Here is a 72,089-nt window from a genome sequence, read left to right as displayed (position 1 = left end):
GATATGATTTGAAAACAATTTGAAAAGATAAAAAATTAATGACTTGCCTAACAAGAAAAGATATGATTCAAACATAAAACCTTTCTCAACAGAAAAGGCAACAAATTTGAGATGTTCAATCAAATCATTAATTGTTAGTAAGTATCTTTGAAAAAGGAAAGAAATTGATTTTGAAAACATTTGATTGAAAAAATTTGATTTGAAAAAGATTTGATTTTGAAAAACTTTGAAAACTTGAAAAAAAATTGATTTTGAAAACAAAATCTTCCCCCTAGCACCATCCTGGCGTTAAACGCCCAGAATGGTATACATTCTGGCGTTTAACGCCCAAAATGCACCCTTTTTGGGCGTTAAACGCCCAACCAGGTACCCTGGCTGGCGTTTAAACGCCAGTCTGCCTTCTTCACTGGGCATTTTTGAATGCTCAGCTTTTTCTGTATAATTCCTCTGCAGTATGTTCTGAATCTTCAATTCTTTGTATCATTGACTTGAAAAGACACGAATTAAAAATATTTTTGGATTTTTAATAATCAAAATGCAAAATGAATCAATTAACAATGCATGCAAGACACCAAACTTAGCAGTTTGTATACTACTGACACTAACAATATGAAAATGCATATGAGACACACAAAATACTTCAAGTCAATAGAATTCAAAGATCAAAACAAAGAAATATATGCATGGATTCGAAAATTATAACAAAAACATGCATTTGACACCAAACTTAGGATGAGACACTGAACTTAAGCAAGAAACATCAAATATTTTTGGTCTTTTTGATTTTGTAATTTTTTTTTTTTGTGTTTTTCGAAAATTAAGTAGGAAAAGGTATCAAAATTCTTAATGAGAATTCCAGGAATCAGTGCAATGCTAGTCTAAGACTCCGGTCCAGGAATTAGACATGGCTTCACAGCCAGCCAAGCTTTCAAAGAAAGCTTCGATCCAAAACACTAGACATGGCCAGAGGCCAGCCAAGCCTTAGCAAATCACTGCTCCAAAAGCAAGATTGATAAGAAATCAACAAGTTCTTGTGGTGATAAGTTGAAACCTCGGTCCAATGAGATTAGACATGGCTTCTCAGCCAGCCAGATTTCAACAAATCATCATGAAACTCTAGAATTCATCTTCAAGAATTTCGAAAAAAATAATACCTAATCTAAGCAACAAGATGAACCGTCAGTTGTCCAGCCTAAACAATCCCGGGCAATAACACCAAAAACTTGATGTTGTTGCCGGATCTTGGCACTGATGTTACCAAAAGCTTGCTCAAAACTTGAACAATCCCCGGCAACGGCGCCAAAAACTTGGTGCGCGAAATTGTGAACAATACTTTTTCACAACTCAAATAATCCCCGGTAATGGCTCCAAGAACTTGGTGGCTCAATACCATGGCATTACACAACTTCGCACAACTAACCAGCAAGTGCACTGGGTCGTCCAAGTAATAAACCTTACGTGAGTAAGGGTCGATCCCACGGAGATTGTTAGTATTGAAGCAAGCTATGGTCATCTTGTAAATCTTAGTCAGGCAAACTCAGATGTATATGGTGATGAACGAAAATAACATAAAAGATAAGGATAGAGATACTTATGTATATCATTGGTGTAAGAGCTTCAGACAAGTGTATGAAGATGCCTTCCCTTCCGTCTCTCTGCTTTCCTAATGCCTTCATCCAATCCTTTCTTACTCCTTTCCATGGCAAGCTCGTGTAAGGTTTCACTGTTGTCAGCAGCTACCTCCCATCCGCGCAGTGAAAGCTAATGCACACACTTTGTCACAGTGCTGCCAATCACCGGTTTGGTTCCCTCCCCTACCGGAATAGAATAACTCTTTTGCGTCTGTCACTAACGCCCAGTAGGTTACAGGTTTGAAGTACGTCACAGTCATTCAATCATTGAATCCTACTCAGAATACCACAGACAAGGTTTAGACCTTCCGGATTCTCTTGAATGCCGCCATCAGGTCCTGCCTATACCACGAAGATTCCGAAGAATCCAAGAGATATTCACTAAGCCTCAGATGCTTGTAGAACAAGAATGGTTGTCAGTCACCTTGTTCATGGGTGAGAATGGTGATGGGCGTCAATCATCACCTTCATCATGTTGAAGAACAAGTGATATCTTGGATAAAGAACAAGCGGAATTGAATGGAAGAACAATAGTAATTGCATTAACACTCGAGGTACAGCAGAGCTCCACACCTTAATCTATGGTGTGTAGAAACTCCACCGTTGAAAATACATAAGCATAAGGTCTAGGCATGGCCGAATGGCCAGCCTCCCAATGATCTAAGATAGCATAAAACTCAAAGATAGCTACCAAGATGTCTTAATACAATAGTAAAAGGTCCTACTTATAGAAAACTAGTACATAGATGAGTAAATGACATAAAAATCCACTTCCGGGCCCACTTGGTGTGTGCTTGGGCTGAGCAATGAAGAAATTTCGTGTAGAGACTCTCCTTGGAGTTAAACGCCAGCTTTAGTGCCAGTTTGGGCGTTTAACTCCCAATTAGGTGCCAGTTCCAGCGTTTAACGCTGGGATTTCTTGAGGTGACTTTGAACGCCGGTTTGGGCCATCAAATCTTGGGCAAAGTATGGACTATCATATATTGCTGGAAAGCCCAGGATGTCTACTTTCCAACGCCGTTGAGAGCGCGCCAATTGGGCTTCTGTAGCTCCAGAAAATCCGCTTCGAGTGCAGGGAGGTCAGAATCCAACAGCATCTGCAGTCCTTTTTGGTCTCTGGATCAGATTTTTGCTCAGGTCCCTCAATTTCAGCCAGAAAATACCTGAAATCACAGAAAAACACACAAACTCATAGTAAAGTCCAGAAAAGTGAATTTTAACTAAAAACTAATAAAAATATACTAAAAACTAACTAGATCATATCAAAAACATACTAAAAACAATGCCAAAAAGTATACAAATCATCCGCTCATCAGACACTCATCACCATTCTCACTTATGAACGCATGCCTGACAAACCCTTCCGTTCTACCTACAAAAGCTAGAGTGTGTATCTCTTGGATGCCTGGTCCATGCGTTTGATTGCTTCTCCTGACAACTGAGCCTTCAACTCCTTGCAATTGGAGTCTTCGTAGTATAAGCTAGAATCCATTGGCAGCATTCTTGAGATTCGGAAAGTCTAAACCTTGTCTGTGGTATTCCGAGTAGGATCTGGGATGGGATGACTGTGACGAGCTTCAAACTCGCGACTGTAGGGCATGGTGACAGACGCAAAAGGATAGTAAATCCTATTCCTACATGATCGAGAACCGACAGCTGATTAGCCATGCCGGAAACCGTAGAGGACCTTTTTCACTGAGAGGATGGGAAGTAGCCATTAACAACGGTGACGCCCTACATACAGCTTGCCATAGAAAGGAGTATGAAGGATTGGATGAAGGCAATAGGAAAGCAGAGATTCAAAAGGAATGAGGCATCTCCATACACTTATCTTAAATTCCCACCAATGAATTACATAAGTATCTCTATCTTTATTTTATGTTTATTTATATTTTAATTATTAAAACTCTATAACCATTTGAATCCACCTGACTGAGATTTACAAGATGACCATAGCTTGCTTCAAGCCAACAATCTCCGTGGGATTGACCCTTACTCACGTAAGGTTTATTACTTGAACGACCCAGTGCACTTGCTGGTTAGTTGTGCGAAGTTGTGAAAAAGAGTTGAGATTACAATTGTGCGTACCAAGTTGTTGGCACCATTGTGTATCACAATTTCGTGCACCAGTGGTTTCCGCATATGCTGTTGTGGACTTCCTCTAAGACTTCATTAGTCTTGGAGGTCAGGACGTACTTTAGTAAAGGCATAGATACTCCTCTTCTGTATAGAACACTGTGAACCAAGGTAGTTTTGTGCTTCCCTTATGTCCCTCCTTGCTTCCCTTTCTTCTTTAGGGATGATATTGAATTTGAGATATTCGATAATAGGGGTCAACCAACCTAAGTTTAGATTGAAGATAGCCAATGAGTTCGACTTATCGACTTCCTTAGCCACTGATGGTGTGTAGAGAGTTTCTGGATCAAGCTCCTGTTGTTGCCCCCTGGCTTGGTGTTAGCCAATTTGGAGAGAGCATTTATTGGACTTCCGAGCTATGTGACAGACCTCTACATCTAGAAATTGAGATAATTGTTCTAGTATTTCTTCTAAGTATATTTTCATGTTGGGATCTTTAGTTTGGAAAGTCCTATTCACTTGAGAAGTTATTACTTGAGAGTTACTGAACACTATCAATTTTACCGCCCTAGCTTCTTTGGCCAACCTTAATCTAGCAAGCATGACTTCGTACTCTGCTTGATTATTGGAGGTTGGAAACTCAAATTTCAATAAAAGTTCTACTCGAGTTCCTTCATTCTTCAAAATGATTTCTGCTCCACTTCTAGCTTTGTTGGATGATCCATCTACGTATAAATTCTAGGCCATAGTATTTCCTTGAGTTCAAATTTATTCGGCCACAAAGTCGGCTAGGTATTGGGATTTGATTACTATTCGAGTTTCATACTTTAAGTCAAACTCGGACAGCTCTATTGCCTATTATAGCGTCCAACCTACAATATTCGTCTTCTAGAGGATGTGTTTAATGGGTTGATTAGTTTGGACATTTATGGTATAAGTTTAGAAGTAAGGTTGGAGCCTTCAAGAGGTGAGCACTAGGCATATACGAACTTCTCTATCTTTTAGTCGTTTAGTTCTACCCCCCTATAGAGCCTTGCTAACAAAACAAATCAACTGTTGTCTGTTTTCATCTTCTTAGACTAGAGCCGAGGCTATGGCTTTATTTGTAACTGCCAGGTACAGTACGAGCTCTTTCCCTTGAATAGGTCGGGTAGGGATTGGTGGCAAACTCAGAAAATTTTTGAAATCTTAAAAAATTTACTCACATTCCTGAGTCCATTCGAATTGACATCCTTTCTTGAGTATTGAGAATAGGGATATAGATTTCAGAGCTGATTGATGAGCGGATATTTTATACGCTTTTTGGGGGTAATTTCATGTAGATTTTAGTATGTTTTAATTGGTTTTTAGTAGAATATTATTAGTTTTTAGGCAAAAATCATATTTCTGGACTTTACTATGAGTTTGTGTGTTTTTCTGTGATTTCAGGTATTTTCTGGCTGAAATTGAGGGAGCTGAGCAAAAATCTGAGTTAGGCTGAAAAAGGACTGCTGATGCTGTTGGATCCTGACCTCCCTGCACTCGAAATGGATTTTCTGGAGCTACAGGAGTCCAATTGGCGCGCTCTCAACGGCGTTGGAAAGTAGACATCTAGGGATTTCCAGCAATATATAATAGTCCATACTTTGCGCAAATATAGACGACGTAACTTGGCGTTGAATACCAAGTACATGCTGCTGTCTGGAGTTAAACGTCAGAAACACGTCATGATCCGGAGTTGAACGCCCAAAACACGTTATAACTTGGAGTTCAACTCCAAGAAAAGCCTCAGCTCGTGGATAGCTTTAGTCTCAGCCCCAGCACACACCAAGTGGGCCCTAGAAGTGGATTTCTGTACCAATTATCTTAGTTTATTCATATTCTGTAAACCTAGGTTACTAGTTTACTATTTAAACAACTTTTAGAGACTTATCTTGTACCTCATGACATTTTTAGATCTAAACTTTATACACTTTGACGGCATGAGTCTCTAAACTCCATTGTTGGGGGTGAGGAGCTCTGCAGCGTCTCGATGAATTAATGCAATTGTTTCTATTTCTCCACTCAAACGTTTGTATGCTCGTATCTAAGATGTTCATTCGCGCTTAATTATAGAGAAGGTGATGATCCGTGACACTCATCACCTTCCTTAACTCATGAACGCGTGTCTGACAAACACCTCCGTTCTACATCAGATTGAATGAGCTTCTCTTAGATTCTTTAATCAGAATCTTCGCGGTATAAGCTAGAATTGATGGCGGCCATTCTTGAGGATCCGGAAAGTCTAAACCTTGTCTGTGGTATTCCGAGTAGGATTCCGGAATTGAATGGCTGTGACGAGCTTCAAACTCGCGATTGCTGGCGTGATGACAAACGCAAAAGGATCAATGGATCCTATTCCAACATGATCGAGAACCAACAGCTGATTAGCCGTGCTGTGACAGAGCATCTGGACCGTTTTCACTGAGAGGATGGGAGGTAGCCACTGACAATGGTGACACCCTACATACAGCTTGCCGTAGACGTGCTTTACAAACAATTGAGTTGAATATTACATTACAGAAATTCAGAGGACAAAGCATCTCCAAAACTCCAACATATTTCCCATTACTGCACAACAAGTAACGATTTTTTTCTCTTTTATTTTTTTCCAATCTAATAATTCCAACTGATAATTTTAATTAATATCCTGACTAAGAATAATAAAATAAACATAGCTTGCTTCAAACCAATAATCTCCGTGGGATCGACCCTTACTCACGTAAGGTATTACTTGGACGACCCAGTGCACTTGCTGGTTAGTTGTACGGATTGCAAATTCGTGCACCAAGTTTTTGGCGCCGTTGCCGGGGATTATTCGAGTTTGAACAACTAAAGGTTTATTTTATTTCTTAGATTAGGAATAATTTATTTTTATTGTTATAGAGTCATTAAAATCTGATAGGATAGTTTCTTTTCAAAAATTTCTTTTCAAAAATATTATTTTCTTAATTAATTGTTAATTTTTCTTGAGTTTAGTGTCTTGTTCTAAGTTTGGTGTTAATTGCATATTTTATATCTTTCTTTAACTTTTCGAATTTGTGTTCTTTGTTCTTCATTGATCTTCAAGTTGTTCTTGTTTATCTTTCTTGTTTTGAGTCTTTTCTTGTTTCACTTGTGTTCTTTTTAAAGCATTAATCTTCCAAAAGGAATATACCTATTCAAAACAAGTGTTACATTTACTCCCAATTGGCTAGAGTATTGGTTTATATTCTTGATGATTGGGCACCAGTTCTTTTGAAAATCTTTTTCAAAAATAATTTTTCTTGATTTAATCTTGTGCCAAACTTTAAGTTTGGTGTTTTCTTGTTAATTTTGATATAATTTTCGAAAATTTATTTGGGTTTTCTAAAAAAATTTAAATTTGGTGTTCTTTCTTTTGTTCTTGGTGTTCTTGTGAATCTTCAAGGTGTTCTTGAGTCTTTCTTGTGTTTTGATCTTAAAATTTTTAAGTTTGGTGTTCCTTGGTGTTTTCCCTCCAAAATTTTTGAAAATAAGGAGCATTAGATCTAAAAATTTTTAAGTCTTGTGTCTTTTTTGTTTTTCTCTTTCATCATAAAATTCAAAATTCAAAAAAAAATTTATATCTTTTCTAACTAATTTTAAACTACATTTTCAAAATTTTTATATAAAAATTCAGATTTCAATTTCAAAATTTTTCGAAAAAAATCTCACAAAATATTTTCAAATTTTTTTTATATATATACCGTTTTTATTTATTCCACTTCTATAAAATAAATAATATCAACATACATATCATCTCCCTTGTTCCATCATGGAATTAAGTGGAAATGAACAGTCCAGGAGGACTCTGGGGTCATATGCTAACCCCACTACTGCTTCATATGGGAGTAGTATCTGTATACCCTCCATTGGAGTTAGTAGCTTTGAGTTGAATCCTCAGCTCATTATCATGGTGTAGCAAAACTGCCAGTATTCCGGTCTTCCACATGAAGAACCTACAGAGTTTCTGGCACAATTTTTACAAATCGCTGACACAGTACATGATAAAGAAGTGGATCAGGATGTCTACAGATTATTACTGTTTTCATTTGCTGTAAAAGATCAAGCTAAGAGGTGGTTAAATAACCAGCCTAAGAACAGCATAAAAACATGGAAACAGCTGTCAGAAAAATTTCTGAATTACTATTTCCCTCCAAAACGGATGACACAGCTAAGGCTAAGCATCCAAGGCTTCAAATAAGGAGATAATGAATCCCTTTATGATGCCTGGGAGAGATACAGAGAGATGCTAAGAAAATGCCCCTCTGAAATATTTTCAGAATGGGTGCAATTAGACATCTTCTACTATGGGCTTACAGAAAAAGCTCAGATTTCTCTAGACCACTCAGCTGGTGGATCTATACATATGAGAAAAACAATTGAAGAAGCTCAAGAGCTTATTGATACAGTTGCCAGAAATCAGCATCTGTACCTAAGCAGTGAATCTTCCATGAAAGAAGAAGCTAAAACAGTAACTGCTGAACTCAGTCCTGTGGATCAGGCTAATGAATTCAATCAGCAATTAGACTTTCTAACCCAGCAACTAGCCGAATTCAAGGAAATACTACAGGAAACAAGAATGGCTAACAGGAATATGGAAGTACAGTTAAAGCAAACAGAAAAACAACTGTCAAAACAAATAGCAGAAGAATGCCAAGCAGTTCAATTAAGAAGTGGAAAAACATTAAATACCTCACTTCAAAGCAGCAGGAAGCCAAGAAATGAACAAATGGCTACTCAAAATCCCTCTGAGGATAGTCAGAGCCCAGAGAGGAATAATGCTGGCGCTGAACGCCCAGACCATGCTCATTCCTGGCGTTCAATGCCAGAAACAAGCATGAATCCGGCGTTGAACGCCCAAAGGGAGCACAGTTCTGGCGTTCAGACGCCAGTAACAGATAAGGAGTTGGCGTCTAACGCCACTCCAACTTCCACCCCTGGCATTCAAATGCCAGTGGGGGATCAGTCACATACAAGTGCTGATAACAACCCTTCTAAAAAGGCTTCCCAACCCACTTCTACAGGCAATAAACCTGCAGCAACTAAGGTTGAGGAATACAAAGCCAAAATGCCTTATCCTCAAAAACTCCGCCAAGCGAAACAGGATAAGCAATTTGCCCGCTTTGCAGATTATCTCAGGACTCTTGAAATAAAGATTCCGTTTGCAGAAGCACTTGAGCAAATACCCTCTTATGCTAAGTTCATGAAAGAGATCTTAAGTCATAAGAAGGATTGGAGGGAAACTGAAAAAGTTTACCTCACTGAAGAATGCAGTACAGTCATTCTGAAAAGCTTACCTGAGAAGCTTAAGGATCCCGAAAGCTTTATGATACCATGCACATTAGAGGGTAATTGCACCAAGCAAGCTTTGTGTGACCTTGGGGCAAGTATCAACCTAATACCTGCATCTACTATCAGAAAGCTTGGTTTGACTGAAGAAATCAAACCAACCCGGATATGTCTTCAACTTGCTGATGGCTCCATTAAATACCCATCAGGCGTGATTGAAGACATGATTGTCAAGGTTGGGCCATTTGCCTTTCCTACTGACTTTGTGGTGCTGGAAATGGAGGAGCACAAGAGTGCAACTCTCATTCTAGGAAGACCTTTCCTAGCAACTGGCCGAACCCTCATTGACGTCCAAAAAGGGAAAGTAACCCTGAGAGTCAATGAGGAGGAGTTCAAGTTGAATGTTGTTAAAGCCATGCAACATCTAGATACCCCAAATGACTGCATGAGTGCTGATATTATTGACTCCCTAGCAAGAGAGGTCAATATGGCTGAGAGTCTCGAATCAGAGTTAGAGGACATCTTTAAAGATGTTCAGCCTGATCTGGAAGAATCAGAGAGAATAGTAGAACCTCTGAAAATCCCTCAGGAAAAGGAGAAACCTCCTAAACCCGAGCTCAAACCATTACCACCATCCCTGAAATATGCATTTCTGGGAGAAGGTGATACCTTTCCTGTAATCATAAGCTCTACCTTAGAGCCACAGGAAGAGGAAGCACTAATTCAAGTGCTAAGGACACACAAGACAGCTCTTGGGTGGTCCATCAGTGATCTCAAGGGCATTAGTCCAGCCAGATGCATGCACAAGATCCTACTAGAGGGTGACGCCAAGCCAGTGGTTCAACCACAAAGGCGGTTGAACCCAGCCATGAAGGAGGTGGTGCAGAAAGAGGTCACTAAGTTACTAGAGGCTGGGATTATTTATCCTATTTCTGATAGCCTCTGGGTAAGCCCTGTCCAGGTTGTCCCTAAGAAAGGTGGCATGACAGTGGTTCACAATGAAAAAAATGAACTGGTTCCTACAAGAACAGTTACAGGGTGGCGTATGTGTATTGATTACAGAAGGCTCAATACAGCCACCAGAAAGGATCACTTTTCTTTACCATTCATAGACCAGATGCTAGAAAGACTAGCAGGTCATGAATACTACTGCTTCCTGGATGGATATTCAGGTTATAATCAAATTGCAGTAGATCCCTAGGATCAGGAGAAAACGGTATTCACATGCCCATCTGGAGTATTTGCATACAGAAGGATGCCATTTGGCCTGTGCAATACACCTGCAACCTTTCAGAGGTGCATGCTCTCAATTTTCTCTGATATGGTGGAAAAATTTCTGGAAGTCTTCATGGATGACTTTTCAGTATTTGGAGACTCATTCAGCTCCTGTCTTGACCATCTAGCACTTGTTCTAAAGAGATGCCAAGAGACTAACCTGGTTTTAAACTGGGAGAAGTGTCACTTTATGGTGACAGAAGGAATTGTCCTTGGGCACAAAATTTCGAACAAGGGTATAGAGGTGGATCAAGATAAGGTAGAAGTAATTGAAAAATTACCACCACCTGCCAATGTTAAGGCAATCAGAAGCTTTCTGGGGCATGCAGGATTCTATAGGAGGTTTATAAAGGATTTTTCAAAAATCGTCAAACCTCTAAGCAACCTGCTAGCTGCTGACACGCCATTTATCTTTGATAAAGAGTGTCTGCAGGCATTTGAGACTCTGAAAGCTAAATTGGTCTCAGCACCAATCAACTCTACACCAAACTGGGCATTGCCATTTGAACTAATGTGTGATGCCAGTGACCATGCCATTGGTGTAGTGTTGGGACAAAGGCATGACAAGCTTCTGCACGTCATTTACTATGCCAATCGTGTTCTAAATGACGCCCAGAAGAACTACACAACCACGGAAAAAGAGCTACTTGCAGTGGTTTACGCCATTGACAAGTTTAGATCCTACTTAGTAGGATCAAAAGTGATTGTGTACACTGATCATGCTGCCCTTAAATATCTACTCACAAAGCAGGATTCAAAACCCAGACTTATCAGATGGGTGTTGCTTCTGCAAGAGTTTGATATAGAAATAAGAGACAGAAAAGGGACAGAAAACCAAGTAGCAGATCACCTGTCCCGAATAGAACCAGTAGCAGGGGCGTCCCTCCCTCTCACTGAGATCTCTGAAACCTTTCCTGATGAGCAACTCTTTGCCATCCAGAAAGTACCATGGTTTGCAGACATTGCAAACTACAAGGCAGTGAGATTCATACCCAAAGAGTACAGTAGGCAACAATCAAAGAAATTGATCACAGATGCAAAGTACTATCTTTGGGATGAACCATATCTCTTCAAGAGATGTGCAAACGGAGCAATCCGTAGATGTGTGCCTAAAGAAGAAGCACAGGAGATCCTATGGCACTGCCATGGATCACAATATGGAGGACATTTTGGAAGTGAGCGAACAGGCACAAGAGTCCTCCAATGCGGCTTCTACTGGCTTACTCTTTATAAAGATTCCCGAGTGTTTGTACTTAATTGTGATAGTTGCCAAAGATCTGGTAATCTGCCTCACAGTTATGCCATGCCTCAACAAGGGATCTTGGAGATTGAGTTGTTTGATGTATGGGGAATTGACTTCATGGGACCTTTCCCACCATCATACTCAAACACTTATATTCTGGTGGCAGTGGATTATGTATCCAAATGGGTGGAGGCTATTGCAACCCCCACTAATGACACTAAAACAGTGTTAAAATTCCTCCAGAAACACATCTTCAGCAGATTTGGTACCCCTAGAGTATTAATCAGTGATGGGGACACTCATTTCTGCAATAAACAGCTTTACTCTGCTTTGGTTCGTTACGGAGTTAGCCACAGGGTAGCTACTCCATATCACCCGCAAACTAATGGGCAAGTTGAAGTCTCAAATAGAGAACTCAAAAGAATCCTGGAACAGACTGTAATTAACCGTAGAAGGGATTGGGCAAGAAGCTTGGATGATGCTCTGTGGGCATACAGAGCAGCATTCAAGACCCCTATAGGGACCTCTCCATACCAGCTTGTGTATGGAAAGGCATGTCACTTGCCAGTGGAACTGGAACATAAGGCCTACTGGGCAACCAGATTCCTGAACCTTGATGCCAAGTTAGATGGAGAAAAACGATTGCTTCAGTTAAATAAGCTAGAGGAATTTAGACTCAATGCTTTCGAAAATGCAAAAATTTACAAAGAGAAAGCAAAAAGATGGCATGATAAGAAATTGTCATCCAGAGTCTTTGAGCCGGGGCAGAAAGTTCTGCTATTTAATTCTAGGCTCAAATTATTTCCCGGAAAATTAAAATCCCGGTGGAGAGGTCCATATGTGATTACAAGTGTATCACCATATGGATACGTAGAGCTTCAGGATAATGAATCTAACAAAAAGTTCATTGTTAATGGACAGAGAGTTAAACATTATCTTGAAATCAATTTTGAGAAAGAATGCTCAAAACTGAGACTTGATTAAAAACTCAGTAATAGTCCAGCTAATGACATTAAAGAAGCGCTTGCTGGGAGGCAACCCAGCTGATGAGCGGATAATTTGTATGCTTTTTGGCATTATTTTTAGTATGTTTTTAGTATCTTTTAGTTAGTTTTTAGTACATTTTTATTAGTTTTTAATTAAAATTCACTTTTCTGGACTTTACTATGAGTTTGTGTGTTTTTCTGTGATTTCAGGTATTTTCTGACTGAAATTGAGGGTCCTGAGCAAAAATCTGATCCAGAGACTGAAAAGGACTGCAGATGCTGTTGGATTCTGACCTCCCTGCACTCGAAGCGGATTTTCTGGAGCTACAGAAGCCCAATTGGCGCGCTCTCAACGGCATTGGAAAGTAGACATCCAGGGCTTTCCAGCAATATATAATAGTCCATACTTTGTCCAAGATTTGATGGCCCAAACCCGCGTAGCAATCCGGCCTCAGAAATTCCAGCGTTAAACGCCGGAACTGGATTAAAAGTTGGAGTTAAACGCCCAAACTGGCATGAGAACTGGCGTTTAACTCCAGAAAACGTCTCTACACATAAAAGCTTCAATGCTCAGCCCAAGCACACACCAAGTGGGCCCGGAAGTGGATTTTTCTGTCATTTACTCATTTCTGTAAAACTGAGGATACTAGTTTACTACTTATAGGCCCTTTTGACATTGTAATCAGAACCTTATGACCTCATAACATTTTTGTACACGTTCTTTCCACAGTATGAGCCTCTAAACCCCATGGTTGGGGGTGAGGAGCTGCTGTGTCTTGATGGATTAATGCAATTACTACTGTTTCTTATTCAATCATGCTTGCTTCCAGTCTAAGATAACACTTGTTCTAATCCGGATGAATGTGATGATCCGTGACAATCATCATCATTCTCAACCATGAACATGTGCCTGACAACCACCTCTGTTCTATCTTAGATTGAGTAGTTATCTCTTGGATTCTTCTGAGTCTTCGTGGTATAGGCAGGACCTGATGGCAGCATTCAAGAGAATCCGGAAGGTCTAAACCTTGTCTGTGGTATTCTGAGTAGGATTCAATGATTGAATGACTGTGACGTGCTTCAAACCTGTAACCTACTGGGCGTTAGTGACAGACGCAAAAGAGTTATTCCGGTAGGGGAGGGAACCAAACCGGTGATTGGCGGCACTGTGACAGAGTGCTTTGCATTAGCTTTCACTGCGCGGATGGGAGGTAGCTGCTGACAACAGTGAGACCCTACACGAGCTTGCCATGGAAGGAGACATGCGTGTTTGATGAAGAGGACAGTAGGAAAGCAGAGATTCGGAAGATGGAGCATCTCCAAACCTCACCCATTCTCCATTACTGCAGTACAAGTAACTATTACATGTTCTTTTGCTTCTTACAATCAATCCTGATAATTTCTGATATCCTGACTAAGATTACAAGATAACCATAGCTTGCTTCAAGCCGACAATCTCCGTGGGATCGACCCTTGCTCACGCAAGGTATTACTTGGACGACCCAGTGCACTTGCTGGTTAGTTGTGCGGGATTGCAAAAGTGTTATTGCAATTTCGTGCACCAGTTTTTGGCGCCGTTGCCGGGGATTGTTCGAGTTTGGACAACTGACGGTTTATTTTGTTGCTTAGATTAGGATTTTTTTTTATTTTTGTTGGTTTAGAGTCTTTTTAGTTGAGTCTAGTTTCATATTCTAAGTTTGGTGTCAATTGCATGCGTTTGTTTTTCTTTTAAAATTTTCGTTCTTGCATGTTCTTAGCCCTTTTGATTCATAAAAGTTCTAAGTTTGGTGTCCTCTTTGTGTTTTCCTTAAAATTTTCGAAAAAAATTAGTGTTTGATTTTCTAAAATTTTAAGTTTGGTGTCTTTTTGTGTTTTCTCTTTCCTCTTTTAAGAATCAAATCTTTTTCAAAAAAATTTTTCAATCATATCTTCTTAATTGCTGTTTTCAAAATCTTTTTCTTTACTAATTGATTCAGTTCCCAATTTGCTTTGATCTTATTCTATTCTTAATTTTCGAATTTTATTTTATTTTCCTTTTGTTTTATTTTATTTTATTTAATTTTTCGGTTATTTCAAAAAAAAATAAAATAATAATAATAAAAATAAACAAAATTCATCTCTTTGCAATTATTCTCATTTCCCTTTTGTCTATTATGGACTTAAGTGGAATTAATCAGTCCAGAAGGACTCTGGGGTCCTATGCCAACCCCAGTACAGCTGCATATGGGAGTAGCATCTGTGTACCTCCCATCAAAGCAAGCAGCTTTGAGCTAAACCCTCAACTCATTATCATAGTGCAGCAAAATTGCCAGTATTCCGGTCTTCCAGAGGAAGAACCTACTGAGTTTCTGGCACAGTTCTTACAAATTGCTGACACAATACATGATAAAGAGGTAGATCAGGATGTCTACAGACTGTTACTGTTTCCATTTGCTGTAAAAGATCAAGCAAAAAGGTGGTTAAATAACCAACCTACAGCAAGCATAAAGACATGGAAACAGTTATCAGAAAAATTCCTGAATCATTTTTACCCTCCAAAAAGGATGACCCAGCTAAGGCTAGACATCCAAGGCTTTAAACAAGAGGATAATGAATCCCTTTATGATGCCTGGGAGAGGTATAGAGGTATGCTAAGAAAATGTCCCTCTGAAATGTTCTCAGAGTGGGTACAGTTAGACATTTTCTACTATGGGCTTACAGAAAAAGCTCAGATGTCTTTAGACCACTCAGCTGGTGGATCTATACACATGAGAAAGATAATTGAAGAAGCTCAAGAGCTTATAGACACTGTTGCTAGAAACCAATACTTGTATTCTAGCAATGAGTACGTTCCAAAGGAGGAGATCATGGCATTAGTCACTGATCCTAATCCTCAGGAACAGATGAATGAGCTCAGTCAACAATTGCTCTGATGACAGAACAGTTAGCAGAATTTAAAGAAATGCTCCATGATACTAAGGTTGCTAACAAGAGCATAGAACTGCAGTTGAATCAAGCAAAACAGCAAATATCTAAACAAATAACAGAAGAATGTCAAGCAGTTCAACTGAGGAGTGGGAAAACACTGAAAGCCACTGCTCAAAAGAGCAAGAAGTCAATTAAGGAACAGTTGACAGAGGATGACCAAGCCACTGTTCAAAATCCCTCTGAGGACAGTAAGAGCCCAGAGAGGAATATTATTGGCGTTCAAATGCCAGAACAGGGAGGAAAGCTGGCGTTAAACGCCCATTCCCTGCCCAGTTCTGGCGTTCAAACGCCAGAAAAGGGGGAGAAGTTGGCGTTTAACGCCCAAACTTCATCCACTCCTGGCGTTCAAACGCCCAAGGGGAATCAGGCACCTGAGGATCCTGATGATTACCCCCCTAACAAGGCTTCTTCAACCACTTCTGTAAGGAATAAACCTGCAGCATCTAAGGTTGAAGAATATCAAGCCAAGATGCCTTATCCTCAGAAACTCCGCAAAGCGGAACAGGATAAGCAATTTGCCCGCTTTGCAGACTATTTAAGGACTCTTGAAATAAAGATTCCTTTTGCAGAGGCACTTGAGCAAATACCTTCTTATGCTAAGTTCATGAAAGAGATCTTAAGTCATAAGAAGGATTGGAGAGAAACTGAAAAAGTATTTCTCACTGAAGAATGCAGTGCAGTCATTCTAAAAAGCTTACCAGAAAAGCTTCAAGATCCTGGAAGCTTTCTGATACCATGCACATTGGAAGGCACTTACACCAGGGTGGCCTTATGTGATCTTGGAGCAAGTATTAACTTAATACCTGCATCCACTATCAGAAAGCTTGGGTTGATTGGAGAAGTCAAACCAACCAGGATATGCCTCCAACTTGCTGATGGCTCCATTAAACACCCATCAGGCATAATAGAGGACATGATTGTCAAAGTTGGGCCATTTGCCTTCCCAACTGACTTTGTGGTGCTGGAAATGGAGGAGCATAAAAATGCAACTCTCATTCTAGGAAGACCTTTCCTAGCAACTGGACGAACTCTCATTGATGTACAAAAGGGGGAAGTAACCTTGAGAGTCAATGAGGATGAGTTCAAGTTGAATGCTGTAAAAGCTATGCAGCATCCAGACACACCAGAGGACTGCATGGGCGCTGACATTATTGACTCTCTGGTAGAAGAGATCAATATGGCTGAAAGCCTAGAATCAGAGCTTGAGGACATCTTCAAAGATGCTCCAACTGATCAGGAAGAGCCAGAAGAGGCAAAGGAATTTTCGAAAATTCCTCAGGAGGAAGATAAGCCTCCTAAGCCTGAACTCAAGCCATTACCACCATCCCTGAAATATGCATTTCTGGGAGAGGGTGATACTTTTCCAGTGATTATAAGCTCTGCTTTAAATTCACAGGAAGAGGAAGCACTGATTAAAGTGCTAAGGACACACAAAACAGCTCTTGGGTGGTCCATAAGTGATCTCAAGGGCATTAGCCCAGCCAGATGCATGCACAAGATCCTGTTGGAGGATAATGCCAAACCAGTGGTTCAACCACAGAGGAGGCTAAATCCTGCCATGAAGGAGGTGGTGCAGAAAGAGGTCACTAAATTACTGGAGGCTGGGATTATTTATCCTATTTCTGATAGCCCCTGGGTGAGCCCTGTCCAAGTTGTTCCCAAAAAGGGAGGCATGACAGTGGTTCATAATGAAAAAAATGAACTGGTTCCTACAAGGACAGTCACAGGGTGGCGCATGTGTATTGACTACAGAAGGCTCAATACAGCCACCAGAAAGGATCATTTTCCTTTACCATTCATAGACCAAATGCTAGAAAGACTAGCTGGCCATGATTATTACTGCTTTTTGGATGGCTATTCAGGCTACAACCAAATTGCAGTAGACCCTCAGGACCAAGAGAAGACAGCATTCACCTGCCCTTCAGGCGTGTTTGCCTATAGGAGAATGCCTTTTGGTCTGTGCAATGCACCTGCAACCTTTCAGAGGTGCATGCTCTCTATCTTCTCAGATATGGTAGAGAAATTTCTGGAAGTCTTCATGGATGACTTTTCAGTATATGGAGACTCATTTAGCTCCTGTCTTAACCACCTATCACTTGTCCTGAAAAGATGCCAAGAGACTAACCTGGTTTAAACTGGGAGAAATGTCACTTTATGGTGACTGAAGGAATTGTCCTTGGGCACAAAATTTCAAGCAGGGGAATAGAGGTGGATAAGGCAAAGGTAGAGGTAATTGAAAAATTACCACCACCTGCCAATGTTAAGGCAATCAGAAGCTTTCTGGGGCATGCAGGATTCTACAGAAGGTTTATCAAGGATTTTTCGAAAATTGCTAAACCTCTGAGTAACCTGCTAGCTGCTGACACACCATTTGTGTTTGACACACAGTGTTTGCAGGCATTTGAGACCCTGAAAGCTAAGCTGGTCACAGCACCAGTCATCTCTGCACCAGATTGGGCATTACCATTTGAATTAATGTGTGATGCCAGTGATCACGCCATTGGTGCAGTGTTGGGACAGAGGCATAACAAACTTCTGCATGTCATTTATTATGCCAGCCGTGTTCTAAATGATGCACAGAAGAATTACACAACCACAGAAAAAGAATTACTTGCAGTGGTCTATGCCATTGACAAGTTTAGATCCTACTTAGTGGGATCAAAGGTGATTGTGTACACTGACCATGCTGCTCTTAAATACTTACTCACAAAGCAGGATTCAAAACCCAGGCTTATCAGATGGGTGTTACTTCTGCAAGAGTTTGATATAGAAATAAGAGACAGAAAAGGGACAGAGAACCAAGTAGCTGATCATCTGTCCAGAGTAGAGCCAGTAGCTGGGGCGTCCCTCCCTTCTACTGAGATCTCTGAGACTTTCCCAGATGAGCAACTCTTTGCCATTCAGGAAGCTCCATGGTTTGCAGATATTGCAAACTATAAAGCTGTGAGGTTCATACCCAAAGAGTACAGTCATGTGCAGAGAAAGAAACTAATTTCAGATGCCAAGTACTACCTTTGGGATGAACCATATCTCTTTAAGAGATGTGCTGACGGAGTGATCCGCAGGTGTATACCCAGAGAAGAAGCACGAAGGATCCTATGGCACTGCCATGGATCACAGTATGGAGGACACTTTGGAAGTGAGCGAACAGCCACTAAAGTTCTCCAGTGCGGCTTCTACTGGCCTACTCTCTATAAAGATTCCCGAGAGTTTGTGCGTAACTGTGACAGTTGCCAAAGAGCTGGTAACCTGCCTCACGGATACGCCATGCCTCAACAAGGGATATTAGAGATAGAATTGTTTGATGTATGGGGAATTGACTTCATGGGCCATTCCCACCATCATACTCAAACACTTACATTCTGGTGGCAGTGGACTATGTATCCAAGTGGGTAGAAGCAATTGCTACACCCAACAATGACACCAAGACTGTGCTGAAATTCCTCCAGAAAATATTTTCAGCAGGTTTGGCGTCCCCAGAGTGCTAATCAGTGATGGGGGCACTCATTTCTGCAATAAGCAGCTATACTCTGCTATGGTTAGATATGGAATCAGCCATAAAGTGGCAACTCCGTATCATCCACAGACAAATGGGCAAGCTGAAGTCTCTAACAGAGAGCTAAAAAGAATCCTGGAACGGACTGTAATGTCCCGAAGAAAGGATTGGGCAAAGAGCTTGGATGATGCTCTGTGGGCATACAGAACAGCATTCAAGACTCCTATAGGGACCTCCCCATACCAATTGGTGTATGGGAAGGCCTGTCATTTGCCTGTGGAACTGGAACATAAAGCCTACTGGGCAACCAGATTCCTAAACATGGATGCACAGTTAGCTGGTGAGAAAAGATTGCTCCAGCTAAATGAGCTAGAGGAGTTCAGACTCAATGCCTTTGAAAATGCTAAAATCTATAAGGAAAAAGCAAAAAAGTGGCATGACAAGAGATTGTCAACCAGAGTCTTTGAGCCAGGACAAAAAGTTCTGCTCTTCAACTCTAGGCTCAGACTGTTTCCAGGAAAACTCAAATCCCGTTGGAGGGGTCCATATGTGATTACAGGAGTATCACCATATGGATATGTTGAGCTTCAGGATATTGATTCTGACAGGAAGTTCATTGTTAATGGACAGAGAATCAAGCATTATCTTGAAGGAAATTTTGAGCAGGAATGCTCAGAACTGAGACTTGAGTGATTCTCAGCAGAAGTCCAGCTAAAGACAGTAAAGAAGCGCTTGCTGGGAGGCAACCCAGTCATTAGGAAGGTGTAAGACTAGTTCTTACAGAGGCAAGTATCAAAAATGAAGGAATTCACAGAGTTACAGAAGGATTCAGCTCAAAAAGCAGAGAAAATGAGCTTACTGGCGAAAAAACGCCAGTAAGGGGCATTTTGGGCGTTAAACGCCAGAATGGGCACCATTCTGGGCGTTTAACGCCAGTAATGGTACCATTCTGGGCGTTAAACGCCAGAATGGGCACCATTCTGGGCGTTTAACGCCAGGTGTGCAGCATCACTGGGCGTTCAGAAAAATGCCCAGTGAGGAAGGTTTTCTGGCGTTTAACGCCAGCCAGGGTACCTGGATGGGCGTTAAACGCCCAAAAGGGGTGCCAAGTGGGCGTTAAACGCCAGAATGGGTGCCATTCTGGGCGTTTAACGCCAGAAAGGTGGGGGGACCACAATTTTGTTTTCAAATCAGATTTTTTCAAACTTTCCTTTTCTCACCCATACTTTTCTACAAAATCACACTTCAATCATTCATCACTCACTTTCAAATCTTCAAAAATCAAAACCATTTTTTTTCAAATATTTTTCAAAATAATCTCAAATCTTTTTCAAAAACTCACCCTTTTCTCAAATATTTTTCATATCTTTTCAAATTTCCTTTCAAATCTCTCTTTTGTTTTCGAAAATCTCCTTCCCCCCACTCTATAAATGAATGTTCCTCACCCCTCCTTCCTCACACCATTCGAATTTCCTCTATCTCTCCCTCTCTTCTCTTCTTTCTTTTCTTTTTGCTTGAGGACAAGCAAAACCTCTAAGTTTGGTGTGCTTTTCCGTGATCACTAAGCTAAGGTTCATCAATATCATGGCTCCCAAGGGAAAACAAACCAACTCAAGAGGAAAGAAAGAGACTAATCCAAAGAATCTTTGGAATGAAGAGAAGTTCTTAACCAAAGAACATGAAGACCATTATCACAAAATAATGGGTCTGAGGTCAGTGATCCCAGAAGTTAAATTTGATCTGAAAGAAGATGAATATCCGGAGATCCAAGAGCAAATTCGAAACAGAGGTTGGGAAGTTCTGACCAATCCTGAGACAAAGGTTGGAAGGAACATGGTTCAGGAATTCTATTCAAATCTGTGGCTCACAGATAAGCAAAGAATGACTGGAACTGCCTACCATACCCACAGAACCATGGTCAGAGGGAAAGTTATATACTTCCATCTGGACCAAATAAGAGAAATCTTCCAGTTACCTCAACTGAAAGATGATCCTGATTCCTTTAAGAGGAGGATGGTGAGAGAAGATAAGGGGTTGGATCAAGTTCTAGAGGACATATGCCTCCCTGGAACTAAGTGGATAACCAATTCTAAGGGTGTCCCAAACCAACTCAAGAGGGGAGACCTCAAACCAATTGCAAGAGGTTGGCTAGACTTCATTGGGCGTTCCATATTACCCACTAGCAACCGCTCTGAGGTTACCATCAAAAGAGCAGTGATGATTCACTGCATTATGCTTGGAAAGGAGGTGGAGGTCCATCACTTGATTGCTTGTGAGATTTACACAATTGCAAATAAGAACTCCACTGAAGCCAAATTGGCTTATCCAAGTTTGACTTCCTTGCTCTGCAAGAGAAGCAGGGGCGTGAAATCAAAGAACTGAAGCGCCAAAAGCTCTCCTCCCAAGCTGGGGGAGCATCCACTTCTCAAAATCAAGGTTGTTGAGTCCTAACTCTGTGAAAACCTCTACCATTAGGAGCCTCTGTTTTTCGTTTTTTTTATTCTTTCCTTTATTTTTAGTCTCATCTTATATCTATATTTGATTCTTGTTCTTAATTAATAAAAATAATAAAGTTTATGCCTTAAAGCTATGAATGTCCTATGAATCCGTCACCTCTCTTAAAAGAAAAATGCTTTAATCACAAAAGAACAAGAAGTACAGGATTTCAAAATTTATCTCTGAAACTAGTTGAATTAGTTTGATGTGGTGACAATACTTTTTGTTTTCTGAATGAATGCTTGAACAGTGCATATGTCTTTTGAATTTGTTGTTTTAAGAATGTTAAAATTGTTGGCTCTTGAAAGAATGAGGAGAAAGAGAACTGTTATTGAGGATCTGAAAAATCATCAAAATTGATTCTTGAAGCAAGAAAAGCAGTGAAAAAAAAAATATTTTCGAAAAAAAAAAAAAAAGAAAGAAAAAAAGAAAAGAAAAAAAGAGAAGGAAATAAAGTTGTGATCCAAGGCATTAAGAGTGTGCTTAAGAACCCTGGACACCTCTAATTGGGGACTTTAGCAAAGCTGAGTCACAATCTAAAAAGGTTCACCCAATTATGTGTCTGTGGCATGTATGTATCCGGTGGTAATACTGGAAGACAGAGTGCTTTGGGCCACAGCCAAGACTCATACACTGGCTATGTTCAAGAATCAATGTACTTAACTAGGAGAATCAATAACACTATCTGAGTTCTGAGTTCTTATAGATGCCAATCATTCTGAACTTCAAAGGATAGAGTGAGATGCCAAAACTGTTCGGAGGCAAAAAGCTACTAGTCCCGCTCATCTGATTGGAACTATGTTTCTTTGATATTTTGGAATCTATAGTATATTCTCTTCTTTTTATCCTATTTTGATTTTCAGTTGCTTGGGGACAAGCAACAATTTAAGTTTGGTGTTGTGATGAGCGGATAATTTGTATGCTTTTTGGCATTATTTTTAGTATGTTTTTAGTATCTTTTAGTTAGTTTTTAGTACATTTTTATTAGTTTTTAATTAAAATTCACTTTTCTGGACTTTACTATGAGTTTGTGTGTTTTTCTGTGATTTCAGGTATTTTCTGACTGAAATTGAGGGTCCTGAGCAAAAATCTGATCCAGAGACTGAAAAGGACTGCAGATGCTGTTGGATTCTGACCTCCCTGCACTCGAAGCGGATTTTCTGGAGCTACAGAAGCCCAATTGGCGCGCTCTCAACGGCATTGGAAAGTAGACATCCAGGGCTTTCCAGCAATATATAATAGTCCATACTTTGTCCAAGATTTGATGGCCCAAACCCGCGTAGCAATCCGGCCTCAGAAATTCCAGCGTTAAACGCCGGAACTGGATTAAAAGTTGGAGTTAAACGCCCAAACTGGCATGAGAACTGGCGTTTAACTCCAGAAAACGTCTCTACACATAAAAGCTTCAATGCTCAGCCCAAGCACACACCAAGTGGGCCCGGAAGTGGATTTTTCTGTCATTTACTCATTTCTGTAAAACTGAGGATACTAGTTTACTACTTATAGGCCCTTTTGACATTGTAATCAGAACCTTATGACCTCATAACATTTTTGTACACGTTCTTTCCACAGTATGAGCCTCTAAACCCCATGGTTGGGGGTGAGGAGCTCTGCTGTGTCTTGATGGATTAATGCAATTACTACTGTTTCTTATTCAATCATGCTTGCTTCCAGTCTAAGATAACACTTGTTCTTAATCCGGATGAATGTGATGATCCGTGACAATCATCATCATTCTCAACCATGAACATGTGCCTGACAACCACCTCTGTTCTATCTTAGATTGAGTAGTTATCTCTTGGATTCTTCTGAGTCTTCGTGGTATAGGCAGGACCTGATGGCAGCATTCAAGAGAATCCGGAAGGTCTAAACCTTGTCTGTGGTATTCTGAGTAGGATTCAATGATTGAATGACTGTGACGTGCTTCAAACCTGTAACCTACTGGGCGTTAGTGACAGACGCAAAAGAGTTATTCCGGTAGGGGAGGGAACCAAACCGGTGATTGGCGGCACTGTGACAGAGTGCTTTGCATTAGCTTTCACTGCGCGGATGGGAGGTAGCTGCTGACAACAGTGAGACCCTACACGAGCTTGCCATGGAAGGAGACATGCGTGTTTGATGAAGAGGACAGTAGGAAAGCAGAGATTCGGAAGATGGAGCATCTCCAAACCTCAACCCATTCTCCATTACTGCAGTACAAGTAACTATTACATGTTCTTTTGCTTCTTACAATCAATCCTGATAATTTCTGATATCCTGACTAAGATTTACAAGATAACCATAGCTTGCTTCAAGCCGACAATCTCCGTGGGATCGACCCTTGCTCACGCAAGGTATTACTTGGACGACCCAGTGCACTTGCTGGTTAGTTGTGCGGGATTGCAAAAGTGTTATTGCAATTTCGTGCACCACCAGCCATTCACAAAATTTAATTTTATTTGTTTTTGCTAATTAAATTGATTTTTACAGGTATATGTCAACGTATCTCCAAGAGGTAAAATAGCAATTGATTGAATTCGCAGAGTTACAGGGAAATTTGGAAGCTCACTGGCATGAAAAAGCCAGTAAGAAACGTTTTGGGCGTTGAACGCCCAAAAGAAGCACCCACTGGGCGTTCAACGCCAGTAAGGGTAGCCATCTGGGCGTTAAACGCCAGAAAGGAGCATCTTCTGGGCGTTGAACGCCAGAAAGAAGCACCTTCTGGGAGTTTAACGCCAGATTGTTAGCATCCTGGGCGTTTAGAAAAACGCCCAGTGACAAAGGACTTCCTGGCGTTCAACGCCAGAAAGAAGCAACAGCTGGGCGTTGAACGCCCAGGAGAAGCAGCAATTGGGCGTTAAACGCCCAAAACATGCAGCATTTGGGCGTTTAACGCCAGGATGGTGGGGAGGAGGTAAAATTCGTTTTTCTTTACAATTTTTCTAAATTTTTATGTTTCAATTCATGATCTCTTGCATAAACATGTTTCAAAATGTCATCCTTCAAATCAAATTAGTTTTCTAAGAACCCTAATTTCTAAAATCCCTTTTTCAAAAATATCAAATATATCTTAATCCATAAAGACAAATTGTTTTCCAATCCAATCCAACTCTTCTAAGTTTTTCAAAACTCAATTATCTTTTTAAAATCTTTTTCAAAATTAAAAATTCAGATTTATCTTTTTAAATATCATTCATATCTTTCTCTTTTTAAAACCATATCTTTTTCTTATCATATTTATCTTTTATAAATCATATCTTCTATCTTTTCTTTTTATTGAATTTTCGAAATTTCCCACCCCCCTCCCTATATATTCAATTCGGCGCCCCTCTCATCATCACCATTCCACACTTGCTCTCCTCCTATCCCTCTCCTTTCTTCTATTTTGCTTGAGGACAAGCAAAGCTCTAAATTTGGTGTGTTTATCCGTGATCACAAAAACATACTTATTAAGATCATGGCTCCTAAAGGAAAACAACCCACTCCAAGAGGCAAGAAAGAGAATACTCCAAAGCCACTTTGGAATCAAGGGAAGTTCTTAACTAAAGAACATTCAGACCATTACTACAAAATAATGAGTCTAAGATTAGTGATCCCGGAAGTCAAGTTCGATCTGAAAGAAGATGAATATCCGGAGATCCAAGAACAAATTCGAAATAGGAACTGGAAAATCCTAGCTAATCCTGAAACGAAAGTGGGAAGGAACATGGTTCAGGAGTTCTATGCTAATCTCTGGCAGACAGACAGGCAAAGAATAATTGGAGCTACCCTCTATGACCATCGGACCTTAGTCAGAGAAAAGATTATTCATACCCATCCTGACAAAATCAGGGAGATCTTTAAGCTTCCTCAACTGAAAGATGACCCAGACTCCTTTAATAGGAGAATGATGAGGGTAAATAAAGGCTTGGACAAGATTCTAGAGGATATATGCATCCCTGAAGCCAGGTGGACCACCAACACAACTGGCATCCCGAATCAACTCAAAAGAGAAGATCTCAAACCAATAGCCAGAGGCTGGCTGGATTTCATTGGACGTTCTGTATTACCCACCAGCAACCGTTCTGAAGTTACTATTAAAAGAGCAGTGATGATTCACTGCATCATGTTGGGAAAAGAAGTAGAAGTCCATCAACTGATCTCGTGTGAACTATACAAAATAGCAAACAGGAATTCCAAGGATGCCAGATTGGCCTATCCAAGCTTAATCTCTATGCTCTGCAGAGATGCTGGAGTGAAGATGGGAATAACAGAGTATATCTCAGTTGAGAGGCCAATCACTAGAATATCAATGGACAGACAACAGCTGCAGGATGATCCAATCAAGAGGAGAGCACAGGAAGTCCTCCCAGAACTTCCTCAATTCGAATATTGGGAACATCTTGAGGCTTCTATTTCCAAATTGCAAGAAGCTATGGACCAAATAAAGGAAGAACAGAACAATTGATGAGCGGATAATTTGTACGCTTTTTGGCATTGTTTTTAGTATGTTTTTAATAGGATTTAGTTAGTTTTTAGTATATTTTTATTAGTTTTTAGTTAAAATTCACTTTTCTGGACTTTACTATGAGTTTGTGTGTTTTTCTATGATTTCAGGTATTTTCTGGCTGAAATTGAGGGACCTGAGCAAAAATCTGATTCAGAGACTGAAAAGGACTGCAGATGTTGTTGGATTCTGACCTCCCTGCACTCGAAGTGGATTTTCTGGAGCTACAGAGATCCAATTGGCGCGCTCTCAACGGCGTTAGAAAGTAGACATCCTGGGCTTTCCAGCAATATATGATAGTCCATATTTTGCCCAAGATTTGATGGCCCAAACCGGCATTCAAAGTCACCTTCAGAATTCCCAGCGTTAAACGCCGGAACTGGCACCAAAGTGGGAGTTAAACGCCCAAACTGGCACAAAAGCTGGCGTTTAACTCCAAGAGAAGTCTCTACACGAAAATGCTTCAATGCTCAGCCCAAGCACACACCAAGTGGGCCCGGAAGTGGATTTTTATGTCATTTACTCATCTTTGTAATTCTTAAGCTACTAGTTCCCTATAAATAGGACATTTTGCTATTGTATTAGACATCTTGGTTCTTCTGGTTCCCTCTCTAGGGCCGAAGCCAATGATCACTTTTGTTCTTATGTATTTTCAACGGTGGAGTTTCTACACACCATAGATTAAGGTGTGGAGCTCTGCTGTACCTCGAGTATTAATGCAATTACTATTGTTCTTCTATTCAATTCCGCTTGTTCTTGTTCCAAGATATCACTTGTTCTTCAACTTGATGAATGTGATGATCCGTGACACTCATCATCATTCTCACCTATGAACGTGTGACTGACAACCACCTCCGTTCTACCTTAGATTGGGTGAATATCTCTTGGATTCCTGATACACGACGCATGGTTGATTGCCTGACAACCGAGCGCTCGCCTGACAACCGAGCCAGCCATTCCGTGAGATCAGAGTCTTCGTGGTATAGGCTAGAACTGATGGCAGCATTCAAGAGAATCCGGAAGGTCTAAACCTTGTCTGTGGTATTCTGAGTAGGATTCAATGATTGAATGACTGTGATGTGCTTCAAACTCGCGATTGTGGGGCGTTAGTGACAGACGCAAAAGAATCACTGGATTCTATTCCGACATGATCGAGAACCGACAGCTGGATAGTCGTGCCGTGACAGGGTGCATTGAACATTTCCATTGAGAGGATGGGAGGTAGCCACTGACAACGGTGAAACCCTTGCATACAGCTTGCCATGGAAAGGAGTAAGAAGGATTGGATGAAGACAGTAGGAAAGCAGAGAGACGGAAGGGACAAAGCATCTCCATTCGCTTATCTGAAATTCTCACCAATGAATTGCATAAGTATCTCTATCTTTATCTTTTATTCATATTTCATCTATAACCATCTGAGTCTGCCTGACTAAAATTTACAAGGTGACCATAGCTTGCTTCATACCAATAATCTCCGTGGGATCGACCCTTACTCGCGTAAGGTTTATTACTTGGACGACCCAGTGCACTTGCTGGTTAGTTGTGCGAAGTTGTGTTTATGCCATGGTATTGAGCACCAAGTTTTTGGGGCCATTACTAGGGATTATTTGAGTTGTGAAAAGTAATGATCACAATTTCGTGCACCAACAATCAAAGTAGCATGCTTTGCAAACTGCTTACGGAACAAGAAGAGCAAGGGCGTGATTTAAGGGAGCTGAAGCGCCAGAAATTAATTCTTGAAGGACCAAGCACCCCACAGATCAGAGGAACATCCACTTCTCAAAACACAGGTTGTTGAGTTCCAATTTTAGCTTTAACTCTGTGATAGTGTTTTTATAGAAATTTACCTTAGGAGATATATATAGTAGTAGTAGTAGTAGTAATTAGTATATCTATTCTGGTTTTTATTTCCAATTAAGTTGTAATTTATTTTTCTCATCATCATCAGACATGAATAAAATAGTAGATAATTAGAATAAAGAAGTAATTTATCTTCGAGTTCTTAATAATAAAAATTATAATTAACTATATGTGGTGGCAATACTTTTTGTTCTCTGAATGAATGCTTGAACAGTGCATAATTTTTACCTTGAATTCTATGAATATTGGCTCCTGAAGGAATGAGGAACACAAAAAATATTAGTGATGATATGAAAAATCATGAATTTGATTCTTGAAGCAAAAAAAAAATTTGGATCAAGAGAAGGAATAAAAGCCAGCAGGCCTTAAAACCAAAAGGCAAGGGTGAAAAGGATCCAAGGCTTTGAGCATCAGTGGATAGGAGGGCCCAAGGAAATAGTTCCAGGCCTAAGCGGCTAAATCAAGCTGTCCCTAACCATATGCTTGTGGCATGCAGGTCCAAGTGAAAAACTTGAGACTGAGTGGTTAAAGTCGTGATCCAAAGCAAAAAGAGTGTGCTTAAGAGCTCTGGACACCTCTAACTGGGGACTCTAGCAAAGCTGAGTCACAATCTAAAAAAGGTTCACCCAGTCATGTGTCTGTGGCATTTATGTATCTGGTGGTAATACTGGAAAACAAAGTGCTTAGGGCCATGGCCAAGACTCATAAAGTAACTGTGTTCAAGAATCAACATACTACACTAGGAGAATCAATAATACTATCTGAATTCTGAGTTCCTATGGATGCCAATCATTCTGAATTTCAAAGGATAAAGGGAGATGCCAAAACTGTTCAGAAACAAAAAGCTACTAGCCCCGCTCATCTAAATTAGAATCTGAGCTTCACTTAAAACTCGGAGATTTTATTACTCCTTAAAATTCTTTTTATCCTATTTTGTTCATCTAGTTGCTTGAGGGCAAGCAACAGTTTAAGTTTGGTGTTGTGATGAGCGGATATTTTATACGCTTTTTGGGGGTAATTTCATGTAGATTTTAGTATGTTTTAATTGGATTTTAGTAGAATATTATTAGTTTTTAGGCAAAAATCATATTTCTGGACTTTACTATGAGTTTGTGTGTTTTTCTGTGATTTCAGGTATTTTCTGGCTGAAATTGAGGGAGCTGAGCAAAAATCTGAGTTAGGCTGAAAAAGGACTACTGATGCTGTTGGATCCTGACCTCCCTGCACTCGAAATGGATTTTCTGGAGCTACAGGAGTCCAATTGGCGCGCTCTCAACGGCGTTGGAAAGTAGACATTCAGGGCTTTCCAGCAATATATAATAGTCCATACTTTGCGCAAAGATAGATGACGTAACTTGGCGTTGAATGCCAAGTATATGCTGCTGTCTGAAGTTAAACGCCAGAAACACGTCATGATCCGGAGTTGAACGCCCAAAACACGTTATAACTTGGAGTTTGGTCGGCGAAATTGTGAACTATACTTTTTCACAACTCTCATAATCCCTGGTAATGGCTCCAAAAACTTGGTGCGCTCAATACCATGGCATTACACAACTTCGCACAACTAACCAGCAAGTGCACTGGGTCGTCCAAGTAATAAACCTTACGTGAGTAAGGGTCGATCCCACGGAGATTGTTAGTATTGAAGCAAGCTATGGTCATCTTGTAAATCTTAGTCAGGCAAACTCAAATGTATATGATGATGATGAACGAAAATAACATGAAGATAAAGATAGTGATACTTATGTATATCATTGGTGTAAGAGCTTCAGACAAGTGTATGAAGATGCCTTCCCTTCCGTCTCTCTGCTTTCCTACAGCCTTCATCCAATCCTTTTTACTCCTTTCCATGGCAAGCTCGTGTAGGGTCTCACTGTTGTCAGCAGCTACCTCCCATCCTCTCAGTGAAAGCGATTGCATATGTCCTGTCACGGCATAGCGGAATTCATCTGTCGGTTCTCAATCAGGCGCGGAATAGAATCCAGTGATTCTTTTGCGTTATCACTAACGCCCCCGCCCTCAGGGTTTGAAGCACGTCACAGTCATTCAGTCATTGAATCATACTCAGAACACCACAGACAAGGTTAGACCTTCCGGATTCTCTTGAATGCTGCCATCAGGTCCTGCCTATACCACGAAGATTCCGGTTAAAGAATCCAAGAGATATTCACTAAGCCTCAGATGCTTGTAGAACAAGAGTGGTTGTCAGTCACTTTGTTCATGAGTGAGAATGATGATGAGTGTCACGGATCATTACATTCATCAAGTTGAAGAACAAGTGATATCTTGGACAAAGAACAAGCGGAATTGAATAGAAGAACAATAGTAATTGCATTAATACTCGAGGTACAGCAGAGCTTCACACCCTTAATCTATGGTGTGTAGAAACTCCACCGTTGAAAATACATAAGCATAAGGTCCAGGCATGGCCGAATGGCCAGCCTCCCAAAGATCTAAGATAGCATAAAAGTGAAGATAGCTACCAAAGTCTGTTAATACAATAGTAAAAGGTCCTATTAATAGTAAACTAGTAACCTAAGGTGTACAGAAATGAGTAAATGACATAAAAATCCACTTCCGGGCCCACTTGGTGTGTGCTTGGGCTGAGCAATCAAGGAAATTCGTGTAGAGACCTTTTCTGGAGTTAAACGCCAGCTCCCATGCCAGTTTGGGCGTTTAACTCCAACTTTTATTCCTGTTCCGGCGTTTAACGCTGGAATTCCTGAGGCCGGATTGCTTCGCGGGTTTGGGCCATCAAATCTTGGACAAAGTATGGACTGTTATATATTGCTGGAAAGCCCTGGATGTCTACTTTCCAACGCCGTTGAGAGCGCGCCAATTGGGCTTCTGTAGCTCCAGAAAATCCACTTCGAGTGCAGGGAGGTCAGAATCCAACAGCATCTGCAGTCCTTTTTGGTCTCTGAATCAGATTTTTGCTCAGGTCCCTCAATTTCAGCCAGAAAATACCTGAAATCATAGAAAAACACACAAACTCATAGTAAAGTCCAGAAAAGTGAATTTTAAATAAAAACTAATAAAAATGTACTAAAATCTAACTAAAAGATATCAAAAACATACTAAAAACAATGCCAAAAAGTATACAAATTATCCGCTCATCAGAGTTCAACTCCAAGAAAAGCCTCAGCTCGTGGATAGCTTTAGTCTCAGCCCCAGCACACACCAAGTGGGCCCCAGAAGTGGATTTCTGCACCAATTATCTTAGTTTATTCATATTCTGTAAACCTAGGTTACTAGTTTACTATTTAAACAACTTTTAGAGACTTATCTTGTACCTCATGACATTTTTAGATATGAACTTTATACACTTTGACGGCATGAGTCTCTAAACTCCATTGTTGGGGGTGAGGAGCTCTGCAGCGTCTCGATGAATTAATGCAATTGTTTCTATTTCTCCACTCAAACGTTTGTATGCTCGTATCTAAGATGTTCATTCGCGCTTAATTATAGAGAAGGTGATGATCCGTGACACTCATCACCTTCCTTAACTCATGAACGCGTGCCTGACAAACACCTCCGTTCTACATCAGATTGAATGAGCTTCTCTTAGATTCTTTAATCAGAATCTTCGCGGTATAAGCTAGAATTGATGGCGGCCATTCTTGAGGATCCGGAAAGTCTAAACCTTGTCTGTGGTATTCCGAGTAGGATTCCAGGATTGAATGGCTGTGACGAGCTTCAAACTCGCGATTGCTGGGCGTGATGACAAACGCAAAAGGATCAATGGATCCTATTCCAACATGATCGAGAACCAACAGCTGATTAGCCGTGCTGTGACAGAGCATCTGGACCGTTTTCACTGAGAGGATGGGAGGTAGCTACTGACAATGGTGACACCCTACATACAGCTTGCCGTAGACGTGCTTTACAAACAATTGAGTTGAATATTACATTACAGAAATTCAGAGGACAAAGCATCTCCAAAACTCCAACATATTTCCCATTACTGCACAACAAGTAACGATTTTATTCTCTTTTATTTTTTCCAATCTAATAATTCCGACTGATAATTTTAATTAATATCCTGACTAAGAATAATAAAATAAACATAGCTTGCTTCAAACCAATAATCTCCGTGGGATCGACCCTTACTCACGTAAGGTATTACTTGGATGACCCAGTGCACTTGCTGGTTAGTTGTACGGATTGCAAATTCGTGCACCACTGATCCTGCTGAAAATCTGGATGAGGCTGCTAGCCTCCCATTAATTGTTGGACTTCTTTAAGATAAGTCAGGCTTTTCATCTCAAGTATTGCTTTGCATTTGTCCGGGTTGGCTTCAATGCCCCTTTGAGTGAGCATGAAGCCTAAGAAGTACCTGGCTTCCACTGTGAAAGTATACTTTGAGGGATTAAGTTGGACAAGAGGTTGGTATCTTCTTTTGTTTTGATGAGTATGTCGTCAATGTAGACTTCCATCAATTTACCGAGGTGGGATGCAAACACCTTATTCATTAGTCACTGATAGGTAGCTCTAGCATTTTTTAATCTAAAAGGCATCACTACATAACAATAGTTAGCCTTTGGAGTGATGAAAGAGGTCTTCTCTTGAGTTGGAATGTACATCAGAATTTGGTTGTATCTCGAATATGCGTTCATAAAAGACAAATATCGATACCATGAAGCCGAATCTACCAAGGTATCAAAGCTGAAAAGTGGATATGGATCTTTAGGACAAGCTTTATTGAGGTTAATATAATCGGCACACATTCTTTACTTTCCGTTTTGGTTTTTTTCATGAGGACCACATTAGCTAGCCACAAAGGGTATTTTACCTCCCTTATGAACCCGGCTTCTAATAAATCTTAGACTTGCTCTTCAGCAACTTGTGCTCTTTTAGGATCGAGTTTTTGCTACTTTTGTTGGACAAGTTGTGAACCCAGGTAGACAGCGAGCTTGTGACTCACAAGGTCAAGCTGTATTTCGGGCATGTCAAAAGCTTTTCAAGCAAAGAGATCGGAGTTTTTTTTATAAGAGCTTAACAAGATTTGCTTTCAATTCTTTATCCAAGTAGGCTTCTATGCTTGTCATTTTTTTTTCCTGATCTCCAATTTGAACCTCTTTGGTCTTTCTATCAGGTTGTGGCCTTAGTTCTTCTCGTGCTCGGACACCACCAAGCTCAATGGTGTTAACTTCTTTTCCCTTAATGCCTCCACGTAGATTCAAACTTTCATTATAACAGTTTCGTGCCAATTTATAATTTCCTTTTATGGTAGAATTCCCTCTGAAGTCGAAAATTTCATGCAGAAATGAGGAATGAAAATGCCACTAGTCGGTTCTCCGACCTATCAGTGCATTATAGGCTAAAGCTACATCAACCACAATGTAGTCTATATTTAAAGTTCTGGATTTCAAATTTTTACCAAAAGTGGTATGTAACGGGATGAAACCAAGAGGTCGGATGGGCGTGTCCCCTAACCCAAAAAGGGTGTCAGGATATGCTCTCAGCTCTTTCTCTTCTAACTCGAGCTTGTCGAAGATAGGTTTGAATAATATGTTGGCCGAGCTTCCTTGATCTACCAGAGTTCTGTGGAGGTTTGCATTAGTGAGTATCATTGTAATCACAATAGGATCATCATGGCCGGGGGGTTACTCCTTGAGCATCTTCTTTGGTGAATGAGATTATGGGTAAGTTCGGAACTTCGAATTCATCTCTGACTTGATATACTTCTTTGAAATGTCTTTTTTGAGAAGACTTAGTTACCCCACCTCCTGCAAATCCTACAGCTATCATGTGGATGTTTCTATCAGGAATTTGTGGTAGTTGGCCTCATTGATCCCGTCTTCATCGCCTCTCTTCCTTTTTCTCAAATCGTCTTACCTTTCTGTAAGGTATCGTTCTAACCGACCTTCTTTGACCAATTTTTTATAACATTTTTCAAGTTATAGCAATTGTTGGTGAAATGCCTATATAGCTTGTGATACTCACAGTATAGGACGAGGAGGTGGAAGTTTTTCGGTGTGGCAGATTTTCCTAGAGACGTCGACAAGAGAGCCTCATAAAATAGGGCCTTCGGACATTATGGATTCTATGTGAGCCTTGAGAAAGGGGATTATACAATCGTGCTTGAAAATCTTTCTCACACTTGAATAGATTTGGGTTTGGGTTGGATATTGTGACATTAATCTTCCCAATACTTGGATTTAGGAAAGTGTGTGGTATAATTAGGGACCATTCTTCATCTCTTCTCATGAGCAATTAGATCAAGGAATTGACAATTGTTCAAGGTTAGAGAAATTGAATTACGAAGGGATTGGGATTCAATCACTCATGATTACCAAGAGATCAATGATTGCATGATTGAAGAGGAGATGAAAATTATTGATCCTAAGAATGTAATATCTCTTGATCCCAATGTTAATTTTATTCTTAATTCTTGTTATTTACTTCTTGTCTTTAATTCTTGTCATTTACTTATGCACATTTATGGCTTTATTTACTTTTTCATATTTATGCCTTCCAACTTTTTGTAGAAATGCTTCACTTGGTTTTACTTTCTAGTCATCTACATTCTTGCAATTTAATTTTCATCACTTTACATTCTTGTCATTTACTTTCTTGTTCTTTAATGCTTTCATTTAATTTCAAGTCATTTACATTTCTTGTTGCTTATCATCACAATTATGATCATCTAACTAGAATAATTAATCAACTATTGCTTGCTTAATCCTTTAATCCTTGTGGTATCGACCTCACTCTTAGTGAGTTTTATTACGTGATATGACCCGGTACACTTGCCGATAGTTATTGCGGAAGATTAAATTTTTCCGTATCAGATCGCATCAGACGCGTCGACTAAGTACATCCGACTTTTGAAGTTACTGAGGTGGTGTCTCGGGTCGGTCGTCCCATCATAGAGGTCCATATTGGGGCTTTTAAAATTCTTAAGAACTCTAGCCCACATGATCTCTTCTATGAATGGATCTCCTCCTCCATAGGGTAGTCTTCCCAATCTGCATGATTGCTCCGATTTCTTTGGTCGGCATCTAATTTCGAAAGCTTTTCTTCTAATTCTCTATTTTGTCGCATCTCCCTTTGTAATTCTCTTTCAGCTTCTCTTTGTCGCTTTATCTCCTGCTTGAGTTGCTCTAATCGTGTGTGATGCCTGTATACGAGTCCCATGATTTCTATTGGGCATAGAGGTTCCTCATTCTCTAGTGGATGCATTTCTAAGTTGATTCTCCGAGGTTGAGGATCTCCGGATGTTCCCTCTCCATTAGAGCCAACTGCTCTATTTGGTTGTGGAGGTATCATAAGCGCATGGTCGTCATTATGATGCTCTGGTTCAGATTTGGGTGCTATGTCCGTCTTCAAGATGATCGTCTACCATGATAAGGTGCAGACTTCTAGGTCCCCAACAATGATGCCAATGTTTTAAGGATTACCTGAAACTAGTGGCTTTTGGGATTGAATGTGAGATCCAAACACCTTTAAGGTGTCTGTCCGATGTATTCTCCAATAAGGATGAATCCGTTCGAGTTGTTTATGAAGAGGTGCGGGGTGGTATCTATAAGAGATTCCAATACTTAAGTTAGCAAAGGTTTAAGCAGGTTTTCTTATATTGTGTTTTGAATATACCTGAGGGTGTTAATGTATTTATAGTAGAATTGATAATAACCTGAGTTCCATCTTTGTTGGTAGATTACCGTTTCCTTTTTCTAGAGAAGACATTGAGATCTCCCTTCTAGATAAATGAGAGATATCTTAAAAGTCAATTACTTATTTGGATAAGCAGAGCCGGTCTTTTTATCACTATGTCTGACCTCATCAAGGTCGGATAGATGTGGATTATGTTAGATCTCTTAATTAGGTTTTATTCATTTTGGGCTTGGCTAGCATTTCTGGGCCAGGGTATAAAATTGTTGTTCATTTATGGTAGATTTGTCAATAAAAAATTATATTGGTTTTATGCTTCTATAATACTTAAAAAATACAAAGGTAGATCGGTTCTCTCAAACTTCTCTCTAGAATGTATAGTTGCCTCATAAAATTTCAATGTGAAATGTCCAATAATTTAAATAATTGATATATCAAATGTGTCCGAAATCAACTAGCCCTCCTTTTACTCATTGGACGAACCCTTTTTTCTTTCTATCTTTTTTGACTAAGCTTTGAGTATCCAAAGCAGAAAGATAGCAACCACTGGATGAACTATTGCATGCTGCTTTATTGTTTTCCATCCAAAATTGTTTTCATTCTCTCCCCCCTCCCCCCCCCCAACACCAACACATACCCTTTTTTGTTTTTTTTTCCTTGAGAGATTCGTTTGCGTAGAGTGCAATTGTATGTCATAATAGGCTCAAAATTTAATCCATGATTGCCAAAAGAAATAAAGAAAGAGGAAAAAAATTAAGCAAGCTCCGGACCAGATGGAAGTGCTTCATAACCATCATGGTTCTTTGTTGTTGTGTCTCTTTCAACTGGAATGCACTTGAGAATAGCAGATATGGGCATGCTGACTGCTCCAATTAATACACTGAGCAACCAGTGCTGCCAGTTCAGAGGTACCGTGCTCGCAAAGGTTCCCAGGAACTCGACTATGATTGCTTGAAATGCCACTGTCGAGAAAATGACAGCAAAGAATATCTTGCTGTCGAACATGCCTCTGAATATGTTTATCTTTTCAATTTCTCTGCTGTTTATCTCATTGAATACCTTGCAAAAGAAAGAGATAATGGCAAAATGAACTAACATGTTATATTCAATTCTTAAATATATCCAGTATTTCAGGCTAAATGGTGAAGTTATGAAACATGCTAAGGGTATGTATGATTGGAAGATAAAAGCAAGGTAAATTTTATTCATTAAAGTCATTTAAATACAAATTTATCCAAACATATACCCTAAGTATTTTAGTACAAAAATACATTATGAACCGAAATTTGAGTAATCTATTGTTAATAATGCCATAGTTTTCCAAAGTGGTTAGTTATCTGTAAACCCAAAAGAAGGGTGTTCATTGATACATAATTTAAGATTGAAATGAAAGTTTAAGCATTGGAATTTGGGACAACAAAACCCAAAGGTGATAGAGTATAAAAGAACTTGGAGTATTCAAAAGTCAATTTTCTTTTTGAAAACTTATCAGCTATAATTTGGATCAAGACTTCACCACATCTACCTTGCAATCTAAATATTCAGTGATACAAGTATATTTGGTTGGGATAAAAAAATTTTCATTAAAACTCCATCAAAACTTTCATTCAAACTCATCCATAAAACTTTTGACCACTTTTTTACCCCAATCCAATCATTTACTTCCCTCTAACAAAAAACCCCTATAGTATCTTACAGTGATTCTTTATTAAGAAAAAACCCACCAAAAAAAAAAAAAATTATATTGCACATGTTCTTTATAAATCTAGTAAAATCCTTCACTCCTCACCTAATTTTACTTTTCACCAAAGAAATTCCTATCTGATATATACCTGGCAAAATACAAAGGAGTTGAAGATCAAAGTGTTGAGCACTTGAGTTGCATCTGAACCAGTAAGTCCCAGTAGCCTCTTCCCATCAAAAGTGAGAAGTGCAAGGACAATCAATTGATACAAACTCTGACCAAAGATATTCCTCCACATTGGTTTGGTGATAAAACTTGCTTTTCTTCCAACTGGGGGTCTTTCCATTAGTCCATCATTGGGAGGCTCAGTAGCCAGAGCCAATGCACCCAATGTGTCCATAATCAAATTTACCCAAAGCAACTGAACAGCTGTGAGTGGTGCAGATCCTGAAAATAAAGAGCAAATAATAATAATAATAATAATAATTTATGTTCCTTGAAGGAGATACAATAGAATTTGAACGGTAAATAAAAACTTCCGTAAGTCCAACAAACCAGTGATGCATGCAGAAACAAAGTTGATAACCAGAGCAACAATATTTACAGTTAGCTGAAACTGCACAAATTTTTGTATGTTTATGTATATGGCACGTCCCCATTTGGCCACGTTAACGATAGTAGTGAAGTTATCATCCATTATAATCACATCAGCATTTTCTTTGGCAACCTGCATGAGGTATGATTTGAAACAGACAGAATGAAATAGCATTAAAATTTGGTAACATATAACTAACAATAATATAAAATATTAAAATGACAGAAAATTCAAGTCAAGGATAATTCAATATTTGTGAGTGAGGAACAAACCTCAGTTCCAGCGATCCCCATGGCAAGTCCAATGTCTGCCTCATGCAGTGCAGGAGCATCATTGGTTCCATCACCAGTTACAGCTACAACCTCACCAAACATATTCCTCAAATTGGATACTAAAGTGTGCTTGTCAAGCGGTAGGGAACGTGCCATTACCTGAAGGAAACCATGTTAAGAACATAAGAGAGACAAGCAACTCAAATAAGAATCGAAAGTTGCAGTATCTTTGAACAAGAGCACAACCTGAATATTTGGTATGATATCTCTCATTTGCTCCGGCGACAAGTTTCGAAACTCTGATCCTTCTACAGCTACACCACCCTCGGTGAGTATAGCACATTCTTTAGCTATGGCTCTAGCTGTATTTATGTTATCACCGGTCACCATACGGACGGTTATTCCAGCTGCTAAACAAGTTTGAACAGCTTTCCTGACCCCGGGCCGCACAGGATCCTTGATTCCTACAATTGCTATCAGAGTATAGCCATGATCAGGGATACTGCTTTCCCCTTCTGTTGCGTCTATATCTTTAACAGCCAAACAAAGAGTTCTCAGAGCTTCAGAGGCAAAATTATTTATGACATCGTTAACTTTATTCGCCTGTTCTTCAGGAAGATCAGCAGCATTTCCATTAGAATCAATAATTTTGTCACACATTCTTAGTATTATTTCTGATGCTCCTTTGCAGAAAGCTCTGACCCCTCCATTAGGAAGACTCACAAGCACAGACATCTTCTTCCGAACTGAATTGAAAGGCTCAACCTTAATTATCTTATAGGTACTGCGCTGTGCATCAAAATCACCACCTGTGAGCAAACCAAATTCCAACAATGCTGATTCTGTTGGTGTTCCCAATATTGTGTTATTACCGGTTTCATCCTTAACTACTTCAGAAGATGTATTTTGAAATATAGCCTGTAAAAGGATGCTCATTACTTCCTCAGGTATCTCTGTTTTCAGCTTCTCTGCACCCTCATTACCTTTGATCTCGGCCTCTTTTTCGCATACCCAAATCTTGTTCACAACCATATGGTTAGTGGTCAATGTTCCTGTCTTGTCTGTGCAAATGCAACTTGCAGAACCCATAGTCTCACATGCGGAAAGATGTCTCACAAGTGCCTTGTCATTCATTAATTTTTTCATTGCAAAAGCAAGACTAAGTGTCACAGCTAATGGTAATCCTTCCGGAATTGCGACAACTATTATGGTCACTGCAATAGCAAAGTAGTCCAGCAGTTTCATTGCATCATTCATGGACCAACTACCAAAGTCACCAGAGACTGCTTTCTCAACAAGAAACCTTATTGTCAACACGATAAATGTCAACACGGCAAAAGCCAACCCAATTTTCCCAATAATTGTTGCAACTCCATGCAATTTCACTTGCAATGGAGTCTCCTCCTCACCTCCCTCACTTAAAGTTTCCATCAACTTCCCCCATTCAGTCCTCATGCCAACCGTTGTAACAATCATCTTTCCCTGACCATCCTGCACTTTGGTTCCCGCAAGAAGAAAAGGTTTTTGTTCATCTATATTTACTGGTTCACTCTCACCTGACAAACTTGATTCATCAATTAGTAATGAGTATCCAGTTACAAAAACTCCATCAGCTGGAACTTGATCACCAGTTGACAAATGGACAATATCTCCGACTACCAAATCGTAAATAGAAACCTTCTGTCTCTTCCCATCCCTGGTCACCTGGACAAAGAGCTTTTTCTTCTCTTTGTCCAAATCCCTGAACTGCAAGGATTGCTGGTAGTCACTAATAGCAGTAACAGTAACAACCAAAAACACACTAAGTATGATACCAAGACCATCATAAACACCCTTTGGCCATCCTTCAGTGGGAAGCCCTATAGCTATAGAAACTAGAGCACAAACTATGAGAATGATTAGTGTTAAGTCATGCAATGCCTCCCAAACAAACATCAAGAAAGATTTTGAAGGTCTCTCCGTGTAGCGGTTAAGTCCATAAATTTGTTGCCTATTATGTATACTATCTTGACTAACACCATCGTTCACAGAGACTGAGAGTTTCCTCGCAATCCCTTCAGCTCTGCCGATTTTTTTAAAGTTCTTTAGATCATGGGCAGAAACAAGCGTTGCTATATCATCTGGTTCAATTCTGAAACCAGATTCTCTTGTCTTTTCTGATAGCTCGTATTCAACTGCTGAACTAATAGCTGTATGTTTAAGAGAACTGAAAAAATTTAGAAAATGTGCAAGCAGTATGTAAACCATTCTAAAACAATGATTATGTTAGAAGCATACCATTCTTTAAAAGATCTTTTGCCCGATGAACTTGGACAACAACCCGAATGCTCCTTAGTTTATGCTGTAAATAAAGATAATATGGTCAGCATTTACTACGAATCTATGGGGTTCCAGCTGCATCAAATGAGAAAAAATTGAGAGGATAATGCATTTGAAGCTGAAGGATTAAAGTAGGGGGTAAAATTTCAACACACGAAAATCTTTTTAAGTTCAATATTCAAAGCAATCACTCTATCAATAGAGGTCATTTGCAAGGAAGTACATCATTGAAGCAAGAGCATGCTCTAGAGAAAGAGACACAGAAGAGAGCTATCATACAAGGATGAATGCAAGGTATGAGCAAATTCAAATAGAAAATTTTGCATATATACTTTGTATGGAAATTGAAAAAATTACACTATTCGAATGTGTTGTTTTGGCAACACCATTTTACCTCTTATCAAGAGACTAGATTTTTCTTTTGGTGAAATCTCAAAAAAAAAAAAAAAAAAGGTTACGGATGAATGTTACTCCCATATCCTCCATTCTTGGAGCAGCTTCCACAAAAGAAATCATCCGACTCTAAGTTTAAGCTGATCAAGATAAGCATGCCAACACACTGATTTACTTCTCAGAGAATATGAGATATGCTAATGATCAAATTCCTTGAAGTAAACCTAGTTAGGTTCATCTAACAGTTAGCTCATTAGTCTGTTTAAGCAAGTGTGGAGTTCGAATCCTGTCTTGTGGATGTAGTAATTCATTGACCAAACACAAACCCTTAAATGGAGTTCTCATACGCAATGGATTAGTACTTGTCTTTGTTAGAGGAGATATTATGGGAAACCAGAATTCCTTGAAGTAAGAGACTCCCATAATGCTAGATTAAAAAGAGAAGACCTTTCTCCAATGCTCCTCCCAAAAGTTTAATGTTTTATAACCTTGACGAATACGTATCCAAGGGCTAGTGGAAGTAAGTATTAACACCTCAACCGTTTCTATCCTTGGCATACTTATATGAAAACTAGAAGAATGTCTTTGGTTACTGTGTATAGTTATTGGTATTTTTCTCTTTTATTTTTTGGTTAATAGTCAAATTAGTTTTGGAAAGATAAGGTATTTTTTAAATTTGTCATTGAAAGATTTTTTCAATCAAATTGGTCTTTTAAAAATTACGAATTAATCATATCTGTCCTTCAGTTATTCCACTCGTAATTTTGTAAACAATTGATAATGTGAAATGTTAATTGATAGCATACATAACACATAACATGTTCAATTAAATGTTGATTAAATATATTTATGAAAATCTATTAATTTAGTCACTAGGTCATATTAGGAATAAGCTTTGTGTAATTAGGAAAAATGAACAAATTAATAAACTTTCATAAATATATTTGGTTAATATCTAATTAGATATATCAAGTATTATATATATTATTAATTAACATTTTATAACATTAATCATTGAAGAAAATTGTTAATGGAGTGACTAGAGAACGAATATGATTAATTCGTAAATTTTGAAAGACCAATTTAATTAAAAAAATTTTAATAATAAATTTAAAAAATATCTTATCTTTTAGGACTAATTTGATTAACCCTTTATTTGGTAACTATTTGAAGATAGAAATCATGGACAATGATAAACAAAGTGCTTTTATTTTAGGGTAAAAATTGGTCAATTTTCGGCCTAGTGGACAAATTTCAGTATATGTTCGATTGAAGTCATCTAAAAAGTCACACGGATATTACTATAATTACTTTAATTTGACAATCCCAGAGACCACAATACAATTGTGAATACCAGGAAATAAAAATGACTCATGTAGTCATGTATGCTTCTTTGGATTTGAGCACTTATTCTTACTGGTCTTTTGTCTTCTAAATTCAAATTCAGATTGTCGGAAATTATTTTATTTATGGAGGAAGTGTTGGTGAATTGGCCGGATATTGGCCAAGGAGGGGAATTACTCGAGGGTGGAGCTTACCCTCAACACGCCGGGGGCGTGGTGGCTGAGCGGCAGAAACAGTTGGCAGCATGCCGGGGGCGTGGTGGCTGAGCAGGAGTGGCAGGTGGCAGCACGCCAGGGGCGTGGTGGCTGAGGTGGATAGCCGAGCTGGCAGCACGCCGGGGGCGTGGTGGCTGAGGTGGCAGCACGCCAGGGGCGTGGTGAGTCATCACGCCAGGGGCGTGGTACGTCAGGGGTGGCAGCTTTCGCGGAGTCCCAAAGCAGCACCACGGGGGGCGTGTTGCAGTCCTGTCTGCATGCAGGAGACAGCCTCCCACCCCGGGAACCACGCATGCCATTGCTCCATGTATATATATATGCATGCAGGACGCCTTCTCCTCCCATTCATATCATAGCTGAAAGAAAAGAGATACACGGGAGAAGGAGAGAAAGAAGTGAGGTAATTAGTGAGGAGGGTATAGTAAGTAGTAGTGAATAGTGGTGAGTTAAGTTTATATGTGAAAATAAAAAGAATATTAGTTTAAAGGATTAAAAAAAAATGGTACGTAATTATCTAACGCCTGAAGAACATATTATCAACTATCTGGATCATCCTATTTATGTAAGTAAATAAATTTTTTTTTTGATGTATTTAAATTATTTTATTTTTTATGTATTTTTTTATGATATATATATATATATATTGGTGTTGAGAATATTATTCTGTATATTTTTAAATATTTTAAGAATATAATAATATTTTTTATAAAATAATAATAATAATAATAATAATAATAATAATAATAATAATAATAATAATAATAATATATTTAGTAAGTAAATAAACCCTAAATTATATTATACTGTATCGTTATTAAAAAATTTAGTAAGTAAATATTATAATAAACTAAATATGTAAAATGTATAAAAAATAATAATATATTATATAATAGTATGAATTATTATCGTATAATACATATATATATTATTATATTATTGTTATCGTATAATATAATATATAAATATAATAATAATATTGTTATCGTATATTATATTATATACATATATATATATATATATATATATATATATATTATATTTAAGAAGATAATTATTTTTATAATAATAATATTATATTAGATAATAATTTTATATTATTTAATATTGTTCTCGTATAAATATGTGAATGTATATTATAATATTATAAGGATTATTATTTAATTAATGTAACATGTAATTTTGTTAATGCAGCCTAACAGGAATTTGTTGGTGCGTAAACTGGATCCACCACAGACGTGAGATCCGATGGTGGAGAACCACTTACGCGCCACGGGATTCTACCACGTGGCCAGAATTGGAGTCATAAGAGGATTTCACCCCATGTTAGCTGCTCTGGTTGAAAGGTGGAGGTCTGAAACCCATAGCTTTGTATTGCCAATTGGTGAGGTTACAGTGACATTAGAGGACGTCGCTCATATATTCGGCCTACCCATTGATGGAGAGCCTGTCAGTGGATGGACAGATAGTAGCAGCGAGTTTGTTCAAAGTCAGGGCATAGCGATATTCGGTCGTGAGCCATCAGTCAGTCATAATGCGAAGTCCTATATCAAGTTGGCTTGGGTTCGACGTATTAGAGATGCAGAGCCGTTGGATACTGAGGAGTCCATCAGGAGATACGTCAGATGTCATATCTTCTGTTTGTTAGGGTCGACCCTATTCACGGACAAGTCGACCGCATATGCCCATGCGAAGTATTTACCATTGCTGCGCGATTTCGAGCAGATCCATACTTACAGTTGGGGGTCAGCTTGTCTCGCTCATCTTTACAGAGCACTATGCCGTGCATCACGATATGATACTAAAGAGATGGATGGCCCTCTGAATCTATTGTTTGTTTGGGCATGGGAGCGAATGCCGTGTCTTGCTCCCGTACCGAGACAAACCCTTCCACCCGCCGAGATACCAGTTGCCAGGAGGTAATAAGTCTTATTTTAGTCTTGTGTTATATTCATGATGCATGTTTGACTTATGGTGTTTTATTTAAATTTTTCGATTAATAACGTGTCAGGTGGAGTCATTCGGAACGGACTACAGCGTGGTTATCCAAGACCGTAGAGACATTCAGGCATGACATAGACTACATGGAAGAGGTAAATAGTTATATTTTAGCTGTTCCGTTTTTCAATCCATTATTGTTAGGGTTCTAATATGCCAATAATACTGTGGCAGTTTGAGTGGCGGCCGTATCACGGATTGATCGTTCCGGACGAGTTATATCCCCATCTTGAGGTGTGTGACATCGTTGCTCCGTTGTTGTCATTCGAGTGTGTCGAGTGGCACCCTGCGGACCGAGTGATGCGTCAGTATGGATATGCACAACCTCCTCCGCGGGCAGTAAGAGATATTCCAGTTGATCAGCATTGCGTCGTTCTACGTGGAGTGCAGCTACATGATTGGACAGTTTTGCATGGGGCATGGATAGAGGAGTGGGCCAACAGGCGACACAGTCGATTGCGGGATCGGCACCCCCTTCCGACCTGGGATTTTTTCCCGACGGTAGAGTATCGGGATTGGTACGTACGCTCCTACGGACATCTGTTGAGATTGACGGCATACGTTCCTCATCAGCCACAGCCACCTGCCCCACAGCCACCTCCCCCAGAGCCACCTGCCCCACAGCATGCAGTGTTTGAGCCGATTCCTTATTATATACCACAGCCACCTGCCCCACAGCATGCAGTGTTTGAGCCGATTCCTTATTATATACCACAGCCACCGGCCTACAGTCATGGTAGCCATCACTCTCAGGCCAGTCACCACTCTCAGCACTCTGAGCACACCCCCCACGCTCAGAGCAGCCACCATTCTCAGCACAGTGACCACGGTCCGTCCGGCCATCATCAAGATCCCATACTTACCATTCCTTCCGGTACAGATTGGTTTGACTTCTCCAGTGGTGGAGAGGCTGGTTTGGGTGGCTGGTCAGATTTTAGTGGTATCCCTTCACTGTCAGTGTCAGCTGATCCACGTAGGGCATCAGTAGATACGGCTCATGGTTTGCAGGGTCGTACTTCCGACCGCACGTCAGGGAGTGCATCATGTGATAGTGGTTTTATGCATCGTCAGCGGGCATACACAGTTGTTGACACGTTCAACCCTGGATCATCGGCTCCGACAGATGCAGGTGGTTCGGCCGCTCCGACAGATGCAGGTGGTTCGGCCGCTCCGACAGAGGCAGGTGGTTCGAGAGCTCCGGGGGTGGATGACTCAGTTCGAGGTCACCCATATGACCTACGGACGGAGCAAAATCCACCTGATAGGTATACTCCATCGCGGTTCAGTCTGGGCATTATGGGTAAGGGACTGAGGTACTTTGGTGGAAAGAAGTGAGCTTCGGTTTAGATTATCTAGATTTTATTTTCAGAGTTAAGTTAATGTAATTCGTGTTTAATGTTTGCTTTGGTAACTTATGTAACCTGTAGTTCCCTTTTTTGTATATTAACTTAAGAAAATCAGTTAATGACAATATTAAGCAGACATTTAGATATCAATGGATAGACTTCATTTGAAAAATACAAATAAAAAAGTACAAACACGAATGATAATAAAAGCACTAACTGACGAAATGCAAATTAAAAAGTACAAACATGAGTAAACTAAACTATGAACCAGCACCACTCGGTCCAGCACGCTGCGGACACCTACTCCGACTATGACCCTGAGCACCACAGAGACGGCATATCCGAGGACCACGCATGTCACGTGAGTCCATTTCATTCAGATATCGGGTCAGTTTGGGCCTGCCTTTAGACGTTCGCCTCAGTGCGTGATTAGCGACCAATGTGGGTCCCTCATAAGCAGGCCATGTCTCAGGATCTCCTAAGGGTGTGAACTCAAACCTATAAACCTTACGAACTTCCGTCATCTTGTACACATCATGCACATACAACTGCCAATCAAGCCGCTGGTTAGCACAGCAAGCAATAACATGGCGACATGGTATTCGTTCAACCTGAAAGTGCCCACAGTCACACGTCCGTCGCGCTAGATCAACAACTAACACCTTTCCAGTAGTCATTTCGCGCACCTCAAACACCTCATTTCTTCTATCAAAGCGGTGCACAACTATGTTCCCAGCCTGTTGCATACTTGCTTCTATCCGTTGTTGCGCAAATGCGGAGTACGTAAATCCAGCACGCTTGCATTCGTGAGACTCCGCACTCTTCCGTGTAAAGAGTTCATTTAACCTATAATATGTTGCTCGGACAAGCGCCAACACGGGTAGATTACGGGCACCCTTCAACACTGAGTTAATACACTCCACAAGGTTTGTTGTCATATGGCCCCATCGATGTCCCTCGTCGAATGCCAATACCCAATGTCTGAGTCCGATGGCATCGCACCACCTGGCATATGCCTCGCCTCGCTCTTCCAACCTCTTATAGTTGATATTGTACTCCTCCACCGTTCTTGAATACCCTATATTGACAACAAGCTTCTGCAAGTGAGGGACTTTGAATGCCCTTAAGAAGTTACTGCCGATGTGTCTTATACAAAACATCCACCATGCTCTTGGAGGTTGCCAGTCACCACCGGAACGATTAACTGCTGCCCGTATTGACTCATGCCGGTCTGAGATCATACCCACACCGTCTTTTCTAACAACATACGTTCGCAGATTCCTGAGGAAGAAGTGCCACGCATCAGCTGTCTCACCTTCCACCAAGGCAAAGGCGATAGGCACAATGTTCTGGTTCCCATCTTGTGCAACAGCGACTAGAAGTGTACCTTTGTATTTTCCGTATAGGTGTGTGCCGTCAACCTGAACCAGGGGCTTGCAATGTCTGAATGCCCTAATGCATGGATTGAAACTCCAAAATACACGATGAAGTATTTTTACACCTTGTGCCTCCTCGTTCCCGTTGTAGAGTGGTCGTGTTTCTATTTGGACAACTGAACCAGGAATCTTCTGCACCATGACCGAGAGCCACCACGGCAATGCTTGGTAAGATTCCTCCCAATCACCGAAAACGAGCGCAACTGACTTCTGCTTTGCCAACCAAGCCTTTCGATAACTGATGGTATAGTTGAACCTTGACTGGACTTCCGCAATTATAGATTTCACCTTGATGGACGGGTCCGACTCAACCAGCGGCCTTATAGCCTCAGCAACTGTATCTGAGTCCAACTTGGAATGATCTTGTGAAATCGTTCCGATGGTGCACGTGTGCCTACCGTTGTATCTGCGTATCTCCCAACAACCTTTTCTCCGTATCAAGCTGGCTCGGATAAGCCAGTCACATCCACGCCCGTACATCTTGCATTTTGCATAGAACGTCTGTGGCTCAGACTCAAACACATCATAGTCAACTCCTCTAGATATAGTGAAACTTCTAATTGCTGCAACGACCGACTTTCTAGAGCTGTATTCCATTCCAATTCGGAACTCTCCGTCCTCAGGATCAGCAATACCTACAGAAAGCCGAAATCATCGTTTATTGCACACTCCAAGGTATAAAGTAACAAAAACTTCTTATCTAGTCAACACGTACCTCTGTTTGCATATTCCGGAAACTCGGGGGCATGCATGGCGTCGAGATCCAACTCACACAAAAAAGGTGGAACCCCCATCGGTTGACTGCTCGAGGGACGAACCACTACATTCTCCACTGCTGCCTCAACTCCCACATCACCATCCTCATCTTCATCGCCGGCTTCATAAGTGGCTTCGAAGTCCTCTTTGCTGTCACTATTCATACCTTCGTACACTGCAGCTATATCATCATTTACATCTATATCATTTTGGACCGCTTCTGCCTCTTCAGCTTCAAACTCAACGTACAACTCAATCTGTGGGTGTCTCATATAAGTCTGCCGGTGAATTTGAAACATATTCTGCATACTCGCCTCATCCGTGATCGGAATGGTATAAAACTGTATTAGGCCACCAAAAACCACAACCGGATTTCGGTACAGAATTCTCCTCACTCTCATTAACGTACCATTCTCCATGCTTTGACATAGGCCGTTCTGCAGCTCCATTAACGTCATCGTGCATGGAACCACAAACGAAAACGAATTTTGTGACACAAACCTCACTCCCTCATGAGTATTACGTATTATCTCACCATTACGATACACCACCAAATTTGCGGTGTCCTCCATTACACCAACTACAGCATCAAAGAATCCTCACAACACACTCAAATCTCACTCACTCAGTATGGAAAACACTATCGAGCTCTACCTTATATAGAGCGGTGAACTTACCACGCCCCCCACGTGGTTCACACTTGGACCAATCACCTTCCGCCACGTCAGCACGCCACCTGCGTGCTGACGCAGCACGCCCCCCACGTGGTGCAGCAACCGGCCAACCAGATTTCGCCACGTCAGCACGCCCCCTGCGTGCTGACTAAGCACGCCCCCTGCGTGCTGCCTAGGTGGCTCAACCACAGCTTGCCACCTAGCTTCCACGCCCCCATGTGATGTATGCACCACGCCCCCTGCGTGCTGTGCTTTTCATCTGACACGTCCATCTCTGTGTAATACACACAGTTGCTCCATATTCTCCCAAATCACCAACATGTTTTCCATATTAAAATTAATGAGCCTCAGATTGTTGCTATTTTTTCTTTTTTTTATCTAATCAACAGTAAGTCTGCAACCAGTTATGCGCACTGATAAAAATTAAATTGTAAATTTTGTCAATTTTCTGTAACTGTTTCCAAAATTTGTAGTTTGATAATATTTTTATATTTTACGAGAAAAAAAGATAAACTCGAGACAGCTTAAATACAACTTTCAATACATCGTCTCTCTCATTACGATTGTAGACCTATGGCATTTTGACAAATTTGGTTTTAGAGAGTTTTGGAGGATAGGAGTTTTAGAGGATTCAAACTCAATCATAAATCTTATTATTAAAAGATCAGAGTTTTGGAGATTCTTTTTAGCTACCCAACGTTCTTATTTTTCAAGTTTCACCAAATTGGGAGAATTTTTTTTATCAATTTTAATTTAATTTATATCTTTATTTCTAATAAATTATTGCAATGATGTAAAACATACTAATTACAAAATAAATTATTTTAATAGAAGATAGAAAAAGAAAACATAAAAAACCTTTCATTGTTTTTTCCTTATTTATTTTAAATCAATATATTAGTTTATATATACTATTTAATTTATTTTTTTAATATATATTTTTTTAATAAGAATTATTAATTTGAAATTTAGACAGCATCGAATTGGAGAGCGAAAAAATGAAACAGCAGCTGAGTTACTTTGCAAATTAAAATTTGTAATTAGAGAAGAGAAATTAACGTGATATTGGATGCAATTGCAACGTTTGTAATTTGATTCAATTTATAATCTTTATTTTTTAAAATTTAAAATCTAAAATTATTAATAATTAATTAATCATCTAATTTATAATTTTAATTCTATTTTTTTATTATTTTATTGTTAACATTGTTTATTACTATAGTACTATCATTATCTCTCTATACTTTTTCTATTAAAAAAAGATTGTTTAAGCATTCAGGTCTCAAACCTCAATTGTTGGTAAAGAGAAAGTCAGCAATTATGATAATAGTGAGTATGGTAGAATAATATTATAATAAATTGCAGATAATATACTAATGCCACTAGGCCCCTGTCATTCATTTTTCTATGACTAAGTGGCATAGGTGTTCTATTATCACTTATCAAGAATCTATCTTAGATTTCAATCTAATTGACCAGGTTCACTGATTGCATCCCTCTTTTAACTGCCGACTAGCCGGCCATTGAATATAAAATACATTCCCTCACCATATTCGTTTCCTTCTGTATTTTATGATTGGTCCATCTCATCTGACTTTTGTGTATTTTATACTTTGAGATCTATGACCAAACGTGACGAGGGTGACTATGCAATTATCCCACTCATTCATCGACAGATGCCTGAATTATATTAAGCATTTAGAAAGCAAGGTAAAATAATACTACACCCGAGGAAAAAGAGTTAAATAATCGAATATAGACACCGATTAGTCTAAAATAGAATGGTTTGAACAGTATGTATGAGATTCTCCGTTCTAATCTAGTTACTGTTACGAAAAATTAATAAGAAGTTATTTTCGTATAAAATTGATAATGAAGAGAATAGTTAAATAATAATTTAATTAAATCTGTTAAATTATTTAATAATTTTTTATTATTAATTTTACATAAAAATAAATATATATACATATTTACTAATAAAAAATAGGTTAACATATTAAAAGATTGTTTTCCTCAAATTATGTACAGAGAATCTTAGTATGTTTGGTTTGTTAAAATATTCATTTTAAATACTTTTGAAAAGAGTAAGAATTGGAAAAAATATGACATTGGCCTGCTAAATTAGAGTTGTTGGGTTACTGACTCAAAAAGTTAGTTTATAAACTAAAATTGATGGTTCTCTAATTTTTCTTCTTTTAAAATAGCACTGTATACAGATTGGATTTGATCAAATATGATATCTGTAGTTTTTTAGGTCAGATTCGATTTTATCTGTATGGATAGAATCAGATCGGATATCGGATATATTCGTATAATTTAAAAAAAATTATTTTAAAATTTTATTTGGCTATTTTTATAAAAAAATATCTATAAATTTTATTTTTCATCTGTTTAAATTTATTTATTCCTAAAATATTATCAATAAAAGTTCTCTTGAATAACAAAAAAAATAATAACACAATATTTAAGTTTAATTATTTTAAGTTGAAGTACAACATAAAAAAATAAAAACAAGATACCATAAAATTCATAAAACAACACATTAAAATTCATATCACATTAGGGTTTACTTTCTTAAACTATGCTATTTATATGAGACGTGCGGATATACGGATTTGCGGATCGAATCCGCGGATATCACTGTTAAATCCACTATCCGATCTTACTATAGTGCGGATCAGATAATATCTGCAAAATTCGGATCGGATGCGGATAATTACCGCAAATATTATCCGATCTATGTGTAGCCTATTTAAAATAAACAGTAATTCTGCATTTTATGAGAAGAGCAAAAACAATTGAAGAGAGAAATAATTTAAAAAATAAGATTACAAATTTATTTCTACATGTTTTTGAAACAAAAAATTTAATTCATTTAGAAAATAGAAACTTCCAATTATTGTACGAATTTTTATGAGACTTTTTTTTTTTATTGTACTACACTAAATATAAGATTAAATTATGTTGTGATTATCATTTGTTGGATCTAAACATTTAATTTAATTTTGAAATAAAAAAGTGTACTGGATGTAAAATACTACATATGTAATCTAAAATAATATGTTATGTATATTATATGTTATTATTACAATAAATTTGTTTAATTAAAATACTTACATTTTTATATGTTTTAGATAATTATACATTATAAATGTATCACATTTCTTGTGTACAAAAATGATAACAAAAAAAACAAGTTTTTATAACGTATTTTATTTGGAAACGAGACAATGACAAAAACAAACTTCTGCATATCAAACTAAATAAGAGAGAATTTTTCGTTATTTATCAAGTTTACAAATTATATGTGATACATGTAAATTTTTTTTATATATCTAAATATGATATTATGTTAATTATTTAAAAATTATAAAAATCCCCAAAAAATGTTCATATTTTTAAAGAGCAAAATGTGAACTCAAAATTAAGAACATAAAATAAAATAAAAATCAATGAGATAGAATCGCTAAGTGTATCTGTTACAAATTTATGTGGCTTAGGGAAGTCCCATTTTAATTATAAATCAAGTCATGCTAGAAAATGAAAATAATTTATTTGTCTATGAATCTTATCCATTGATGACACATTTATCAAGCATATAAATGACAAGATGCATTCATATTTATCAAGCATATAAATGACGAAGATGAAAGAACACCTTTAAATAAATATTTAAAATAACATTATTGAAAATAATATTATGTAGACATTTTTATATATATATATATATTGGCTTACTCGGTACTCACCAGTCACCACTGCAAAAGCAACAGCAATGACCCGCAACAGATATATAAACCCGCAAAGTGGGTCAGTGACTTAGTAGTGGATACTGGATTTTGACGTCAACATCGAAGATTTTCCTGTTCTCTATTTATTTATTGCATTTTGGTAAAGATTTAATTTTCTTTTACTCTGAAAATTTTTCCTAATGAAATCACTAAAGATATTTTTTAATATCTCATATAGTTTGGATATGTGAAAAAAAATCGATAAAATATTTAAGTAGGAGAATGAATAAAATAAAAGATAGATAATAGATGAAAAGTAGATAAAAACTTAAAAAGATTATTCATGAAGTAATCAAATAAAATCTACATAAAAGTTATCTTTTTATAAATATGATATATATAAATTTTAATGACGTTGTTTAATCCATGTAGCCGACCTTATAAGACAATACTTTGTTATTTGTTGTTGTTATATTATTTTACTATACACTAACTATGATTTTGTAACTATAATAATAATAATAATAATAATAATAATAATAATAAATATATTATTATTATTATTATTTGAGTACCCTAATAACCTTAGAGAATGGTGAAGTCTAATGCATCATTAAGTGTGCGACTTGTATTTGTATTTTCTTATTGTCTTTTAAAAAATAAAATATAAAAATTCCTAAGAACCTTATCTTTCTCATATGAAAATATGGACGAGGTTCAGCTAGGTTTGTCTTTTCACAAATAAACTTTTCTTTTATACTTTAGCATTGTTATTTGATTGCAATAACCGCAATACATTATGGCATTATGCACGCATAGAAGGATATGGGTATCATGTAGCACAGCCGTTTCTAAAAATAATATTTTTTTCTTTTATTTATAATAAAAAGTGACAGCAGACGGGGACCGAGTATGGAGCATGGACCATCAATGTTAATGCCAATGAATATTGATGAGAGCCTCAAAATGCAACTTGGAAATTTAGTCAAATAGAAATAAGCCTCACATTATCCTCCCTCCCTGTTCCCAAATAAAAAGTTAATATCTAAAATTCTCTCTAGCAATCGATTATCTAACACCCGGTGGTTCAACCACTATGACAACTTTTTTTTGTTTAAAGATGTAACACTGAACTAGTGGATCCACTGTTAGAAGTAGACTAATTTTCTTCTTAAAAGATAATAATAATGAAAAACCTAATTCCAATTCACGCACCGAGTTCTTTGTAGTAGTATGTTTAGGAGTAAGAGTGATAAAATGTTGAAGTTACTGATAAATAGTGTTAATTAATTTAAAAATAATTTCTATTATTAATTATTAATATAAAAAATTATTTAAAATATTTTATATAATAAAAAATATTTAAAATATTTAATTAAAATCAATAAAAAATTAATTTATATTTTAATAAAAATAAAATATTAAAACATAATTGCAATTCCTTTGTATGATTTGTATTTTGTAGTGTCCAACGGGCGTAATTCATAGTTTCTATTTAAAGGTAGAATTCTTACATCTAGAGAACTAGAACTATGAAATATCTCCTATAAACCAAAAATAAAAATAAACATAAAAAAGTAAAATAGATGGAGTTTCCAACATTTACTAGTATCAGTAACTTTATAAGATTTTTTTAAATAAATAATTTAATTATTTTATTTACAAAATTATGTAATTAGTAACGTATTAATCAATTTATATAACATAATTTATCTCGTTTATAGTGTATCTCGTTTACACTATAAATCAAATTAATCAAGTTTTGTTTTACGCTAGTTTGCAAATGAGATATTTAAAATTATAAAAAAAAACATATCTCATTTACAGTGTAAAGGAAATACACTTATAATTAAATACACTTATAATTATCTCGCAGTATAAACAACGAGATATATGTATTATTATAAAAAAAATTATAATTAAAATAATATAAATAATTCAAAATTTTAATGCGCAATTAATACTCAAAATGTTGGTAAAAAAATTAAAACGAAGAATATGTTTGAATTTAGTACTCAAAGAGAGTACATACAAAATTTTAGATTATTCGATCTATAATTTAATCTAAATATTTTTATGTATTTTTTTAATATTAATTGTTTAAATATATCTTTTGTTTTAATCTCTTTCACTAACCTTTTTAAATATTAATTGCATTCTAAAAATTCATAATGATCTTGTTTAATATGTATTTTTTATCAGTGTAAACGAGATAAACTATGTGATAAATTATATATTTCAAAAATAATTAAATTATTTATTTGTAAAACAAATCCAGTTTTATAAGGAAAGGAAAAATGGTTTATAAAGACGGAAGCTTAAACGTTGGATCACAACATAGCGTTTTTCATCCGCTTCTTTTCAACGTTCCTAATAAGTCATAACTAACTATCTATCCTGATTTATCAGTGTTTGATTCGTTTTCCAATTGAAATAAGATTTCAACTAACTATAAAAAATAAAAAAACTAATGTTTAGTTCTCGTAAATCACACACAACAACACAAACTGAAAGTGCATTAAGAGAGAGAGAGAAAGACAGATGGAACCTGTATTTTCTTCTTCTTCTCCTCGGCGAGTGTTAGTTTAACGAGATCTACAACATTGCGGAACCTCCTGCGGCGGTTCTTGATGACCCAGGCTGAGACCGCAAATCTCCATCTACTCAGTGCTTCAATGGAACGATCTTTCGGTTCCAATTCGAACTCCTTCAAATAGTTATCCATTGGTGTGAAATCCAAATTACACAGTTTGAATTACCAACCTCGCAGAATAACGCTGTTTTATGGCGGTTTTCAGTAGTACGGTGAGTGAGTGGTGTGGCTTTTTTTGCTTGACTTGTTAGGAATATAGTTAAAGGAAAAGGGAAGGGAAGGTAACCTTGCGGAGGTAGGTCGAAGGAAATAATATTAAATAAGGAATAAAATCAAAGTTAATTAATTGGCCATTACGTGGGGAGATAGAGGCAGTAACGAAATATTGCGTTATTGGTGTTAGGTGGGGCTTATCTTCAAAATGTTTGAAAAAGAAAATGAAAGTTTTTTATATTTGAGTCTAGGTTAGGATAAAATACTCAAATATAAAAAATATTACGTGGATGTCTCCATGAATGTAATTATATAAATTTAATTAGGCAAATTTGATTTTCAAGTTATAATAGTAAATTGAATTGGGTGTATTTATTTACATTTTAATGTTGTGTTAATTATAAATCCAATTGAATGTACTTAATTTGATAAATTCAGTGTCAAACCTATTCGATTTACATGATGTAACAATAAGACGAAATAAACTAATTCAATTCTAGTAAATCGAATGAGCTTGTGTCGAATTACTTTTTGAAATTCGTCGTCTAGTAAATCAAATGGAATTGTTTTGATTTACATGCAACATGCTAATGAATAAATCGAATTTACAGTTTGATTTACCAAGTATTTATCAACCTACATAAATGAATTTATGTTAATTCAATTTACTATGGTGTAAATGTATATAAATAGGAGTTGAAATTAATTTATTTTTGACAATTCTATACTAAAATTAATTTTAATAACATGAATATTGTTTGGATAATATTAATTAAAATCATTTTTAGATAGATAATTATTAAAAAAATATAATATTAAATTATTATCTTTTTAAATATATTTAATTTCTTTTATTTTTTTAGTATATTTTTTATATTATATAATATTTTTTCTAGTATTATATTTTAACATGTTATAATTTTTTACTATTATAATAAAAATTAATATTTATTTATTAACTTAAAAATAACGTATAAAAATTGATTTGATGTAGACTGGATCGATTTATTTACAGTAATAATAATAAAAATAAGATTATTGAGAATCTTAAAAAGAATATTAAAATACGTTATTTTGTATGTTATTTTTAATTTAATAAATAAATATTAATTTTTATTATAAAAAAATACTTAAAAGTTATTAATTTTTATATGTTATTGTTAATTTAATAAATAAATATTAATTTTATTATAAAAAGGAGTACTTAAAAGTTATCAATTTTTATATGTTATTTTAAATTATTAAACAAATATTAATTTTTATTATAATAATAAAAAAGTATAGCATACTAAAATAGAGTACTAAAAAAATATTATGTAATATAAAAAATATACTAGAAAAAGTATAAAAAAATAAATATATTTAAAAAAATAAAATTATAATTTAATATCATATTTTTTAGTAATTATCTATCTAAAAGTAATTTAATTAATATTATCCAAATAATATTTATGTTATTAAAATTAATTTTAGTATAAAATTGCCAAACATAAATTAATTTCAACTCTTATGTATATACATTTGTACCATAATAAATCGAATTAATGTAAATCCATTTATACATGTTGATAAATACATGGTAAACCGAACTTTGTGGATTGGATTTATTCATTATTAACCCATTACATGTAAATTAAAACAATCCCATTTGATTTATTAGGTGACTAATAGGAAGCAGTAAATTGATACAAGCTCATTCGATAATGTAAATTGATACGCTCCAATTCGATTTGCTATCATAATTTGAAATTGAATTTACCTAATTAGATTTATATAGTTACATGCATGGGACATCTAGGTAACGTTTTTGTCTTTGAGTGATTCACCTAATATTTACATGGTTTTAGTTTATTTGAGTATTTTACCCCATATTTAATTTGAGTATTAACAGTAAAATAGGTCTGTTGATATAAAAAATAGATTTTTTAGACTATTAGTAACTTCGACCATTGAAACAGTGTTTCAACAACAACAATTTATCAAAATTAACAAGTTAATAAGTTCAAGAACATAAATTGAAAATGACAGAAACGAAATTAGACAAAATAAAATCGATGGAAAAAGGTATAAAAATATCAAAATCGGAAGGTAATTGGTGATCTCATTCGAAGTATCAAAAGTTTAATCCGACCTTCAAGCTGAAAATGGAAACATGAGAACAAAAATTGAGGAACAAGCTAGTACTTAGAGACCTAGGGAGACATGATTGTCAAAACTTGGAGATAAAGTTCTTCATGATTAAGGCAAGGTCGTGGTTGAGAAAAAGAAAAAAGTGGAATCATAGATGACATGCTCCAGGATCAGTCAAATTCATGGTCTATAAATAATAGAAATTAAGAAAGAGTTCGGGACTTTACTGAAGAACATTATATTATAAACTCATAAAATTCCTAGTTTCGGCGATGCAAAGGAAGAACATAGAGTGTAACTGTGTAAGTGCATGTGAGTGTTAGAAGTCAATTTTTAATTTATTTTCTTTTGCTTATTTGATTCATTGTCATTTATTTTCTTTATATTTTTTTATTGCTTTGTTTTAATCAACATTTTACACTTTCATCATCTTTTATATTTAATTATTTATTCCTTTGTCGTTCATCATCAGTTTGCCACTAGCAATATTATAACATAAATTGTTTCGACAATAACTAAGTAATTTCCGGGTCGAACTCACTCTTTTTCAGAGGAGTCGTATCTGCTCTCAGATACTTAAGATCTTGATACAAGCTCGTTTCGACATCACCGATCAATGTTGACCAAAAAATGAGTGAAACAAATTGGCACGTCCAGTAGGACCTTGAGTTAAATTCGTATCGAGTGGTGTATGTGATTACGGTGGTAGATTGATTATGATAGATAGAACTTCAACGTCGATGGGTATGTCAAACAGTGATAGTAAAAATTTCACTAGAAGTCCTGAAATAGAGGTAGTCCCTTCGACTAGTCTTTCGAGTCAACAGTCGACAGAGGACATTCTGATGGCCATTCTTGTCACATGGTCTCAATATGGATTACCTTTAAATTATTCACCACCTTTAAAAAATTCTAGTGTTATATATACTGGAAGTATAAATACTATAAGAAATAATCCTTTGTACAACCTGATACCTCTTTTGGGTTATCCTTCGATGGATATACACAATCAATACTTTACATAGCAAAATATAATGCCTATCAATCATTAATAAATAACCCTTTGTATTTGGGATCTATACTCATGCGACAATCAATTCCTGCAATGTCGAATGTCATTTTGATACAGGGCCTAGGAGCCCCTAGAGTGTCGATAGGAGGAACTCGTAATTCAATATTTTCTTAAATGTCGAGGTAGATTTTTGTAAGGACATCTTCACCTAATACAGTTGAATCTTTGGCTATATTTAGACGACAAATCAAGGAAAGTCATTATGATATAGTCAACATGTTGACACAACAACTGCTACAGTATTAAATTCAATGTTAGAAAATGACAATGCTCGAATAGAATAAGTCGCTTGATGCGATGATGATATTGTGGGAGAAATTAATTGACCACTAGCCCAACCTTTTGGGAGAGTTCACATTAATAACCTTCCTATCATGTTAAATAGGGGGGATGATCCAAATAAGGTATTGAACGAAGTTAGAGCAAATAATGCTGCTCAAGCTTACGGGTAAAATATAACTCAAGTAGTCAAGCAAATCCTGAATAGAGCTAGATTGAAGATTATGGTAACTAATCAACCTTATTTCATATCTCCTTTCCCCGATTATGTTCTGCAAGCCAAACTCCCAAGAGGGGTCAAAACTCCTAAATTCCTTACGAAGTTTGCAAGAAAAAATGGAGAATCGACCGTAGAGCATATTTCTCGTTCTTCGGTCGAAATAGGTGAATTGGTTAATAATGAATATTTAAAAATGAGATTTTTTCCTCTTCTCTAACAAAGAATGCTTTCACTTGATTTTCAAATTTGCAACCAAATTCGATTCTTAGTTGGGTTCATCTAAAAATAAGTTTCCATGATCAATTATTTATAGGAAAAATGAAAGTAACATTGTCAGATCTATTTACAGTAAAGAGAAAAAAAATCTAAGTCAATCGATGATTATCTCATCAGGTTCAAAAAGATGAGAAATAAATGTTTTACACCTATTCCAGAATCGAAAATAGTTAAAATGACTATCAATGGGCTTTGGTTTAACATTCGAAAGAAATTATGAACTAAAAATTTCTCGACTTAGCCCAGTTGGCTGATAAAATTCAACAAATCAAAAAATTAAATAAAGAAAAAGAAGAACAAGAGTCAAATAAAATAAAACTTTTTTTAATAAAAAGGTTAATTACGTCGATTGCATGAGTGAGAAAAAATCGAATAGTGAATCTAATTTTGTTGTGTTATTAAAAGATGGACCTCCTTATGTGTGTTAGTCTCTTAATCCAACAAAGGATAAAACTCTTTTGTCAGGGGGAAAGAATTATTCCTTTGATTTAACAAAAGCTGAACAAATCTTCGTCATGTTACTAAAAGATAAACAACTTGTACTCCCTGAAGGGAAAAGAATGCCGTCTATTTTAGAAATGAGAAATAATTTTGTTTGCAAAGTTTATCAAGTTTTTGGATATTATACTAACAATTGTGTTCATTTCAGGGACTTGATACAAAAGGCTATTGATGAAGGTTGACATAAGCTTGCTGATAAGCCTAAAATGAAGGTAGACTCTGATCCCTTCCAGGTCGCTTCAAATTTTGCTGAAACAGAAGAAATGACATTCCCAGTAAATAAACATGGCTTTTGTCGAACCTATAAAAAAATATGAACTATTCGAACTAGACATATAAGAAGCAGAAAGGTCTATCTATCCAAAAGCATGGGAAGACCTTCTATATACCCATGTTGTAGTGCCCTATTTGACACCTTAGCGGGTAAAGCTTTCGACTCTTATAAAAAGAGTAGAGAGTGTGTCCAATAAGAAGAATTGAGATAAGCTCAACTGAAACAGGGATTAAAGGTCGAGAGGTTGTGGCTATTCCTGTTAAACAGCACATGTGCACGATGGTAACAGTCGACCAATTACTCCAGGGGTTATCGAGTCGAACTAGGGTTTCTCCATCCAATGTATCGAACAACAATTGGGTACAAAACAATGCTCCAAACTACTCAAGGAACTATAATTTCAGTATTCCTAGAGGTGATTTTGGAAATCGAGCTAAAACCCAAAAAGAAGAGGTTCTAGACAAGAAGCAAGCAAAAGGGGTATTGGTTGAGGTAGGTATCAATGCGGTTTACCTAAAAGAACCCCCCTTCATTCCAAGGGATGTGGCACAAACACAAAATGCTTGTGCCAATATACAAGAGCCATATCCAGAGTTGGCTAAAGGAAGTAAATCACCTCAAAAGAAAGAATAGGAAGGAGATAAGGTGTTTGAAGAATCGAAGGCGAAGTAGATAATGCCAGTCAAGTCGGTCCCTGATCCGAGGGTTACCTGAAACTGTAGGTCGATCTCGGTCGAGATCTTCTATGCTGGTCAGAGATGACGTGTCCGGCGTATAGGTGGTGGTCGGAGCTGCCGAGTCCGACTTGTTGGACTGCCAATGCTGCTGATCCTTTGTCTCCGGAGGGTGGTGGTACCTGCAAGGGACTCCGATGCTTAAGTTAGCAAGGGATTAAACAGGTTTTCAGTAGAATCAGAGTATGAGTTATACCTGGGTGCTCAAGTGTATTTATAGAAGTGTGGAGTGACCTTTTTATATAAGATAAGTTAGTTATCTTATCTTTATCTTATCTTCAAGTGAGGTCATCTTATCTTCAAAGGAACCGCCCTTCTCTCTGTAGGCTTTGGGCTGCCTTAGCATTTGGGGCGTGGTCCTCCGTTTGGGCCCTTTTTGGGCTTTCCTGGTGATTTGACCGAGCTCTTTGAGAAGAGGTCGGATTGTCCTGACCTGAAGAGGTCGGTCGACTTGTCACTAGAGCATCCCGGGTTGGACAGCTCGACCCAAGGTATGAACAGTGACCCTGCTCGAGCTCGGTCTTCTGTTTTGAGGTCGAGTCTTCAGTTTTAGGACTTCGATCCTTTTATGGTGAAGTCGAACTCGAGCATTTTGTCGATTTCTTCTTTGCAAGGGTTCTCCTTTTTTAATATGGACATTTTTCTTTTGCTTATTCTTAAAAGCGCATTTTTGCATTTAGCACTCGTAGACTTGGGAATGTGCAAGGGTTTAATACCCTTATTAATTGGTTTTTAATTGCCCCATTTCTCTTAGTCTCTCTGTTTTTGAATTTCACGCTTAAAAAATGGTTTCTCTTCTTCGTAACTTTCCTTTTCTTTCTCTCTTTCTGTTTTCTGAAGTTTGCAGTTTTCGTATTTCTTCCTGCGATGTTGCTTGGTGATTATTAGTGCTTTCCTTATTGTGAAAGGGCGACTCCTAATTCCATCTTCTACCTTCAACTTCGTCGAAGCTTTCTGCTTTTTCCAGGTTGGTTCTTCTTTCTGCTTTTTTACTTCATTCGTTGCTTTGCATCCGATTTTTGGTAAAGTTTTAATTTTGCTGTGATGCATGTTGTTACTGGGGCTTTTACTTTCCTGGAAAGATTGTTCCTTTGACGTCTTTTCGCCATGTTGGTAACTATGATGACTTTGGGTATGAATAGTAACTTTGCTGACGAACCTTAGAAAGTAACGATTTTTTGATGGCTCATTTTTGATTTTGTGTCAGTTGCCTGTTTGGGGGGGGGGATTTATTTCTCTGAAAAAGGTGGCGCCTTTGATGAATACATTTTGCTGCTTGGTAGTTCCGTTTGCTGATAAGCTGAGATTGCAAATTTGGGAGGTAGTTATTTTGATGACTTATTTGATTTGTAGCTTTTTGAGGTAATGTCTTTCTTTTCTTCTCGGGATGTCACTTTTTGAGAGAGGGCTTTTCTTTGTCTTTGCTGAGAGTTTTATTGGGGTGTTAGTCTTGTAGGTTTTTCTGAGTCCTTGTTCTGTTAACTGCCTCCAAAGGATGCCCCTGGATCTTTTTGGTGTGGGTCCTAGGGTTTCCTTTTGTTGCATGTACTACGCTGGATTATGTTGTCCGAGTTGTTTTGATTTCATCCGAGATGTTTTTTTAGTAATCCAATCTTCTTTTCTTGTTTGTAGGACTAGTTGGCCATGTCTTCTCGCAAAAATATTGTCGAGGCGTCTTCTAAGGTTCCTGAGGGGATATCCGATTGGCTGGACTCCCTTGTATTGCTGTGTGTTTCTTTAGCCAATTCTGAATTTTGTGTAGCGTTTAGAAGACATCATCGTATTTGTAGCAGTGAGGATCAGGAGAACAATTATGAGTTAGTGGCACCTGATTCTGATGATAGAGTTTGCTTTCCTGTCCTGACTCGGGGGGGGGGGGCGTCCCTTTTTCTATGCCTATGACTTCTTTTTCAGCCAAATGAACATCACCTTTCCTTTTACTTCTTTTGAAACTGACCTGTTATGGTCCTGTAACGTAGCCCCCTCTCAGCTTCATCCGAATTCTTGGGGCTTTATCAAGATTTTTCAGCCGGTTTGTCAAGAATTTGCTGTTACACTTTCTCAAACTCTCTTGTTGTATCTTTTCGTGTTGACCAAGCCTGGGACTACCAAGAAGAAGGCTTCTTGGATTTCTTTTAGGTCTGCCCAAGGGCATAAGGTTTTTTCTATGTATGAAGAGTCTTTCTGAAATTTTAAGAATTACTTCTTTAAGGTCCGGGCTGTTGAGGGAGCCCGGCTTTTCTTTCTGGACGAAAATAACGAACCCTGCTTTCCTTTAGAGTGGCAAAGGAACGTAGTGGTATTCCGGTATACTTGGGAGATGTTGGACGAGGTTGAGCAGGCCTTTGTGAATGTCTTGGAGGATATTTGGGGGGAACCTTTTCATATGGATACTAAAAAATCTTTGGGGGACCCATCCCTTGTTCGAACTGCTTTGGGTATTACTTGATATATTTTGTTTCTTGTTTTTACTTTGCTTTCTCCTTTTTTCCTGGTTTGTAAAACTGTTGGTTTTCATTTTTCAGAGACGGCCAAGAATAATGACGCGATGAAGGCTTTCAAAAAGGCGAGAAAGGCTAATGCAGCTTAGAACATCTCGACCCGAGCGAATGGGGAAGGGTCCTCTCAAGTCTCGTTGAAGCCGTCTGTGCCGAGCTCTCCTGGCCCAAGGAGAATGATCCCTACTCCTCGAGTTCATTTAGTGGATCCTCCGCAGTCTTCTAGTGCTGCTGTGGCTTCTTCTACGGCCGTTCCTCCTTCCAAAAGACCTTGGACCGTTAAACCCTTCAATCTGGATGCGCTTGATTTTGACCCTATTGGATTTGTCGACCAGCAGATCGGTCCTTATGGTTCCCTCTCTATGGATGATGTTTCTCTCCTTCATCACTTAGATTTTATAACTCGGAGTAGCATCAAGATGGCACATATGGGAGCTACCCTATACCGTATTGCCCAAAATCTTCTCCTTCATGCTACCAAGGCCTTTATGGAGGAGGCTAAGCGGGAGTTTGATAGAATGAAGGGTTTGAAGGAGGAGCTCCAAGTGAAAGTGACCAAGCTGGAGAAGGAGTTGGAGAGTGAAAAGGCTAGTTCCGTTGCCTTGGCAGCTTCTGTGCAGTTGGCTGAAGACACGGCGTTGAGGCACAAGGATAGCTATGTCACGACCTATAGGGAAGTGATGCGTCTCAGGGGGGAGTTGGAGTCAGCCCAAGCTGATTATGCCGATCTCCAGGGTCACCTTGTGGGCAGCGCAACTGCTGCTTATGAGAGCCTGAAGGAGCAGGTTTGGGTTCTTGCCCTCGAGGTCGACCTTACTCTCTTCAGCCTGGATAATGTTGTGAAGGATGGCAAGATTGTCCCTGACGAAGATGATGATGTTGAACCTCCCTCTATGCCTGCTACCAAAGCCCCTCTGGTGCCGACTTCTTTAGTTCCTGAAGTCGGTCATTCTGAGTTGGAACCTGATTGTCAAATCTTAATCCGGGATGATGGGACAGTGGACGCTGTTCCTCTTCAGACTCGCCCTCCCTCACCCCATGTTGATGCTGCCGAGAAGCCTTTGGATTCTTAATGAATTTTCTGGATGTTTGTGTGGACAGCCCGGCTTGTGGGCTTTTTGAACTCTTTATATTTTGTAAATGGTGGTACTGACTTTTGCAACATTTCTAGTTGCTTGTTTAGCAACTTTATTTTGAAAAACAAAGTAATTCCCAAGCTCTTGGGGCTGGTTTTGATAGCCCTTTGAGTTTGTTATTATTATAACTTTGTGTTTTTCGTAACATATCTGTCTGCATTCATTTTGGTACCTTCCTAGGTTTTGGGAGTGTTGGAACTTTCGTTGTCTGACCTCTTTGGATTGGCTTGATTCCCTCGAGCCTTTGCCTGATGTTATTTTTAGTAATTTGTTTTGTTTGGACCTTGTTCAGGTCTATTAAGGTTTTCGAGAGGTCGATTTTGCCATGTTGGTTTTGTCCAGGTTGTTGTTAGTAATCCTCTTTTTTGGACCTTTGTTTAGGTCTCTTTTAGGGATTACTTTCGAAACCTTGTGTTTTGGGCTGACTTTATCATGTCGGGCCCTTCTAAGTTATTTTTGTAATCCTCTTTCTTGGACTTTGTTCAGGTCTCTTTCAGGGATTAATTTTATAAATTTTATGTTTTGGGCCGACTTCATCATGTCGGGCCTTTCCAAGTTATTTTTGTAATCCTCTTTCTTGGACCTTGTTCAGGTCTCTTTCAGGGATTACTTTTATAACTTTTATGTTTTGGGCCGACTTTATCACACCGACCCCTTTTAAGTTATAGTAATCCTCTTTTATAGGGTTGACCAGACCTCTTTCCAGGGATTTACTTATAACTTTGGTTATTGCGACTGGTCTGACTTCTTTACGTCATCCAGTCTTTAAGTTATTTTTTTAGCAATCCATTTTATTAAGACCTCGTCAGGTCCTTTTTATGGATCACTTTCGATAACTTCTTACATTATTCTGTTTTCATCTTTACCGATTATGTGGAAATTGGGTTTAATCCTCGTTTGGTCGACCTTTTAATGAATTTGGTTTTCATCTCTGTTGGTCTTTATCGTGATCGTGTAGTGAATTTGATTTTCACTTTCTCCCGATCTGTAGCTTTATAATCGGACGATGAATGTTTCAAATTAATGCGGCTTGAGGATTTGTAGAAGATCTAAACAGATTTTATTTAAAATAAAATGCAAATATATACATGCGGGAGTTTTATCCTCTAAGTCGGGTAATTTGTAGGTCTTGGCTTGGCGCCTCATTAAAAAACCTTGTTAGGAAAAAGAATGTGCCTTATCCTAAGATCCTTTATCATCCCTAACTGTAGTACCTTCTTTAAGTTGCAGGCGTGCCATGACCTAGGAAGCTCTCGCCCATCGAGTTCGCTCAGTCTGTAGTAGTCCTTTCCCAGTACTTCTATGACTCGGTAGGGTCCTTTCCAGCTGCCAGCTCTCCTTCTCCAGGTCGGGTTGTTTCGATATCATTTCTGATTAGGATGAGGTCGTTCTCAGCAAAAACTCGCTGCACTACCTTTAGATTGTATCTCGAAGCCATTTGACATTTTAATGCTTCTTCCCTAATCCGAGCTCTTTCTTGGACTTCCAGAAGTAGGTCGAGTTCTTCCCTTTGAAGTTGGGAGTTGGCTTCTGATGAGCAGATAATTTATACGCTTTTTGGCATTGTTTTTAGGTAGTTTTTAGTAGGATCTAGCTACTTTTAGGGATGTTTTCATTAGTTTTTATGCTAAATTCACATTTCTGGATTTTACTATGAGTTTGTGTATTTTTCTGTGATTTCAGGTAATTTCTGGCTAAAATTGAGGGACCTGAGCAAAACTCTAATAAAAGGCTGACAAAGGACTGCTGATGCTATTGGATTCTGACCTCCCTGCACTCAAAATGGATTTTCTGAAGCTACAGAACTCCAAATGGTGCACTCTTAACGGCGTTGGAAAGTAGACATCTAGATCTTTCCAGCAATATATAATCATCCATGCTTTATTCGAGATTAGATGACGTAAATTGGCACTCAACGCCAGTTCCATGCTGCATTCTGGAGTCAAATGCCAGAAACACGTCACGAACCAGAGTTGAACGCCAAAAACACGTTACAACTTGACGTTCAACTTCAAAAGAAGCCTCTGCACGTGTAAAGCTCAAGCTCAGCCCAAGCACACACCAAGTGGGCCCTGGAAGTGGATTTCTGCATCAATTACTTACTTCTGTAAACCTGGTGCACGAAATTGTGATCACTACAACTCAAAACAATCCCTAGTAATGGCTCCAAAGACTTGGTGCTCAATACCATGGCATAAACACAACTTCGCACAACTAACCAGCAAGTGCACTGGGTCATCCAAGTAATAAACCTTACGCGAGTAAGGGTCGATCCCACGGAGATTGTTGCTATGAAGCAAGCTATGGTCACCTTGTAAATCTTAGTCAGGCAGACTCAAATGGGCATAGATGATGAATAAAACATAAAGATAAAGATAGTGATACTTATGTATATCATTGGCAAGAGCTTCAGATAAGCGTATGAAGATGCCTTCCCTTCCGTCTCTCTGCTTTCCTACTGTCTTCATCCAATCCTTCTTACTCCTTTCCATGGCAAGCTTATGCAAGGGTTTCACCGTTGTCAGTGGCTACCTTCCATCCTCTCAGTGAAAATGTTCCTATGCTCTGTCACAGCATATGGCTAATCAGCTGTCGGTTCTCGGTCAGGCCGGAATAGAATCCAGTGATTCTTTTGCGTCTGTCACTAACGCCCCGCCTGCTAGGAGTTTGAAGCACGTCACAGTCATTCAATCATTGAATCCTACTCAGAATACCACAGACAAGGTTAGACCTTCCGGATTCTCTTGAATGCCGCCATCAGTTCTCGCCTATACCACGAAGACTTTGATCTCACGGAATGGCTGGCTCGTTTGTCAGGCGAGCACTCGGTTGTCAGGCGATCAACCATGCATCGTGTATCAGGAATCCAAGAGATAAACACTAGAGCCTTGTTGCTTGTAGAACAAGAGTGGTTGTCAGTCACTTTGTTCATGGGTGAGAATGATGATGAGTGTCACGGATCATCACATTCATCAAGTTGAATAACAAGTGATATCTTGGACAAAGAACAAGCGGAATTGAATAGAAGAACAATAGTAATTGCATTAATACTCGAGGTACAGCAGAGCTCCACACCTTAATCTATGGTGTGTAGAAACTCCACCGTTGAAAATACATAAGAACAAGGTCTAGGCATGGCCGAATGGCCAGCCTCCCAAATGATCTAAGATAGCATGAGACTCAAAGATAGCTACCAAGATGTCTAATACAATAGTAAAAGGTCCTACTTATAGAAAACTAATAGCCTAAGGTGTACAAAGATGAGTAAATGACATAAAAATCCACTTCCGGGCCCACTTGGTGTGTGCTTGGGCTGAGCAATGAAGCATTTTCGTGTAGAGACTCTCCTTGGAGTTAAACGCTAGCTTTGGTGCCAGTTTGGGCGTTTAACTCCCATTCTTGTGCTAGTTCCGGCGTTTAACGCTGGAATTCCTGAGGGTGACTTTGAACGCCAGTTTGGGCCATCAAATCTTGGGCAAAGTATAGACTATCATATATTGCTGGAAAGCCCAGGATGTCTACTTTCCAACGCCGTTGAGAGCGCGCCAATTGGGCTTCTGTAGCTCCAGAAAATCCACTTCGAGTGCAGGGAGGTCAGAATCCAACAGCATCTGCAGTCCTTTTCAGTCTCTGAATCAGATTTTTGCTCAGGTCCCTCAATTTCAGCCAGAAAATACCTGAAATCACAGAAAAACACACAAACTCATAGTAAAGTCCAGAAAAGTGAATTTTAACTAAAAACTAATAAAAATATACTAAGAACTCAACTAAAACTACCAAAAACATACTAAAAACAATGCCAAAAAGGGTACAAATTATCCGCTCATCACAACACCAAACTTAAATTGTTGCTTGTCTCCAAGCAACTGAAAATCAAATAAGATAAAAAGAAGAGAATATACTATAGACTCCAAATTATCAATGAAACTAAGCTCCAAATTAGATGAGCGGGACTAGTAGCTTTTTGCCTCCGAATAGTTTTGGCATCTCACTTTATCCTTTGAAATTCAGAATGATTGGCTTCTTTAGGAACTCAGAATCTGGATAGTGTTATTGATTCTCCTAGTTAAGTATGATGATTCTTGAACACAGCTACTTATTGAGTCTTGGCCGTGGCCCAAAGCATTCTGTCTTCCAGTATTACCACCGGATACATACATGCCATAGACACATAATTGGGTGAACCTTTTCAGATTATGACTCAGCTTTGCTAGAGTCCCCAATTAGAGGTGTCCAGGGTTCTTAAGCACACTCTTTTTGCCTTGGATCATAACTTTATTTCTTTCTTTTTCGCTTTTTTTTTTCGTCTCTCTCTCTCTTTTCTTTTTTTTTTGTATTCACTGCTTTTTCTTGCTTCAAGAATCATTTTTATGATTTTTCAGATCCTCAGTAACATGTCTCCTTTTTCATCATTCTTTCAAGAGCCAACAACTTTAACATTCATGAACCACAAATTCAAAAGACATATGCACTGTTCAAGCATACATTCAGAAAACAAAAAGTATTGTCACCACATCAAACTAATTAAGCTAGTTTTAAAGATGAATTCGAAATCCTGTACTTCTTGTTCTTTTGTAATAAAAACAGTTTTCATTTAAGAAAGGTGATGGATTCATATTCATAACTTTAAGGCATAGACACTAAGACACTAATGATCATAAGACACAAACATGGACAAACATAAAGCACAATTTTCGAAAAAAAAAAACAGAAAAATAAAGAACAAGGAGATTAAAGAACGGGTCCACCTTAGTGATGGCGGCTTGTTCTTCCTCTTGAAGGTCTTATGGAGTGCTTGAGCTCCTCAATGTCTCTTCCTTGTCTTTGTTGCTCCTCTCTCATGATTCTTTGATCTTCTCTAATTTCATGGAGGATGATGGAGTGTTCTTGATGCTCCACCCTCAGTTGTCCCATGTTGGAACTCAATTCTCCTAGGGAGGTGTTAAGTTGCTCCCAATAGTCTTGTGGAGGAAAGTGCATCCCTTGAGGTATCTCAGGGGTCTCATGATGAGAGGGGTCTCTTGTTTGCTCCATCCTTTTCTTAGTGATGGGCTTGTCCTCATCAATGGGGATGTCTCCCTCTATGTCAACTCCAACTGAATAACAGAGGTGACAAATGAGGTGAGGAAAGGCTAACCTTGCTAAGGTAGAGGACTTATCCGCTACCTTATAGAGTTCTTGGGCTATAACCTCATGAACTTCCACTTCTTCTCCAATCATGATGCTATGGATCATGATGGCCTGGTCTAGAGTAACTTTGGACCGGTTGCTAGTGGGAATGATGGAGCGTTGGATGAACTCCAACCATCCTCTAGCCACGGGCTTGAGGTCATGCCTTCTCAATTGAACCGGCTTGCCTCTTGAATCTCTCTTCCATTGTGCGCCCTCTTCACATATGACTGTGAGGACTTGGTCCAACCTTTGATCAAAGTTGACCCTTCTAGTGTAAGGATGTTCATCTCCTTGCATCATAGGCAAGTTGAATGCTAACCTTACATTTTCCGGACTAAAATCCAAGTATTTCCCCCGAACCATAGTAAGATAATTCTTTGGATCCGGGTTCACACTTTGATCATGGTTCTTGGTGATCCATGCATTAGCATAGAACTCTTGAACCATTAAGATTCCAACTTGTTGAATGGGGTTGGTAAGAACTTCCCAACCTCTTCTTCGGATCTCATGGCAGATTTCCGGATATTCACCCTTTTTGAGTGAAAAGGGGACCTCGGGGATCACCTTCTTCAAGGCCACAACTTCATAGAAGTGGTCTTGATGCACCCTTGAGATGAATCTATCCATCTCCCATGACTCGGAGGTGGAAGCTTTTTGCCTTCCCTTTCCTCTTTCTAGAGGTTTCTCCGGCCTTGGATGCCATAAATGGTTATGGAAAAACAAAAAGCAATGCTTTTACCACACCAAACTTAAAAGGTTTGCTCGTCCTCGAGCAAAAGAAGAAAGAAGAGAGTAGAAGAAGAAGAAATGAGGAAGAAGGGGGTGGCTTTGTGTTCGGCTAAAGAGGGGGAGAAGTGGTGTTTAGGTTGCGTGAAAATGAAGGGGTGAAGAAGGGTTTATATAGGAGAGGTGGGGGTGATGGTTCGGCCATGTATGGGTGGGTTTGGGAGGGAAAGTGGTTTGAATTTGAGTGGTGAGGTAGGTGGGGTTTTATGAAGGATGGATGTGAGTGGTGAAGAGAAAGATGGGATTTGATAGGTGAAGGGTTTTTGGGGAAGAGGTATTGAGGTGATTGGTGAATGGGTGAAGAAGATAGAGAGAGTGGTGGGGTTGGTGGGGATCCTGTGGGGTCCACAGATCCTGTGGTGTCAAGGAAAAGTCATCCCTGCACCAAATGGCATTCAAAATCACGTTTTGAGCCATTTCTGGCGTTAAACGCCGGGCTGGTGCCCATTCCTGGCGTTTAACGCCAGGTTCTTGCCCATTTCTGGCGTTTAACGCCAGTGTGGTGCCCCTTTCTGGCGTTAAACGCCCAGAATGGTGCCAGACTGGGCGTTAAACGCCCAACTGCTAACCTCACTGGCGTTTAAACGCCAGCAATATCTTCCTCCAGGGTGTGCTGTTTTTCTTCCTGTTTTTCATTCTGTTTTTGCTTTTTCAATTGATTTTGTGACTTCTTATGATCATCAACCTACAAAAAAAAAACATAAAATAACAAAGGAAAATAGATAAAATATAATCATTGGGTTGCCTCCCAACAAGCGCTTCTTTAATGTCAGTAGCTTGACAGAGGGCTCTCATGGAGCCTCACAGATACTCAGAGCAATGTTTGAACCTTCCAACACCAAACTTAGAGTTTGAATGTGGGGGTTCAACACCAAACTTAGAGTTTGGTTGTGGCCTCCCAACACCAAACTTAGAGTTTGACTGTGGGGGCTCTGTTTGACTCTGATTTGAGAGAAGCTCTTCATGCTTCCTCTCCATGGTGACAGAGGGATATCCTTGAGCCTTAAACACAAAGGATTCTTCATTCACTTGAATGATCAGTTCACCTCCATCAACATCAATCACAGCCTTTGCTGTGGCTAGGAAGGGTCTGCCAAGGATGATGGTTTCATCCATGCACTTCCCAGTCTCTAGGACTATGAAATCAGTAGGGATGTAATGGTCTTCAATCTTAACCAAAACATTCTCTACAAGTCCATAAGCTTGTTTTCTTGAGTTGTCTGCCATCTCTAATGAGATTTTTGCAGCTTGCACCTCAAAGATCCCTAGCTTCTCCATTACAAAGAGAGGCATGAGGATTACACTTGATCCTAAGTCACACAGAGCCTTCTTGAAGGTCATGGTGCCTATGGTACAAGGTATGGAAAACTTCCCAGGATCTTGTCTCTTTTGAGGTAATTTCTGCCTAGACAAGTCATCCAGTTCTTTGGTGAGCAAAGGAGGTTCATTCTCCCAAGTCTCATTTCCAAATAACTTGTCATTTAGCTTCATGATTGCTCCAAGGTATTTAGCAACTTGCTCTTCAGTGATATACTCATCCTCTTCAGAAGAAGAATACTCATCAGAGCTTATGAAAGGCAGAAGTAAGTCCAATGGAATCTCTATGGTCTCATTTTGAGCCTCAGATTCCCATGGTTCCTCATTGGGAAACTCAGTGGAGGTCAGTGCACGCCCATTGAGGTCTTCCTCAGTGGCGTTCACTTCCTCCCCTTCCTCTCCAAATTCGGCCATATTGATGGCCTTGCACTCTCCTTTTGGATTTTCTTCTGTGTTGCTTGGAAGAGTACTTGGAGGGAGTTCAGTAACTTTCTTGCTCAGCTGTCCCACTTGTGCCTCCAAATTTCTAATGGAGGACCTTGTTTCAGTCATGAAACTTTGAGTGGTTTTGATTAGATCAGAGACCATGGTTGCTAAGTCAGAGGGGTTCTGCTTAGAATTCTCTGTCTGTTGCTGAGAAGATGATGGAAAAGGCTTGCCATTGCTAAACCTGTTTCTTCCACCATTATTGTTGTTGAAACCTTGTTGA

At 38.4% G+C, this 72,089-nt stretch overlaps 1 protein-coding gene across 1 annotated transcript; it reads right to left on the bottom strand.

The window, feature by feature from the left end:
- Window positions 1–35,769: 35,769 nt before the first annotated feature.
- On the bottom strand, window positions 35,770–55,079 carry LOC130967926 (calcium-transporting ATPase 4, plasma membrane-type-like). Its single transcript, XM_057892977.1, has 7 exons — window positions 54,728–55,079; window positions 40,248–40,311; window positions 38,217–40,159; window positions 37,971–38,129; window positions 37,659–37,830; window positions 37,252–37,550; window positions 35,770–36,478 (listed from the first exon to the last, which is right to left on the bottom strand). Exons 1-7 carry the CDS (start codon window positions 54,902–54,904, stop codon window positions 36,173–36,175), a joined length of 3,120 nt encoding a protein of 1,039 aa, XP_057748960.1. The 5' UTR covers window positions 54,905–55,079; the 3' UTR covers window positions 35,770–36,172.
- Window positions 55,080–72,089: the final 17,010 nt, after the last annotated feature.

The sequence above is a fragment of the Arachis stenosperma genome, chromosome 3 (genome assembly GCF_014773155.1).
Source record: "Arachis stenosperma cultivar V10309 chromosome 3, arast.V10309.gnm1.PFL2, whole genome shotgun sequence".
Taxonomy (NCBI): domain Eukaryota; kingdom Viridiplantae; phylum Streptophyta; class Magnoliopsida; order Fabales; family Fabaceae; genus Arachis; species Arachis stenosperma.
This window is presented reverse-complemented; position numbering and strand designations above follow the sequence as displayed.

Excerpts from the sequence above, each read along its gene's own strand:
- LOC130967926 (XM_057892977.1), bottom strand. The coding sequence starts at position 54,904 with ATGGATAACTATTTGAAGGAGTTCGAATTGGAACCGAAAGATCGTTCC. Across the intron at positions 40,312-54,727 it reads AGAAGAAGAAGAAAATACAG|CATAAACTAAGGAGCATTCG; the intron begins GTTCCATCTGTC and ends CTTTATTTACAG. Across the intron at positions 37,551-37,658 it reads TGTTTCTGCATGCATCACTG|GATCTGCACCACTCACAGCT; the intron begins GTTTGTTGGACT and ends CTTTATTTTCAG.